The 60,948-nt window shown below is 37.8% G+C and overlaps 2 protein-coding genes, 2 long non-coding RNA genes, 6 other non-coding genes and 1 pseudogene across 11 annotated transcripts; 8 read left to right on the top strand and 3 right to left on the bottom strand.

Annotated features, from left to right (window-relative positions):
- Positions 1-306: 306 nt before the first annotated feature.
- LOC103698553 (uncharacterized) lies at positions 307-5,803 on the top strand. 2 transcript variants are annotated; one of them, XM_008780587.5, is made up of 6 exons: positions 307-1,667; positions 2,369-2,488; positions 4,514-4,630; positions 4,730-4,819; positions 5,221-5,328; positions 5,570-5,803. In XM_008780587.5, exons 1-6 carry the CDS (start codon positions 441-443, stop codon positions 5,627-5,629), a joined length of 1,722 nt encoding a protein of 573 aa, XP_008778809.4. In that variant the 5' UTR covers positions 307-440; the 3' UTR covers positions 5,630-5,803. The 2 variants fall into 2 exon arrangements, with proteins under 2 accessions (XP_008778809.4, XP_088571825.1); XM_088715699.1 differs by having other exon boundaries at positions 5,698-5,803.
- Positions 5,804-9,118: 3,315 nt separating this feature from the next.
- On the bottom strand, positions 9,119-10,368 carry LOC149768261 (uncharacterized). Its single transcript, XR_016399199.1, has 2 exons — positions 9,720-10,368; positions 9,119-9,602 (listed from the first exon to the last, which is right to left on the bottom strand). It is a non-coding gene; the product is annotated as an uncharacterized LOC149768261 (long non-coding RNA).
- A 26,019-nt stretch (positions 10,369-36,387) lies between these two features.
- On the top strand, positions 36,388-37,995 carry LOC148714629 (uncharacterized). Its single transcript, XR_016399200.1, has 2 exons — positions 36,388-36,623; positions 36,753-37,995. It is a non-coding gene; the product is annotated as an uncharacterized LOC148714629 (long non-coding RNA).
- LOC120108152 (small nucleolar RNA snoR134) lies at positions 36,758-36,901 on the top strand. Its single transcript, XR_005509640.1, has one exon. It is a non-coding gene; the product is annotated as a small nucleolar RNA snoR134 (small nucleolar RNA).
- LOC120108150 (small nucleolar RNA U36a) lies at positions 37,332-37,416 on the top strand. The gene has a single exon (XR_005509638.1). It is a non-coding gene; the product is annotated as a small nucleolar RNA U36a (small nucleolar RNA).
- LOC113461266 (small nucleolar RNA Z278) lies at positions 37,726-37,840 on the top strand. Its single transcript, XR_003383417.1, has one exon. It is a non-coding gene; the product is annotated as a small nucleolar RNA Z278 (small nucleolar RNA).
- Positions 37,996-38,128: 133 nt separating the features above from the next.
- LOC113461256 (small nucleolar RNA Z278) lies at positions 38,129-38,243 on the top strand. Its single transcript, XR_005509634.1, has one exon. It is a non-coding gene; the product is annotated as a small nucleolar RNA Z278 (small nucleolar RNA).
- A 372-nt stretch (positions 38,244-38,615) lies between these two features.
- LOC120108149 (small nucleolar RNA snoR97) lies at positions 38,616-38,720 on the top strand. The gene has a single exon (XR_005509637.1). It is a non-coding gene; the product is annotated as a small nucleolar RNA snoR97 (small nucleolar RNA).
- Positions 38,721-39,714: 994 nt separating this feature from the next.
- On the top strand, positions 39,715-39,809 carry LOC120108148 (small nucleolar RNA snoR109). The gene has a single exon (XR_005509636.1). It is a non-coding gene; the product is annotated as a small nucleolar RNA snoR109 (small nucleolar RNA).
- A 2,710-nt stretch (positions 39,810-42,519) lies between these two features.
- On the bottom strand, positions 42,520-45,152 carry LOC149768262 (zinc finger BED domain-containing protein RICESLEEPER 2-like). Its single transcript, XM_089928837.1, has 2 exons — positions 42,742-45,152; positions 42,520-42,652 (listed from the first exon to the last, which is right to left on the bottom strand). The coding sequence occupies exons 1-2, from the start codon at positions 44,678-44,680 to the stop codon at positions 42,567-42,569; spliced, it is 2,025 nt and encodes a 674-aa protein (XP_089784963.1). The 5' UTR covers positions 44,681-45,152; the 3' UTR covers positions 42,520-42,566.
- LOC120105343 (putative disease resistance RPP13-like protein 3) lies at positions 45,149-48,955 on the bottom strand (annotated as a pseudogene).
- Between the last annotated feature and the right edge of the window lie 11,993 nt (positions 48,956-60,948).

Genomic DNA, 60,948 nt, shown 5'->3' on the forward strand with positions numbered 1-60,948 from the left:
AGCTTTAAAGTTTCAACTAAAATATACTCTGGCCTAACATGGTATTTTAAAACAAAATGTAAGGCCACATCGGAATATTGGCCATATAAAGCAGAAATTTCCATGCGTTGCATCAATCCCATTACTCGTCCTAATCTCTTCCCGTCACCCGCAGATTTGGGTTCGTTTAGCGGAGAAAATTCAAATCCAATACGTGATATTTCGGACGGTTTACCGTATCCACTATCCCTGGACGCTGATTCAAGTTCTCCGCCGTCTGTCGACCGTTGCCTCCCTCGTAGATTCACAGAACCTGAACCTGTTCCTAGATCTTCCTCCCTACCCCTTCCTTCCAAAAAATTAAAAGCATTAAGTGATTTCTTTCCCTTATCCACCCTCACCGAACCGTCTATTTCAGTCTCTCGCTCCATCCCTTCTTGACCCAATATTTCTTGAACTAGATGACCCTCATGGAGCCCATCTCCAAACCCTCTCAAGAACTTCCCTCCGTCCCCCCTCCTCCCATCCAAGAAGACCGCCTCCCCTCAGTGCCCAAACCGGCGGCGACGGAGAAGCGAGCCCTGCGGCGGACGAGGGAGGTCCGCTCCAGATATTTATCACCAATGCCGATTAATTCACGATCGTCCACTCCCATCCCTTCCTCTGCTTCCCTCTTTTTCTCTTCTGGAGACCCCCTTTTCCCTCACCTCAAGAAACATCATCGGCAAGAGAAGCTTCCACCGGACTTGGAAGTCCCTCCGTCGAACACTTCCGATGCCGGTGATCTTGAAACGGAACCCTCTTCATGCTTCGCCGACGAGAACTGGCCGGTGGCGGTGGCGAAACAAATCTTGGCGACTCCTCTGCCATTGGTGATCCAGAGCAAGGCTGTCGGAACGGAGAGGAAACGGGTTGCAAGGCTGTTCGGTGAAAATGGCGTCAACGAGCAGCAGCCACAGTCCAGAAAGCCGAGGCCTGTCACTCCAATGATAAATGCAGGTGATCGGGTGAGTTTGAGTAATAATTGTACTCCAAAGCCGTCATCTTTGAAGAGAATTGTATCTCAGGGGAGCAAATTGCCCGGTCTTGTCACCCCGGCTCGAGTGAGTCCTTTCCCTTTGGAGGAAGATAGCAGCGGTAGGTCGGTCAAAACATCGTCGGAGAATTCTTCCACTGATCCCTCTGAAGCCGAATTGCGTTGTGCGAGCGGCCAGCATGAGTTCTGCAAGAACCCTCCACTTCTGGGTCAGAAGAATTCAGTAATACGGGCCGGGTCGGATCACCTGCTGAACAAGTCGGTGAGGCAGTTGCCAGAGAGTGGGGGCTCGGGCAGGCGCGACACCATCGGGGATTCTTGTCGAAGGATGTCATCCTCTTTCTGCCACCGCTCGCTGAATTCGGCTCTGTCAAATTGTGAACAGCCTTCCTTCAATCCAACCAGGTCTGTCCGTAGACCTCTTGTTGCTTCTTTGAAATCTCAAGTTAGCACGGCAAGATCAGTCGCACTTGGTCTGCCTCCCCAACCGCCATGCACAAAGCTGTGGATGGACTTGAAGAAGGGAAAAAAGGCATCGAACCGTCAAGAAGACATTCATGCCCTGCGCCTACTCAATAACTGTTATCTTCAGTGGAGATTCATCAATGCAAAAGCCCAGGCAGCAGTTCATGCTCGGACCATTGCAGCAGAGGTTAGTTAATTTCTACCAATCCTAAGGTAATTTGTTTGCAATAAACTTCTTGAAGCTTGTGCAGTAGTAGCTATGAGATCTGTAGATATAGCTTCATGAGAACATTGGTGAAGGAACATATTGGTACGACTTTTACAGTTGTAATACCACTAGATTCCATGTTTGATTAGTGCTCTAATTTTAAATTTATTTTACAAGAAAGCAGTAATATAGGTTCATGATGGTGCTAAAAATGTCATCGTACTGTATATAGTTTAACTGTCATATTAGAATTCAGTATTGTAGTTTACCAAAGAAAAACTGTGTTTCCAGGATCGGTTTTTTGTATTTGTTTTTAGGGTTCATGTTGTATCTTTCGTGTGAAAGAATGATTGATCTTCTTTCACGACGTCAACCACTGGATCACAACTCGCACAGATCTTCAAGCACTCCGAACTTTTCTTTCATCCACTTGAACATATGTTGAAGCGGCCATTGCAGGATCCAACGGTTGACATCACGAAAGGGGGTGAATCATTCTTTCACACGAAAGATACAACCCGAACCCTTGTTTTTAGTTGTCTAGAAATTTTCCTGACTGGCAAGTTCAGAAAGAAAACTTTATTTGATAATTCCTTATTTACGGTTTTCCTCCCATGATTTATTGCTTGCTCTCTTTATGTGTGTATTATGGATTGAGTTAACCAACTTATTTTCTGCAGAAATCACTTTATAGCCATGAAATTAAGTTATCAGAACTGCGAGATTCTGTTGCGGTGAAGAGGATTGAACTTGAACAGGTTAAAGGAGCAAGGAAGTTGCAAGCCATTGTTGAAGATCAAGTAAGGGCAAATAATTTATTGATTAGCTTTTGATATACCTTGCATTTTAATGTTGCTCTACATGATTTCTAGGAATTCTTGATGACATAGTATTTGACACTTAGGTGAGATAATAAAAAATGCAGTGTTTCTTTTTTATCATCATTGTGTTCATCATGTTGAATGCCATAGAGGATGACCATCAAGCTATTTTTGTGTAGTCCAAATTATCAAATAGAGTTTACTATATCAGATCAAATATCTCATCAGATAATTAGTTGGTAGGTGAAGTTACCCCCCGCCACACGCAACCCCCCCCCCCCCCCCCCTCTTTTATTTAATAACTCAAATCATCATGTGAGTTGTAAATTAATGTCTCTTCTTTGTGCTCAGGCTTGATATCTCCACTTGACCAGCCTAAAGATAACAGTAATCAAATGATCAGAGCCTTCAGTTAGTAGAGATCAACATCTAGGAATGTCTATTTAACGGTACCTTGGAGGCATTGTTCTTGTCCTTATAAAGGACATATCTAGAATTGATTCTAAAATTACATGAGATGTTCTTCTTTAGCACCTTTGAGACGACACCACCTGTTAAGTGTCAACAGCTCTAACCTGTCAGAGATGGTAATTCTTGCATCCCGAGGTTATCAGTTTTGTGTCCTCTTTGTTTTGACTTTCTGCCTAAAGTCTGGATGAAAAAGAAGACATCTTTATGCATATTTGTTTTAGCAACATCCCCAAAATCTGTGGGGCTTAGTTTTTTGATGGAGTAACCACAAAAAAAAAAAAAAAAAAAAAAATTGCGATATTGTTCAGCTCGTTTGATCAGACAGGTTTGTTCAGTCTAGGATGATGCTTTTGATTCAAAATTTAGATGTCCTGTTTGCTTCTGCTGTCCTCTCCCAATAGGGGATTAATAGCAATTTTATACGTCCTCTAATCACCATTCCATTGCCAAGGAAGTGCTTTCCTTTATGACTACAATAAGTTTTACTTGATCTTTTTAACTGGTAGTCTTGGAACTGTGAGAACTGTTTAAGAAAGTGAAAAAGAAGAGGAACTATCTTGGAAGATAATGAGAAACTAAATTTAAGCTTGTTAGTTTTTTACCATTAACATCTGTTCCACCATGGTGGTATTTTTTTTTTCAAAAGAAAAGGTTTGGATGTGGTTGGAGTAACATCTATAGAAATATATAAATGAAAACATTATTACAAGATAAAATCAATTTACTATTTACAAAAAGAGGTTAAAATTATTTTTTGTATGATATGAAGCATAACAAATACAACGATGAGAATCATGGGAGTGCAAGTTTGCATCAATTCACTATCTATTTAAATCACTAGCTATTAAAATTTATCCTTTTGGTGGTAAAAACCATTTCTAGGTTAAGTAGAGACTGCACAGTAAACATCACTCCATCCTTGCTTTTTGGACACTTTTGATGCTTGTTTAACCAACCAAAATATCACAAATTTAAGAGGCCTCAAAATTGTTGGTTGTTGTTGAGAATCCGAAAAGGCAAAGTTGTTGGGCCTTTGCAAGCCACATGGTTTAAACCTAACGTTGTTTTATGATTTCATGAACAATCCAGTGAATATGCATTTGATATGATTTCATGCTCCATACCATTTTCAGTAATGATTTCATGTTCCCTTTTTTCCATCTTCTCGGGCAATCATATATTGCTGTATTGATTGGTCCTTAATACCCAACATAGAAATAGTTTCAGGGGACACTTCAGTTGCTATTTCCTGAAAATTGGGTGAGATTTCCGGTTAGCGAGTAGATTAGCTACCTAAAGCTATGGAGCCACAAGAGCTGGTGGAATAGCAAGGTCCACATAAACCATTTTCTTTGTTGAATACTTTGTATTTTTCAAGTGAATGAAATGTAATTCTTCAGTCTTACATATTTTTAACCAGTTGATGTAAAACAAGGTTTAGTTTAAGAAAAGGCAAAAAAAACAAGTTGGTGGCTCCTCCACGGCTCCACCTTAAACTCCTATAAGCTCATTTATTTTTCTTTTACTGTTTAGATGCCATATTTGGATCAATGGACTGCTGTTGAAGGAGATCATTCAAGTTCTTTTTCAGGTGCAGTAAAGGCTTTGCAGGGTGCTTCACTTCGACTTCCAGTCATTGGGGATGTGAAGGTGATTGTCCATGGGCTTTGTCTCCATTTTTCTACTCCTTGTCATTGTCTTCTGTTTTTACTTGACGCTCATTGTAAACTATGTATTGTCAATGTGCAGGTAGATATCAGTGAGCTTGATGAAGTTCTGAAATCTGCACTGGATATGCTAGAGGAATCTTCTTCTTGCGTCGGAAGGTTTCTACTACAGGTGTGCATGAGAAAATTTTATTCAAAACCAAATTTATTACAAATTAATAGTCACATAGAGTGCAACTTGGATGTTATTGATAAGTTAAGACACAATCTCCAAGGAGTGAGTTGGTCATGGATCCTTGGGAAGAATTTTGTAGGCTATGCATATGAAAATGTTACAGATTTGGCATGTATAAATCATGCCAGTCAGGGACATGAAAATTAGATTAGAAACTCTGAGTAGCTTTTTATCATTTTAACTTCAAGTTTCGGGGCTAAGGCAAATAATGTTTTTCAAGCTTTTGATTTGATTGGAAAGAATCATGCCCTTATAAGTCTGTCGTCCTTGTTTTCTGTGTGCATTTATACATTTCGTGTGTGTATAGACTCTTTAATGTAGTAATGTTCTTGGGATAGGTGGAAGAGGTGGACAATGTAATCTCAGACCTTGCAAGCATAGTGAGCAGTGAAAGAGCATTATTTGAGGAGTGCAGAGATCTTATATTCATGGCATATGAGTTGCAGGTGTGCCTCCATAATATCTTTCTTATAAGCTAGTGCTCACTAGTGAAGCATCCATACAGTTTTCTCTCTCTGTTTCTTAATGCACTAAGGCAAGAGTCAGTTCTTGTCCCACATACCTATATGTATAGGTTTATGATTGTTTCTTCCCTCTAATTCATGGACTGATTTTTGTTGCTAGTGCATTAGTAACAAAATTAAGGAAATTAGCAGGATCAACAAATTCCTGTTTGTTGTTATTCAGGTGAAGGAGTGCAGCTTAAGAAGCCAACTAATTCAACAAAAGCAGAACTGTGTAAAGTGAAGCAAGAAAGGTGTTGATACTTGATAGTATTATAGTAAACTGCTTGTACATAATCACATTTTTTCCAGGTCTCTACATTATGCACGGCATACCCATTGTGAGAAGACAAATTTTTGTATCAATTATACATCTCATCAAAATAAGTGAAGCCAAAAGCAGGAGCTTTCTTGTATAGAGTTGATCCATTCTTTCAATTTTAGAGGGCCTGATGGGTTCAATTATCGATTAGATTTCAGCAAAACAGGTTCTTGTCTGAACAGTATTCCTTCTATTATCTGGCAAAAGATATTTTCCATTGTCACAATGCATGGTGAGATCTTTTCAACAAGTACTGATGAGTCTACAAATGGAAAGTTGGTGAGCTAAAATTTCATTTGTAAACATTCTTCTTCTCAAGGCTTCTCTGATGCTTATCAGAATAGCAGTTTGGTTTTCAGTTCTTTATTATACTTGTACTGTTGCTTGAATGCAAAGGTAATGTGCAACTTAAGATTTCTCCGACTAGTGGAGAAGAGGCTACAAAAACAATGAAAGGAAATACTCCTTTTGATTGTTTGAAAGTTTTGGCTACTAAGTTTTATGCTTTTGTTCGTGCTAATGTGAAAATGTATCTCCAAAGGATAATTGGCGGGCTTGGAGTTTCTTTGTTGAAGGATGAATTGGATGTTATGCTGCAATTTGCAAATCCAGTGGAGTCAGATTGTGGCAGGCTTATGGTGCTGTTCCTCGCTTGTATTTCTGAAACTTATGTGAAACCCAAACAAGTTGCTTCCTTGCTGCGACTGTCACGACTCATGAACCAAGCTAGCAGGGCATAAGCTGGTTTGACTGTCTGCTCTGGTGATTTGATAACAGAGCATCAGCTAGTCCTTGAAACAGAAAGCAGGCTTCCCAACCTGATTTGCATTCCTGTAGCTAATCAAGTTTCTACCATCTTATTTTCAGAGTTACATTATTGCTTGCCAGTTAACTGTTAAAACCATATTTCTCTTCAGATCCTCAGCCTTAAAATCTGTTTATGATCAGCTTGTGCGATCATCAATGTAAAATAGTTTTCCCTTTTGTTACTGGAGTTTCTGAGAACAGCATTGGAGGTGCTATCAGTCATCTCAGAGAAATGATGTAAGGGTTACTAGTACTCAGGGGCGGCCCAATATATTTGAGGGCCTTAGGCGAACTCATTAGAAGGGGCCTTTTTTATTATTATTTAAATAATAATTTTTTTAATAAGTATAAAAATATTTTAAAATTTTTATTTAAAAATAATTCGCCTAGCTTTTTGAGAAGCAAAATTACTAATTAAACTTTTAGACTCAAGATCCATTAAAATACTATTTTCAATCGATAATATAGCTAATCCATTTAATCTTTCTTGTGACATAGTTGATCGCAAATAAGATTTTATCAACTTTAATTTTGAAAAACTTCTTTCAGCAGAAGCAACTGTTACAGGTATTGTTAATAATATCCTATATGCAATGCATGCATTTGGAAAAGAATCTGTTTTTTTATAAAACTTAAAATATCAATAGGGGTACTAGTTTCTGTTTGTAAAAATTCTTTTAAAATTTTTAACTCTGAAAACAGATCAATACCATCAATATCAGAATATTCACCATGCTTTAAAAAGTTTTCAAGATTAAGACAACACTTTTTCAAATCATCTTCATTCAAAGATTTTAACTTTCTAAAATTAAACAAAAAACCAAAAATATTTTCATATACGGTAAATTGTTCAAACTTATTTTGAATTGAAAAAATAGCCTGATCTACTATATATAAAAAGTAATCAATCTAAAAGATTCTTCAGCTGATCTTGTTATCTCATCATCATTATTTTCATCAAAATATTTTTTTCTACGGATCACACGTTTTTCACGAAATATAGGTTCTATTTCCATTTCATTTGCAATTTCTTTAGATGAATTCAAAGCATTCATGAATCCATTTTTCCTATAACTTTTCAAATAAGAAAGAAGACCTTTTAATTGATCTATAGCAACATCAATATGCATGTCTTCAGATTGTAAAATCTTACTAACTGAGTTAACAGCAAACAATATATCATACCAAATATTCATGCCTAATAAAAATTCAAAATTTTCAATCTCATATGTAGCTAAACATGTGGCTTCACACTTTATTTTAGGATCTTCACTAGTTTCCGCTAATTGAACTAAAGCATCTCTTATTTTAGGAGCTTGGTTTTTAATTGCTTTGACACTTTCAATACGACTTTCCCAACGTGTTTGTGACAAGGGTTTAAGAGTTAATGTGGATATATTATCTTGTAAAATTTTCCATCGTTTTGTAGAAGAAAAAAATAAGGTATAAATTCGTTGTATCACTCCAAAAAAAGATATAGCTTTAGGACACGAGTTAGCAGTATCACATAATACTAAATTCAAGTTATGACATCCACATGGTGTGTAAAATGCTCTAGAATTTATATCTAATAATCTTCTTTGTACACCTTGATGTTTTTCTTTCATATTAGATCCATTATCATACCCTTATCCTCTTATATCATTAACCTCAAGTTTATGTTTTTCTATTATATTTATAAGTTCATTAAAAAGGCCCTTTCCAGAGGTATCATCTATTTCTAAAAATTCTAAAAAATATTCTTCTACTTTTACTGAACTTGTTGAAGTATCTACACATCTTAAAACTAGGGTCATTTGTTCCTGATGGCTTGCATCAGGAGTGCAATCAAGTATTACAGAAAAATATTTTGCTTCTTTAATCTTTTTAAGTATTATAGCTTTAATTTCAGATGCTAACATTTGAATCAATTCATTTTGAATATTATGACCTAAATAATGATTGTAAATTTCACCATGTTGAATGCGTCGAATATGTTCTTGCATTATTGGATCAAATTCTGCAATCGTTTCAATAAAACTTAGAAAATTTCCGTTATTGCTTTGATAGATCTTTTCATTCTTTCCTCGAAATGCTAAATTATTTTTTGCAAGATTTTTTACGACAGCAATAATTCTAAATAGAACTTTTTTCCAATGATCCTTCTCTTGGTTTATTTGTTCTTGGAGATTTTTATCAATTGTATTATTTTTTAGCAATCTCACTTCTAACTCAATCCACCTATTCATGCTAATGATATGTTCATTAGTTGTTTCATGACTTTTAAGCTTGATACCTAGATTTTTCCAATCCCTACTTCCTTCATTGACTAATTGACTCGTGCTAGACTTTGAATCAAATAATTTACAGCAAAAACAATATACTCTATCCAAATCTTTCGAATACACTAACCATTTTCTATCATGTTTTTCACCATTAGGTAACTTACGAATATAATATATCGTAGAAAAGTGTCTATTGTTTTCATCCTTAGGAAAATGAAAATCATAATCCCTAATTGGACCTCTTTCCACTATTAGATCTCTAAATTTTGTATCAATTATTTTCCATTGACCAGGATCATATAAATTTGTAGGAATAGAACTAGTTTCACAATCTTTTTCCTTGTTTATCCTATCTCCATCTGATTCTCCATTGTGTTCTTCACTAGATATTGTTTCACTGGCAATCTCATTTTTTAACTCTATTTCGGGTGCCTGTTCTATTGCTAATTCTTGAGTTGAATTTGATGTAGTGTTATGTTTGTTTGTAACAACAAATCTATCTAGAGCTCCTTTTTGAGATTGAATGAGTTTATCGATTTTTCTTTTTTTTTTGAGTTTTTCATACCCACAGTCATATTTTCTATTAGACATTTTAATCTATAAATAATATTATCAAACTAAGCAATTAAAAAACCACCACAAACAAATCAAAATATAAAAAGTTAAAAATGATAAAACTTAATTGTGTCAAGAAAAATAAACTCGGGTCCCGACAAGTAGTGTCGAACTTAATTGTGTCGAGAAGAGGTGGAATAGTTCCGAACTCGACAGCGAGAAGAGGCCGAATAGTGCCGAACCGCTGAAGTAGTGAAGTCACAACCAATCTACAATTGAACCAAAAAATAACAAATTTTAAATTAATTACTTAACTACATATAATTTAATTAAACCAAAAAATAATTAATAAACTAAGTAACCACATACTACAGTTACTTACTCACCTCAGTGGGATTGGGGAATCGGGATCAGTGGACTGTAGACAGTGGCACAGTGCCACAGTGGGAACTGGGATTTGGGAACAGCCGAACCTCGGGAGGTGGCCCGGTGGGACCGTGGGACTGGGAGCCTGGGAGTGGGAGCTGGGAGGAGGTCGGGTGTCGGGTCCGTCGGCCGTCGGGACTTGGGATTTGGGAACCGGGAACCCCGAGGACGAGGAGGCCGCCGGCCGGAGCGGCGGAGGAGCTGAGGTCTGAGGAGAGGACGGGGCCACCGCCGGCGCCGGTCACAGCCTCACGGGAGGCCGAGGACGGCGAGTCGGCGACGTCGGCGAGAAGAGGATGGGACTGAGGCCTCACCGCCTCGGCCCTCGGTCGCCGCGGAGTCGGATGTCGGAGGAGCCGAGGACGGCGACTCGGAGTCGGCGAGGACGCTGGACGCCGAGGAGAGGACGGAAGTCACGGGACTCTGCACGGACGCACAGTGGACTGGACGTCGGCGAGGAGAGCAGAGAGCTAGAGAGGGTTTTGCAAGCCGAATAGCCGATCTGCCCTGCCGAGTGCCGAGACCGAGTGCCGAGAACCGGAGAAGGTTCCGGCATTAAAAAGGCAGAGAAGGGGAGAGTCGGACTGTCGGAGAGAAGGGGCGAGCCGGGGAGGAAAAAGTCGTTGCCCACTTGCCCGTTGCTTGTCGAGTGTCGACGACTCGACCGCTCGACCACCGACCACGCCATCGCCCGTCGCCCGTCGCCAGTCGCCGCAGTCGGCCTCAGCCTTTCACCGTTTTACGTCGCGTCGCCGCCGCCCAAACCCGCTGCCCACTCGGCCACTCGGCCACTCCCTCCATAGCTGATAGCCCATAGCCATAAGCATAGCCAGTCCCCTCCGCGATAGCCCTGAGCTGGAATAAAAAAAAAAAAAACAAGTGGGTGGTGGCCCGTGGGGGCCTTCCCTGGGCCGGGGGCCTTAGGCGACCGCCTTGGTCGCCTAAGGCTCGAGCCGGCATTGCTAGTACTAAGGCCCTGTTTGAGCGAGCTGTTGGTAGTAGAACTTTTAGAAGTAGAGCTGTTGGAAGTATGGCTTTCTAAAGTAGAACTTTTATAAAAAGTTGTTTGCTGTTTGGTAACTACATTTCTAAAGTGTTGTGGCATTTTAATATGTGTTTGGTAAACAAACTGAGAAATTACTTTTATATGACAAAATTATCATAAAGGACATTGCATAGTATTATACAACAGAGCATAATAAAATATAACATATATTAAAACATAAATATATGATATAGTATAATATTACTATAATATAATATAATATTATTATAATATAGTAATATAACATTGTATATTATAGCATAATAATTTAATATAATATTAAACTATTTAACATAACATATCAATATATTATGATATAATATAATATTATAATATATTTATAGTATAATACAATAATAAAGGTATAAATATTATAATTATTAGCGTACATTAATTTTTCATAATATAGCATAATATTAAATTATTTAATAAAACATATTAATGTATCATGATATAATGTAATATAATATTATATTGATAGTATAATACAGTAATAGGAAACAAGAATATCTTTTCTTGCACGGAAGGGAGTCTGATCCACGGCTAGGAGTTTTTGTCATGGCTCCAGCAGATTTTTAGGTTTATAAAGGGACAAAGTATATATTTGTTATATTTTATTATGAGTATTTTAGTCAAAAAAATAGTTTTCCGACAAAGCTCAAAACAGCTTTTTCGGAAAGCTACTTTCGGCTGTTTTGAGCTTTATTGGAAAGCTATTTTTTTGACTAAAACATCCATAATAAAATATAACAATTATACATTTTGTTCCTTTATAAACCTAAAAATCTGCTAGAGCCCTATCAAAGAACCCTAGCCGTGGATCAAACTTCTTCCATGCAAGAAAAGATATTTTTGTTTTCTACTTTTGTATGCATCTTTTGAATCACGTTTTAGAAGAATTTTTTTTTTTAATTTCTCTCCATACATTCTGAAATCCATCCCCTTTTTTTTCATCGACCTCAGCGGTCCTCCTCCAAGCTCAAACCGCAACATCATGGACCGCGACACCACGGCCCACCAATCCTCCCCTATCTCACGGTCCACGGTGGACCGCGAGGATCTCTCTGTTATAGAGAGAGAGAGAGTTATCTCTCTGTTATAGAGAGAGAGAGAGTTCTTTCTAGATCTATCCAGCCACGACCGTTATTTCAAGCTTCTTTCTCTAATTGCTGGTATATTAAACCCTAGATCGTCCGTGGAATCCCTAATGCTATGGATCGTGGTTGCTTCTTGCTTGACAGAGAGTGATCATATGAATCCACTTCTATTCCACGCTGTTATTTTTCCTGGATTTTTTGCAATTTCTTGCAAAATTCAGATTTCTATACCATTTTGGTGGACCTTTGAATGAATGCCACAGGGTAGCCATCAATGGTTGTTTTTTTATTAATTTTACTCTATATTCATTGGGTCGAGTTTGGAGAGGCTTTTGGACTGTCTCGGGTTTAGATTTATGGTTTCATGATATAAGCCCTGGAAAACTCTAATTGGTGGTGGTCTTTTGATGGTTCGCAAGAGTTAAATTAGGGTTTAGTTGTGATGGAACTGCTGTGTTTGCCGAGATGCAGAGCTGGAGCTATGTAACTATTACTGCTCCATGTTACTTATGTAAACACTATTGCGCCAGCTGTCAATAGTTTTGTATTTAGAATTTTGATGGTGAGCGGTGCTTTGGGGTTTGGTAATGTTATTATTGCCTTCTAACTTAAGATTGGATCATCCTTTGCCAGGTACTGTCACCGGCTCAGAAATTTGCAATCTTCGTTGCACTTTAAAGCTTTAAGAAGTAAGAATACTCCTTTTATCCTTAATTAGCCAAAGTATTTTATGCTTATACTTTTGACTTCAAGATCCGAATTACTATCATTCTTCAACAAAATTCACTGCTAGTGATTCCAGCACCAGTAGTCTTTATTTGCATCATCTCATTATTGTAGTTAATATTTTTATTTACTCTAATTAAATGTCCAAGTATTTTTCATGTAATTGTGTTGCATGGAACTTATGTTGCTTCATTTTCTGCTTGTGCAATCCATATCGAATATAATAATAAACCTAATTATTTGGGTGTAATTGAGATTTGCTTTACAAATCCATATATGCAAATCATTTATATTCAGGATCACATCCATTATAATCACAAGCTTTTCCGAATATTGTTTACAACTAGCGTCCATGTTTTAATCTTTTTCTTCCTCTTCCCAACCCTTTGTGTAATCTGAGCTCCTTTTTTTGTTGGGATTTCCCCAAATTTTAGCTGCACATAACCATTCCTCTTCATTTGATTCTTCATTATATTTAATCATCTATAGTGACTTCCAGGCTCCTACTATTGCAACACCTTGTCGTTCCTAGTTTTACCACCATCAACTTAGCATTTTATACATACTTTTGGATGCTTGTAATTTCTTTTGGCCGGGTGTTTTGAAACGTACAATGTTGATGTTGCTTAAGCATATTTGTATCGCATATCACTTTAGAATCATCTAGTCATCCATCTGACTTCAGTCTATCATAGATGTCTTTACCCATCTTATCAGGCTCCTGTAATAATATATCCATGATACCAAACTGGTTGTGTTTTAGTATCTTTTGGCTATCATGTTTGATGGGGCAAAATGTTGCTTCTATTTTCCCCAATATTCTCTCTCTCTATTACACTCTGTAACATAGAGACAATCAATATGCATGTCAAATCAAGATATTATTTGTTTCCGTTTCTGCGTGGATTGCATTGCTGTACTTGATTAAGAAAAAATTGGAGCTTAGTTATTGATCGCAATCATACAGCTATTGACACGTAACATGTGTTTTGTAAATTAAATAATATTGCTAACACATTGTACTGATTACTTTACTTGCTATTGATTGTTGGCTGAATACAAACTAGCAAATCCCATCAAGCAATAGGACTAATATATGAATATATAGGATTCTAGGGATCCATATGTTAAAAAAGAGTTAAAATGAAATTGACAAACTAAGTGATATATGTACGTCATCTATTTGTATGTAAATTGTGCATATTTAGATATGCTTTACAAGGTGCTTTATGATTATGGATGAAATTATGACTTATGATTGAAAAAATGTTGAATATCTTTGTTGTTGCATTGTAAGAAGAACAAATGTCTAAGAAAAGCCAACATATACTTGCTGGTCCATCAATCCAAGATAAGAAGAAGAGGAAGGCCTTTTGGAATGACAAATTGATGAAGGAGTTTATCGATATATGTATTGGTAAAGTTGTAGCTGGTAATCGCCCAGGAATACATTTTAATAGGATAGGGTGGGCCAATATAATTAAAAAAGTCAATAAGAAGATTGGAAATCAATATGACTACAAAAAATTTAAAAATAAGTGGGATATCCTGAAAGCAAATTGAAGCATTTGGATGAAATTGGTGGAAAAGGAAATAGGGCTTGGATGGGATCCTATTAGAAATACAATAGATGCACCAGATGCATGGTGGGAAAAAAATTGCAGGTACATGTGCCACTAGTTTAATATTTGTAAGATTTTTTATATTAACTTATAAACTACTATAGACAACTATATATTAACTTGCAGGAGATTCCTAATGTAGCTAAGTGTTGAGAACGTGGTCTACAACATGCCATAAAATTGGATAAGTTATTTAGAGATACTAGTACCACTGGGGAGAGGATCTAGGCACCAACTTTACCAGTGCCGGTAGGGCCAGCCCGAGCCGTAGGCGACCGAGGCGGTCGCCTAAGGCCTCGGGCCAATGGAAGGCCTACAGGAGGCTGACCAAAGGAAGCGAAGGCCCCATATAAAACGGGAACATGATCTGGCTACGAGTCTTCCCCCTTGATGGAAGGAAGGTGGAGAGTTTTCTGGCCTGCAGAGGGGCAATATAGGAAGTTGGGGACAGTAGTTTTGTCTTCGGTGGAGAGAAAGAGAGAGGAGGGATTTGGTTGGCTTGATACACGCATCTGAAGCCAGTCTTATCCTTCATCCCTTCTCTTTTTTGGTTTTGGTCTTGGTTTTCTTCCCTCACATTACTCCTGATCCGGCTGGGCCATCAGGAAGAAAGATTGAGGGATTGGAGATGGACTTCTTGGAGGGTAGAGAAAGAAATGGAGGGAGGGGGGGTTGAATGGCTGCTGTGCTGTGATGTTGCAGTGGCTGCTTGGGTACTCACTTGCAGGGGAGATGGTGGGATGGGACTTTTATTAATTAGATGGAGTGAATTTTCCATAATGCCCCTACTTTCTCTCATAGGGAGGTTCCTTTCTGGACAAATTCTTTCCTTTACCTTGACCATAAAGTGCCATGGGATAACCTTTTCCTACTCTGCTCTTGCTTGACATGGTAAACAGTACTCCAAGCATTATCTCGGTTATTTAATCAATTTTATGGGCCCTTCCTTAAGCATAATTACTTTTTCATGCTTCAATTCAAAAATTATATTAAACTAAAAAGACTTTTTATTTGTCTTTGTTGCATACATGCATTTTTATTGAAATGTACTTGATGGCTATCTATTTTCATATCTTTTTTCTAAGTATTTTATACTTATTAAAATTTTTATTATTAAAAAAAAAGCCTCATTCACTGAACCCGCCTTAGGCCTCTAAATGTATTGGGCTGCCCCTGGGTGCCGGAGGATGTTGAGGACACAATTGGAGTGTATGAGAGGTTGGATGGGGTTAATAATGATATGTTTGAGGACTTAGGTGACTCAAATGAGGACCCTCATATGATTGCATATAAAATTGATATGTTCCCCCTGATAATTTTAATGTTAACCCTACCCTTACATCTAATACTATCCAGGAGAGAGGAAAGAAGAGAGTTACCCCTACTTTGCATAATAAGAAATGCAAGAAGATAGGGGGTGCTGCACAATTATCTCAACAAGTGAGTCGTCTTATTGATGCAGTGGAGAAGAGGAGTACAGTGTCATCCAAGATGATTGATAAACCTGGATGTAGTATTAATGAGGTGATAGGCGTTGTGCGTGTGATGCCTGAGATGGTAGCACAATCTGAACTGCTTTTGATTGCTGTTGAGATGTTCCTTAAAAAAGAACATCGAGAGATATTTGTGGCTCTCTAAGATACCTATCTTCAGATTGAATGGCTCAAGCGAATGTCAAACCTACAGAAGTAGTTGTTTATGTACTATTATGGCAATATGTTTTGTAGTTTTAATTATGAACTTCTATTGCAAAATGATGATGGACTATATGTATTTGTGGTATCTCTTGGATAATGTATCGTGGATGCTATTGATTTTATGGATATTATAGATGTTATATGTTGGTGTTTTCTTATATTGTTTGTGTTATTTGTATTATATGTTTATATATCATTTGTTTTATTTGTTACGGATGTTGTCTTTTTGCATAATATTTTTTCTACAGGTACGGGTAGCATTGACAATAGTTCTGAGGAGAATTATTTCAGTGAAGATGAGATAGTTGATAATGATAATTTTTATGTTCTACTAACTACAACTGTTGGTACGGTTACTAAATATTACACAAAATATATTGAAAAGAAGCCTTGTAAGACCTCCTATCAAACTGGATACAGGTTTGTATCAGAAATTTTACATGGCAATCCAGATAGATGCCAACAATAATTTCGAATAGAAAAACATATATTTATTGATCTAGAATTGAAAGTCAAATATGGTTTAAAGGCTTCTAGATATATTCCTGTTGAGGAGTTGATGTCCATGTTTTTGATCATTCTAGGACATGGGATTGGGAATAGGATGGTTCAAGAAAGATTTCAACATTCCGGAGAAACAGTTAGTAGATATTTCACCCATGTTTTAAATGTTGTTTTAAGAATGTCCAGGGATATTATTAGCCTGGTTGATAAAGAGTTCAAAAATATTCCAAGTAAAATCCGCAACGATAGTCGTTGGTGGCCTTATTTTAGGGACTGCATTGGAGCAATTAATGGCACCCATATACCAGTGAAAATTTCTCCGCCCAAACAAGTACCATATTTTGGCCGAAAAGCGATTCCTACGCAAAATGTTATAGCATGTTGTGATTTTGACATGCGTTTCATTTTTGTTTGTGCTGGATGGGAGGGTACTGCTCATGATACTCATTTTTTTTAGATATTATACACAAAGAAGAGCTCCAATTTCCACACCCACCTAAAGATATACATGTTAATTAAATATATTATAATGTAGACATATACATATTAATTATATATATTATGATCACTGATATACCATTTTAACTTTCATGCATAAGTATAAACTACTAACTCGTGTATATATATATATATAGATGCAGGTAAATATTATTTGGTGGATGCAGGATATCCTCACATGTTGGGATATATGGGGCCTTACAAAGGGAAGAGGTATCATTTACTAGATTTTTGACGTGGAAGTCAACCAAGGGGTATGCATGAAATCTTTAATCATGCACATTCCTCTCTGAGATGCACTATTGAGAGAATATTTGGATGCTAGAAAAGTAGATAGAGAATGTTGAGTACCATGCCTAACTTTTCTTATTATGAACAAGTCCAAATTGTGGTGGCTTCCATGGCTATTCATAATTTTATTAGAGATCATGCAATCAAAGATTTGAAGTTTCAGCCTTAGGAAGATAATAAGGATCTACTCCTTTCTGATTGTTTAGAGATTAATAAACCGCAGGAAGAACTGAGTGTAGAGCAAAGCCAAATATTGGGTAACTGTGAGATGGATATTCTGCGTGATTATATTGCTTCTCAACTTATAGCTCGTTGACTTCTTTTTTTTATAAAATTTTTGAGGAGCTAGTTGTTTTATTTTGTATTTGAGCAAACATGAATGTTGCTTTTTATATTTTTGTTGCTACTACATCAACAATGTAAAAAATTATGAACAAGGTAAAGTTTAGGTAGGATATTAACTGTGTGCAAGCCTTGATCAACTGTGTGCCAAGATATATTATGTGTCTACCAGGTTAGATTAACTGTGTTCAATCCTTATTTAACTGTGTATGAAGCTTAACTGTGTGCCAGAAAAACTTAACTGTATACCAGGCTATATAAAGTGTATTCCAAGCCTTATTAAACTGTGTACATAGAATATACTAAACAATTTTTCATTTGTGTCATTCTTATCTAAAAATTTAGTAATTTTTTAATCAATTTTATCACCTAGCTAGACAATTTATTAGAGAGATAAATGGTTATCAGGAGGGTGAAAGTTAATTTACACTAATAATTATAATATTTTATATCTTTATTATTGTATTATACTATAAATATAATATTATATTACATTATATGATAATACATTAATATGTTATGTTAAATAATTTAATATTATGTTATATTATGGAAAAATAATTTACACTAATAATTATAATATTTTATACCTTTATTATTGTATTATACTATAAATATAATATAATATTACATTATATCATAATACATTAATATATTATATTAAATAATTTAATATTATGTTATATTATGGAAAATTAATGTACGCAAATAATTATAATATTTTATACCTTTATTATTGTATTATACTATAAATATAATATTATATTACATTATATCATAATACATTGATATGTTATGTGAAATAATTTAATATTATATTAAATTATTATGCTATAGTATACAATGTTATATTACTATATTATACTAATATTATATTACATGACAATAATATTATACTGTATATATTTATGTATTAAATAGGTTATATTTTAATATGCTCTATTGTATAATACTATGCAATATCCTTCATGGTAATTTTGTCATACAAAAGTACTTTAGAAATGTAGTTACCAGACAGCAAACAGTTTTTTTATAAAAGCTCTACTTCAAAAAGTTCTACTTCCAAAAGCTCTACCGCCAATAGCTCCTCCAAATAGGGCCTAAGTATTTGGAGGAGACTCCACGTTTGAACATCAAACCTTCCCCATTTGAAAGAGGTTGCCTTGGAATCTCCTGAGGCTTGAAGATGAAACCCTCTAAGGCAATGCCATGCAGGTGCACAAAGAGGGTGAAATACATGAGGAAGAATGAATGACTGCAAACTTTGTATTTATTGATTAACTAGATATGGGACGCTTGAGGCTGCTGATTGAGAGCGTGCATCGCCATCTTGACCGACTTTTGTTAAGCTTTTTTTGACATATCTGCAGCTACAATCCCATTGCTGCGGATGCCTCTTGTAGTGTCTGAAACTGCCGTTCTCTGTTAATTATATAACAAATACTGATCAAGTCGTTCACCCTCATTTAGCTAGCTTGATTAATGCAATACTGGCTTTTGGCTGGTATTTCTTTATTATTATTATTTTTAAGGAGACCAGTACCTAAAATAAAAAGGATGCGTTTATTATATTATAGAGTATTTACTAAGGGACAATCAGATGAAGGGGTGGATGGAGTTAAAGTTTCTTCAATTTTGTTCTGTTCATTTCCTTTCATAAGGTTAGTGTAGCTCATCCCTTGCCATCTTTCTTTTTCTCCTTTTTTTTCAGTTGTCGCGTTTGGCTATTTCATGAAGTTCACTGGTAGGATAGGAGTGGAGAAGACGGAGATGCAGAGTCTTCAAGGATGGAGACGGCTCTTCACATCATCAAATGGAATTTTGCCCAAAAAAAAATGTCCCTTCACAATTGATTTTACAAGAAAAATCAGATTATTATTATTATTACAGCAGCTCTGTCCATGATTAGCCTCTATTGGTAAGCTTTCTTGAGCTGTTGGAAGTAGAGCTTTATGAAGTAGAACTTTTATAAAAAGCTGTTTGCTATTTGGTAACTATATTTCTAAAGTATCGTGGCACTTTAATATATGTTTAGTAAACAAATTAAGAAAGTACTTTTGTATGACAAAACGACCATAAAGGACATTACATAGTATTATACAAGAGAGCATAATAAAATATAATATGTATTAATACATAAATATATGATATAGTATAATATTATTATAATATAGTACTATAACATTGTATACTATAGGATAATAATCTAATATAATATTAAATTATTTAACATAACATATCAATGTAATGTAATATAATATTATATTTATAATATAATACAATAATAAAGATATAAAATATTATAATTATTAGCATAAATTAATTTTTCATAATATAACATAATATTAAATTATTTAACATAACATATCAATGTATTATGATATAATGTAATATAATATTATATTTATAGTATAATACAATAATAAAGATATAAAATATTATAATTATTGGCATAAATTAATTTTTCATAATATAACATAATATTAAATTATTTAACATAACATATTAATGTATTATGATATAATATAACATAATATTATATTTATAGTATAATACAATAATAAATGTATAAAATATTATAATTATTAGCATAAATTAATTTTTCATAATATAACATAAAAGGCAAAGTTATTTGGAGTGTGAATTTCACTTGCATGGCGTTGAAAACTGCAGTTATTTTTTATGTGTTCAAATACTATCGATATTTGAAAACTATAGCTGAAAATTCTTAAATTTGATTCCTCTGGTGCAGGTTATGGCGTACTGATGGAATAGTCATCTTTGTTGGAAATAATGTTCCTTGAAACTTAGAGACAATATGCTTTCCGGTTTCTTGAACCATTTCTTAAATTATTTTTTTCTTTTCTTTTCTTTTCTTTTTCTTCTCTTCTCTTTGAACCTTCCTTTCCTTCTCCTCTTCGTCTCTTCTCCCGACTTCTTCTCACTTTCCCCTCTTCTCCTGCGAGGCAAGGAGGCGATCGGAGGCCGGCCACACGGTGGTCGGCCCTCTCCTTCTCGCGGAGGAGACACACGCCGGAAGAAGCCGGCCGAGGCCGGCGGCGTCGCGGGTAGAGATGGGCACTGGGTCGAGCCGCCCATGGCCCGGCACGAAGCGGGCCGTTGCTACAGTAACAGGTCGTGCCTAGCACGGCCCATTAAAGGGGGCCGGGCTGGGTTATCATTTTCTGGCTCGCGGGCTGAGCCCGGCACGGCCCATAAGGGCCTGGGCCGGCACGGCCCGCGGGCCAAGCACGGAACGGCCCGCGGGCCAGCCCGGCACGGCCCGCGAGCCAGCCCGGAATGGCCCATAAGGGCCTGAACCGGGCCTGGGTCGGGCCAGGCACGGCCCGTCTGTTGCCCAGATAGACAACCCAAGAGGGGGGGGGGTGAATTGGGTTTTAAAATAATTTTGCAATTAAAACGTTGTGGATGACTAATTAATGCTTTACCAAGATGATTAATTAATTGCTATGTGCTGTGAATGAAATGAGAGTAAAAGAAAGAGACACACAATCACAAACACAAGGCTTTTATAGTGGTTCGGAGCTAACCCTTGCTCCTACGTCCACTCCCCAAGTCTCACTTGGGAATTCACTATAACCCCTCGGATTACAGCCGGTTGTTTTACAAGCTCACAACCAAACTTGTTGTTTTACGAGCTCACAACGAACTCGGTCGGTTTTTCCTGGCTCACCGACTAGAACCACCCCGATTGTTTTCCCGGAATCACAATCGAACCCTTACACGTTGGTTTTACACTCGGCTCACCAACCAACCTCTACACCCTTGATTCAATCCCCCGATTGAACCAAGCAAAGACAATATGGAAAGAATAAGAAACAAACAGAAAAACTGAACTTCTTAAAAAGCAGATTTGCTACAATATAAACTAGAGAGAAGTTAAGAGCCCTCAAACACTTTTGAGTTGGAGTAGAGTAGGGCTTCTTGAACTTTGAGTCTCCTCTGGAATGTCTGGTCGACTTGAATGCAGGAGGAGGCTTCTTTAAAATGCTGGGAAGAGGAAGTTGGATGGAGTTAATGGCGCTCTTCCTTCTTTTCGTTGAAGACAAGTATGCAGAGAATGAATGCTTGATTTCTCTGAATGGAATGGTGCTTTTCTTACCTTGCTACAGTCCTCTGTGGCTATTTAAGCCATCCCCCACAGAAACTAGCCGTTAGACACCTTTTTCTGCCCATTCTGCACACTCTGCACAACCTGACAATATGTCCGTTGGGGGTCGGAGTCGACTCGCACGATCAGGAGTCGACTCGGCTGTAGCGGGAGTCGACTCATGCTTTTCTGGAGTCGACTCGGCAACTGTTCCGGATTTGAATTAAAGTGGCCTCTTCGACTGGGAGTCGACTCGACTTGACCCGGAGTCGACTCGCTAACTTCTGGAGCTGACTTGGCATTTTCGGAGTCGGCTCATCCCATGAAGTCCACGAAGCCAATTTTCAACCTGGCCCACTCGAGTCGACTCGACAATCCTGGGAGTCGACTCGGCGCTCAGAGCCCGAACTCCCGATCTTCTGTCTTTTGGCTCGTCCAGTCTTGGAGTCGACTCGGACTGTTCTGGAGTCGACTCGGCTCTTAGTTTCCGAAACATGGCCTTCTGCCTTTTTGGTGTAGCGCTGCCTTGGGGTCGACTCGAGCTGTCTGGGAGTCGACTCGGCTCTCAGAGACAATAATTCGGTCTTCTGTCTTTTTGGGGTCGCGCTGTCTCGGAGTCGACTCGCGCATTGCGGGAGTCGACTCGAATCTCAGAGTCCGAAAACTGCTCTCTGACTTTTGCCTTGTGAACCACTGAGAGTCGACTCTCGCTTTCTTTGGAGTCAACCTACCAACCATCGGAGTTGACTCGCGTTCCACAGGAGTCGACTCGAATCTCAGGGTTGAAATTCGCTCTCTGACTTTTCTGTCTGTAACTCCTTGGAGTCGACTCATACTACTCCGGAGTCGACTCGGTAAACATCGGAGTTGACTCGCGCACTTCAGGAGTCGACTCGCTGACAGGTTTTGAGTTGATGCTTTCTGCTCGTCTGTCTGTTCTCAGTCGGAGTCGACTCGTAATGATCCAGAGTCGACTCGAGCCCGTGCCAGTGATTCTGATACGCTTGGAGTCGACTCGTAGTACTCCGGAGTCGACTCGAGTCTCAGACTTTGGTTCAAACTGACTTCTTAACTTATCCAAAATATTATGAACCAAGTCTAGAAACACTTTAGACAAGATTTTCACTAAAACACTCAATTGAATTCATTAGTAAACAAGAGATATACTCAGATGCTTTGAGCTCATCAAAATCAAATAGGGTTATGATCAATCACTCCACAATCTTTCCCTTTTTGATGATGACAAAACATTGAGTATATGTAAAGTGAATTGCTCAATAAACAAGAAAATAAAATCCATAAATGAATTCAAGTGTCTGGTTATTTAATTTATCCAAGCTTGAAAGGTGTGAAACAATAAATTTTGGAATTAAAGCTCCCCCTTTCATTTGGAATTATATAAGCCTTCATATCATGCAATCAATTGTTTGGCTTATATATATTTAATGATTTAGCTTTCTTAAAAATTTAGATTCTCCCCCTCAACATATGCATTCAACTTTGTTTTGATTCTCTGAATTTCCTTTTAATGCATTGAAGTTTTTGAACTAAAATTTTTGGTTTTTAGAGGAAAAATCTGTCAATTTGTTCTTGAGTAAGATTCAGCTAATCTCCGAATATCCCTTGAATAGATTCTGGAGATTACTCCATTAGGAGCCCCAACAGAGAGATAATGAGCCTCGAGGTACCAAATCCACTAAGAACAAATTATGTTTTAATTTTTGATTCTCATTTTGAGTTCTTTTATGTTGATTCCATTTACATATCTACTAAATATTTCTCCCCCTTTTTGTCATCATATCAAAAAGGAGGTAAGCAGAACAAACAATCACTTAGAGATCAAATTGCACACAATTGAAGAGAATATGTCTACTCATTGTATTGATGTGTATGTAAATGCATTTTAGAATACAATAAGTAAAGCAAAAAAGTACATGTCAAAATAACACAAAATGATCTAAGGCTTCCTCGAGGAGGATGCGGGTCCCCGGGGCATGCGCTCTGCAAGTAGTGTGACTGCATTGGTGACGTGCTCGAGCTGTCGGATAATGGCCGAGGTGGCCCTGCTATGTGTCGTATCGAGCTCGGTCACCGACTTCTGAAGTGTGTCCAGCTTGTCGATGAGCACATTCGCCAAGCGCTCGGCCCCCTGGGTAGTGGTGCCCATATCCTGTCGGACGTTATCGCGCATCTTCCGAGTGGTGCTCGAGACTTCGCTCATGCTATGGAACTGGGCTTGGACCAGGAACCGTACATTGTCGATCTCTTCCTGCACATGGGCCGTCATCTCAGTTACGGCTGTCAAGGAAGGGACCAACGCTGAAGATGGTGCAGGAGAGGGAGCAGGCACTGAACCCCGGAGCTCCCGAAGTAGATCATCCCGCAGGTCTCTAACTATCTCCTGGCGCAACTCCCGGAGCTGCTCAGGAGCGATCCGGACCTCCATGGGCTGAGGAGCTGAGGAGGAGGGTCCGGCTGAGGTGGTAGGAGCAGAAGTGGAGGGAAAGTCAGGATAATCTGAGTCTGGCTCAGGACTAGGGGAATGTCTGGTGGTATGTGTGGAGGTGGAAGACTTCCTAACCCAGGTCCCCTCTACCTTCCGAAACCCCATCCTGTGTAGGGTCCCCGGACGCATGCGATCTGTCCATCGCAATGCGCGAGAGGGTTCTCTCTCAGGAATAGGGATCTCGGCCTCCCTAAAGATAAGGGTGAACATCATGCCATAGGGGAGGGTGAGCCTAGGTCTATCTAGTGGCTCACATAGGTATCTATATATCATCTTGGGAAAGTTTATGGGGGTATCCTGAAGAATGTAGTACATGAGGGCTAGGTCCCTCTCAGACACAAAATCAAACCGTCCGGTCTTTGGGAACAAAGACCGAGAAATGATGCTCAAGAGGAGCCGCATCTCAACTGAAAGTGAGCTGGCGGACACCTCATCTAAAGGAGACTGGGGTGGATGCCCTAGAATGGCTGTAAGGGCCTCAGTCCTATCTTCGGGGTGTGTGGGAGCCACCCCTAACTGTGGAAGGTGGAGGATTTGGGCTATGAAATCCTCGGAAATAAACAATGGGACACCAGCTACGGTTCCCTCTATTCCCCCATTCCCCCTATGGACAGTACCATAGAACTCTCTAATTAGGCCAGGGTATGTGGGGAGGTCTAGGGAACAAAAGTACTCTAAACCTTGGGCCCTAAGTCTATCTCCTATAATGAAGCCCTCCCGGGAGAGATAGTCGAAATCGACGTATCTCCCGGTGGAGACCGCCTTCCCGGCACACGGCCTCGAGGGAACGGCCCTCGGCGAGGAACGAGCCGGAGGTTGTGGCCTCACGGGGTCGTTCCGAGCCTTGGAACGCCGCTCGGCACCGGTCGCGGAATGGGGCCTCTTCCGGCTTGGGACAGTGGCTTTGCGAGGCATGGTTGACCTAGAATGGTATGAAATCCTAATGGACGATGAAGGATCAACGGGAAAAGGACCTAGGGGCGGCCGGAGACGTTCTAGGAGTCGGCTCTAGGGTTTTGAACAGTGGCGGCGGTGAAAATAAGTGTTTTCTAAACGATGGAGTTAGGGTTAAAAAGTCGGATCCCGACTGCGAGTCGACTCCACTGAGTCGCGAGTCGACTCGACCTCGAGTCGACTCCAAAATATGCGCGAGTCGACTCTCCTTAGGCGCCTGTTGACCTCGAGTCGACTCCTTACTGTATGCGAGTCGACCCCCCCTCTGCTGCCATTGTTTTCGAGTCGACTCCCGTAAATGTGCGAGTCGACTCCCCCTTACGAGCCGACTCTGAAACTTACTCGAGTCGTCTCGAACTCTGGCACGCACCTAAAAATCATACTATGTTCATGCCGAATGAGGGAAAATCACTAAGTTATGATCTGATTTGATGATCATTGTAAAGAGACTCTAAATTAACCACGATCTAATCATCAAAATCAATGAACTAGTGGAAAACACCACTAGCATGGATCAATCACTCCTAATCCCCTCCTAAGCACACTAAATCTCTCTTCACTTAGGGGTTTTGTAAAAATGTCAGCTAATTGATCATCAGTACAAACAAAATGTAGTGTCACATCACCATTCAGTACATGATCTCTTATGAAGTGATGTCTTATCTCAATATGTTTAGTTCTTGAATGCTGAATTGGATTCTTAGTTAGATTAATGGCACTTGTATTATCACAATTAATGGGTATTTTATCTTGTTTAATGCCATAATCTTCTAATTGTTGTTTGATCCATAAGATTTGAGCACAACAACTCCCGGCTGCAACATATTCAGCTTCAGCAGTAGATAATGCAACCGAGTTTTGTTTCTTGCTAAACCATTAGATTAAGTTTTCTCCTAGAAATTGACAAGACCCGCTGGTACTTTTTCTATCAAGTTTACATCCAGCAAAGTCTGAATCTGTGTATCCTATTAATTTTAGGCTAGATTCTTTAGAATACCATAAACCTATATTCTTAGTTCCTATTAGGTATTTAAAGATTCTCTTAACTGCAATTAGATGTGATTCCTTAGGATTAGACTGATATCTAGCACACATGCAAACACTAAACATGATATCAGGTCTACTTGCAGTAAGATACAATAAAGATCCTATCATACCTCTATATAGTTTCTGATCTACAGATTTACCTGATTCATCTTGGTCTAATTTGCATGATGAGCTCATGGGGGTGCTGATTGACTTGTTCCCCTCCATATCAAACTTTTTAAGCATCTCCTTGATATATTTGGCTTGATTGATGAAGATGCCTCCTTCAGACTGTTTGATTTGAAGCCCGAGGAAGTAGTTCAGCTCTTCCATCATGCTCATCTCAAATTCACTCTGCATCAAATCAGCAAATTCTTCGCAGAGGCGATTGTTAGTAGCACCGAAAATAATATCATCAACGTAAATCTGCACTAATAACATATCTTTGTTCTGCTTTTTCAGAAATAGTGTTGTATCTACATTACCCCTAGAGAACTCATGTTCTAATAGGAATTTGCTAAGCCTCTCATACCATGCTCTAGGTGCTTGTTTCAAACCATAAAGTGCTTTGTTCAATTTATATACATGATTAGGGTATTGATGATTTTCAAAACCAGGAGGTTGTTCTACATATACCTCCTCATTAATATACCCATTTAAAAATGCACTTTTTACATCCATTTGAAATAGTTTGAAGTCCTTAGAGCATGCATATGCTAATAATAATCTAATAGCCTCAAGTCTAGTTACAGGAGCAAAGGTTTCATCAAAATCTATACCTTCTTCTTGATTATAGCCCTTTGCTACTAGTCTAGCCTTATTCCTTATGACAATTCCATTTTCATCAAGTTTATTTTTATAAATCCATTTGGTACCTATAATTGGATATTCTGAAGGTCTTTCGACTAGATTCCATACCTTGTTTCTAGTAAATTGGTTTAATTTTTCTTGCATTGCATTTATCCAATTTACATCTTTTTCAGCTTCTTCTATGTGTTTGGGCTCAAAATGTGAAACGAAAGCTAGATGAGTGTTTAAGTTCCTAAGGGATGCTCTTGTCCTAACAGGTTGAGATGGATCATCTAGAATTAATTCCTTAGGATGCCCGTGAGCAAACCTCCACGCCTTAGTTAGCCCATGATCTACTATAATCTCTTGGCTTGATGATGCATCTCCAATTAATTTTTGATTATTATCTTGTAATGTCATCTCGTCAATCTTTTCTTCAAGAATTTCCGTATCATCATCAAAATTAACTCTCTTACTAGAAGAGATATCACTAGAATCATCGAAGACAACATGTATGGATTCTTCTATAACTAGGGTTCTTTTATTAAAGACTCTATATGCTTTACTAGTTGTAGAGTACCCCAAGAATATGCCCTCATCAGATTTAGAATCAAATTTTCCTAAATTATCTTTTCCATTATTATGAACAAAACACCTACATCCAAAGATATGAAAATAGTTTACCTTTGGTTTTCTATTTTTCCAAAGTTCATAAGGTGTTTTCTTTATAATAGGTCTCAATAAAACTCTATTTAATATATGACAAGAAGTATTAATGGCTTCTCCCCAAAAGCACTTAGGGAGGTTACTTTCACATAACATAGTTCTAGCCATTTCTTCTAGAGTTCTGTTTTTCCTCTCCACAACTCCATTTTGTTGTGGTGTCCTAGGTGCAGAAAAATTGTGTGTTATCCCCTTTTTACTACAAAACTCATCAAATAAATGATTTTCGAATTCGGTACCATGGTCACTTCTAATAGCTATTACTGAAGTATCTCTAGCATTGGTTACTTCTTTATGAAATTTCTTGAAAACTGAAAAAGCTTGATCCTTATGAGCTAAGAACATGACCCAAGTGTATCTAGAATAATCATCTACAATAATTAGACCATATTTATTTCCACCTAGGCTTGTGGTTCTAGTTGGTCCGAATAGGTCCATGTGTAGTAGTTCTAGAGGTCTAGAGGTTGAGACACAATTTATAGATTTAAAGGAGTTCTTTGATTGTTTGCCAAATTGACATGCTTCACATATTTTATTCTTTTCAAACTTTAATTTTGGCAAACCTATCACCGAATCTCTTTTAACTAGTTTAGATATTGTGTCCATGCTTGCATGACCTAACTTACGGTGCCATAACCAACTAGCATCATTGTCCTTAGTTTCATTAACAACTAAGCATGGGTTGTGTTTGGCAAGATCCTCAAGGTCTACAACATACACATTTCCACGTCTTATTCCTTTAAAAACTAAACTATTGTCATTTGGGTTTGTTACGATGCATAGTGATGGTTTAAACATAACATCATAACCTTTATCACATAATTGACTAATGCTTAATAAATTATGCTTAAGACCGTCAACATATCTAACATTATCAATAAAAGTAGAAGGGGTAATTTGTACTTTACCTATACCAATGATGTGACCTTGGTTGTTGTCTCCAAAAGTCACAGCACCTCCCTTCTTAGCTTCAAGGATGAAGAATTGATCCTTGTCACCCGTCATGTGTCTTGAACAGCCACTATCCAAATACCAGCAATTTTTGTTGACCTTGGCTGCAAGACACTCCTACACAAGCAGATCATATAATCTTAGGTACCCAAGTTTTCTTGGGTCCTTCATGGTTAGTCATATTGGTTCCTTTTGGAACCCATACCCTTTTAATTTTTTTTTTAGTTTTCCCTTTCCGATAGTCACATACATTTGCTTTATGTCCTACAGTTCCACAACAAAAGCAGGTTACTTTCTTAGTTTTGCTTTCTCCAGCTTTAACAAAGAAGTTACTCAGAAGTTTTTGCTTATTTTTAGGTTTATATCCTAAACCTGCTCTATTGAATACTGCTCGTTGACTATTAAGTATCATATTCAGTTTTTCTGAACTATATGTAAATTTTTCAACCAAGGGTTTGTATTTTTTAAGTTCTTTAGTTAGTGTTTGTTTTTCTGCTTTTAAATCATTCAGTTCTTTTGTGATACTCTCATTTATATGTTTATTGTTTTTGGGTTCTAATGTTTCTTTGTTCAGCCTTTCATTTTCTTTAGTTAAGGTATTATTCTTTTGTATCAAGATTTGGTTGCTTGTTTTAAGTTCTGCATTTTCTTTGGTGATACAATCCTTATCCTTAACTAACTTATCGTATTTATGTAGGTAAGATTGATTAGCTATTTTTAGTTCTTTATTCTTAAGATTTATGCCTTATATTCAATCATTAATTCATTAAATGCATCATACAATTCATCAAAGGTAAAATCGAGATACGGGTTGGATGTTACCTCATTTTCATTGGCCATGAAACAGAAATTGGCCTTTTCTTCTTGTTCCTCATCCGATGATGAAGATGATGCGTCGGAGTCCGATAAGGTGGTGACAAGGACTTTCTTCTTCTTGTACTTGCTGCCCTTCTTTAGTAAGGGACACTCAGCTCTGATGTGCCCCGGCTTCTTGCACTCATAACACCCAATCCCCTCATTTTTTCTTTCCTTACCTTTATCCTTGCGATAGGAATTTGAGGGGCCTCTCCTTTGATGATAGGACTTCTTGTGGTTGATGAATTTTCTGAACTTGCGCACAAGAAGAGCCTCATCATCATCTCCCTCATGATCTTCTTCTTCGCTGCTGCTACTGCAAGACAAATCTTTGTTAGATGATGTAGATTTGAGAGCTATTATCTTTTTCTTATGGGAGGACTCTTCTTCGCTGTGCTGCTTCATTGTTAGCTCGTGAGTCATTAGGGATCCAAGGAGCTCTTCAAGTGGAAGCTTGTTCAAGTCCTTAGCTTCTTGGATTGCCGTCACCTTGGCTTCCCATGACCTTGGTAGACAGCGAAGAATTTTCCTGACAAGATCACTGTTAGTATAGTTTTTGCCAAGGCTTTTTAGGCCATTGACAATGTCAATAAACCTAGTGAACATGCTAGTGATTGTCTCATTAGAATCCATCTTAAATAGTTCATACTTATGAACTAATATATTTATTTTGGATTCTTTGACTTGATTCGTGCCCTCATGGGTCACTTCAAGTCTGTCCCAAATCTCTTTTGCAGAATTGCAAGTAGAGACTCTATTGAATTCATTCCTATCTAATGCACAGTAAAGCACATTCATTGCTTTAGAATTGAGTTGTGCCTTTCTCATGTCATGTTCATCCCAATCCTTTTCTAGTTTAGATACAGTGACACCCTCTACATAGATGGATGGGATGTATGGTCCATTTACTACAATGGTCCACATCTCATAGTCTTGGGCTTGGATGAATATTCTCATCCTAGCCTTCCAATATGAGTAGTCGGATCCATTAAAGAATGGGGGTCTTTGGGTGGACTGACCCTCAATGTGGGAAGATCCAAATGGGGTTGTCATTTTGATCTTTTACTCTTAGGGTAGAAGAGTTTAGGCTCTGATACCACTTGTTGCCCAGATAGACAACCCAAGAGGGGGGGGGGGTGAATTGGGTTTTAAAATAATTTTGCAATTAAAACGTTGTGGATGACTAATTAATGCTTTACCAAGATGATTAATTAATTGCTATGTGCTGTGAATGAAATGAGAGTAAAAGAAAGAGACACACAATCACAAACATAAGGCTTTTATAGTGGTTCGGAGCTAACCCTTGCTCCTACGTCCACTCCCCAAGTCTCACTTGGGAATTCACTATAACCCCTCGAATTACAGCCGGTTGTTTTACAAGCTCACAACCAAACTTGTTGTTTTACGAGCTCACAACGAACTCGGTCGGTTTTTCCTGGCTCACCGACTAGAACCACCCCGATTGTTTTCCCGGGATCACAATCGAACCCTTACACGTTGGTTTTACACTCGGCTCACCAACCAACCTCTACACCCTTGATTCAATCCCCCGATTGAACCAAGCAAAGACAATATGGAAAGAATAAGAAACAAACAGAAAAACTGAGCTTCTTAAAAAGCAGATTTGCTACAATATAAACTAGAGAGAAGTTAAGAGCCCTCAAACACTTTTGAGTTGGAGTAGAGTAGGGCTTCTTGAACTTTGAGTCTCCTCTGGAATGTCTGGTCGACTTGAATGCAGGAGGAGGCTTCTTTAAAATGCTGGGAAGAGGAAGTTGGATGGAGTTAATGGCGCTCTTCCTTCTTTTCGTTGAAGACAAGTATGCAGAGAATGAATGCTTGATTTCTCTGAATGGAATGGTGCTTTTCTTACCTTGCTACAGTCCTCTGTGGCTATTTAAGCCATCCCCCACAGAAACTAGCCGTTAGACACCTTTTTCTGCCCGTTCTGCACACTCTGCACAACCTGACAATATGTCCGTTGGGGGTCGGAGTCGACTCGCACGATCAGGAGTCGACTCGGCTGTAGCGGGAGTCGACTCATGCTTTTCTGGAGTCGACTCGGCAACTGTTCCGGATTTGAATTAAAGTGGCCTCTTCGACTGGGAGTCGACTCGACTTGACCTGGAGTCGACTCGCCAACTTCTGGAGCTGACTTGGCATTTTCGGAGTCGGCTCATCCCATAAAGTCCACGAAGCCAATTTTCAACCTGGCCCACTCGAGTCGACTCGACAATCCTGGGAGTCGACTCGGCGCTCAGAGCCCGAACTCCCGATCTTCTGTCTTTTGGCTCGTCCAGTCTTGGAGTCGACTCGGACTGTTCTGGAGTCGACTCGGCTCTCAGTTTCCGAAACATGGCCTTCTGCCTTTTTGGTGTAGCGCTGCCTTGGGGTCGACTCGAGCTGTCTGGGAGTTGACTCGGCTCTCAGAGACAATAATTCGGTCTTCTGTCTTTTTGGGGTCGCGCTGTCTCGGAGTCGACTCGCGCATTGCGGGAGTCGACTCGAATCTCAGAGTCCGAAAACTGCTCTCTGACTTTTGCCTTGTGAACCACTGAGAGTCGACTCTCGCTTTCTTTGGAGTCGACCTACCAACCATCGGAGTCGACTCGCGTTCCACAGGAGTCGACTCGAATCTCAGGGTCGAAATTCGCTCTCTGACTTTTCTGTCTGTAACTCCTTGGAGTCGACTCATACTACTCCGGAGTCGACTCGGTAAACATCGGAGTCGACTCGCGCACTTCAGGAGTCGACTCGCTGACAGGTTTTGAGTTGATGCTTTCTGCTCGTCTGTCTGTTCTCAGTCGGAGTCGACTCGAGCCCGTGCCAGTGATTCTGATGCGCTTGGAGTCGACTCGTAATACTCCGGAGTCGACTCGAGTCTCAGACTTTGGTTCAAACTGACTTCTTAACTTATCCAAAATATTATGAACCAAGTCTAGAAACACTTTAGACAAGATTTTCACTAAAACACTCAATTGAATTCATTAGTAAACAAGAGATATACTCAGATGCTTTGAGCTCATCAAAATCAAATAGGGTTATGATCAATCACTCCACACCGTCTCCCTTAAAATAAATGAAAATAATTTTTTTTAATAAATTAATAAATATTAAAAACTAAGGATTTATTAATATAAAGCCACCTTAATGGTGGGGGGTTTGGCATAGACCCCTACCAGTTTATTAATTTAAATCAAAATGGTACATGAAGGGAGGTTTGGACCTTGGTCTGACCTCCAGAATACAATAAGAAAGGAGAAAAAATAGAGATGACTCACTTTAACAATTAAAAAAATAAAAATGTACAATTATAAAAAATTAAGAAATCTTACTAATCATCAGTGATTCAGTGAATCAGTATTCACTATTCAGTAGTGTTTGTATCATCATCATCAGAGGATGTTGTATTATGTCCACCTTTATCTTGAAGTCTTGCCTCAGCATCCAACCAATCTTTGAAGCAGAGAAGCATCTCAACCGTTTTGCCAGTCATCCTACTTCTCTTTTCGTCAAGAACACGCCGACCTGCACTAAAAGCGGATTCCGATACTACCGTGGACATCGGCACAGCTAAAATATCGCGTGCAATTGCAGACATAACAGGATATTGATTTGTAACACTCTTCCACCAAGATAATACATCTAGACTCTCTATTTGATTTTCATCATATGCAGACTGAAGATCATTTCGTAAATAAAATTCTAGTTCACTACTTAAAGATGAAGAAGATGAAGATAAACTTGAAGCATGTGTGTGTTTTCTCTGTGCAATGAATGAAAAAATAGATGACGAACGAGAACTACTAGAAGAAGAAATAGAGCCTTGTACGGAGAATCTAGATCCACGAATTTTTTCATCATATATAGCATAAATATCATAAAGAAGTTGTTTTACCTCAATTTTAGCAGGTTCAGGATCTTGAATCATATTTTCACAGTATGCATCAAGTAAAATTAGCACGTCATTCAATTTAACTCTTGGATCAAATACAGCAGCTAAGTTATGCATAGGACATATCTTGTCCCAATACTCATTCCATTTAGATTCCATTTGTTCAATAATAGGCATTAAAACATCATCATATCTATGTTCTGCAAAGTTTTGACTAATTATATATGCTTGTTGTAAAAATGAACATGAAGTTGGATAATAAATACCAGAAAGAACATTGGTAGCATTATAAAAACTAAGCAAAAAATCTTCCAAAATTTTTTCTTTATTCCAATCAGTTTCAGTCAATGTAAAGCCTAATCCACGATCATTAATATATGCACTTAATAAGTTTTTATATGGGTATGCATTATGTATCATGCTATATATTGAGTTCCAACGAGTAATTACATCAAGTTTAAATTTTTTAAAACGTTTACCATGATTTATATAAAGTTCCTTAAATTCTTGAAGTCTTGATCTTGAAGCATGAATAAAAGAAACTGCATTTCTAATTTTTGAAATCACATCTTGAATCATGCCCATGCCAGCTTGAACAGAAAGATTTAAGATATGACATGCACATCTAATATGCAATAAATTTCCATTTAACATGGGATGCAATGAGTCCTTTAATAATGTAACAGCAGAATTATTATTAGATGCATTATCAAAAATAATAGACATAATTTTATCATTAATATTATATGAACATGCAGTTTGATAAATGACATTTGAAATTTGTTGCCCAAAATGTGGAAAATCAAAAGCACGAAAAGCAAGAATACGTTTATTTAATTGCCAATCATTATCAATATAATGAGCAGTAATGGCAATAAAACAATTACTACCTACAGATGCTGACTAAATATCAGAAGTTAATGAAATTTTTACATATAAAGTAGAGAGTGTTTCAATTAAACTTTGTCTCATTGCTAAAAAGTTAGTCATAGCTACTCTTCTAAATATACGCCTACTAGTTCTTTTGTAAGCAGGTTGTAGGTTTAATTGAACATATTCTTCAAAATTAAAAGATTCACATAAACTAAAAGGTAATTCATCCTTAACTATCCATTTTACAAGTGCTTTTCTTTGATTTTCATGATTATATGCAAAATTACCTACAAGTAATCCCCCTTGTATATTAAGGGTACTTTGAGCATGAGAATCATGCATCCTATGACTCTCTTGATGTCTTTTTAAATGGCCTGTTCCTCCACTACTACTACAACTATAAAGTTTGGCACATTTTTTACATTTTGCTTTCCAGACTCCATCAACCATAATTCTATCAAATTCATTCCATACAGCACTACTCCTCTTACGAGAAGAGGTTTGATCTTCACTCGGTTCACTAGTTCTAGAGGAACTAGGAACATGGGGTTGGGGATTAGTTTCTTCTCTCTCAGAAACAGGAGGAATGCCAAAATGACTTTCCTCAAAAGATGACATATCTAAATTGATGAATGCAAAAAAGAAAAACTAACCACAAGGAAGAATTGAGTAGAGGGTTAGAGGGCAGAGGTAGAGCCGAGATTCTGAGCTTCCTCCCGTGCTCTCAATAGGAGTGACCTTCTCTTCTCAACAGGAACCTCCTCTTGTGTAGCACTTGAACACTTGCTAAATGCAAACTAAAAATTAAATTGCTAGAAGAGCATTTTAGAAGAGAGAAATAGCAGTAGTAGAGAAGGAGAGAATAGTTGGTTTGGTGTGGTGAGAATGAGGGAGGAAAGGGGTATTTATAAGGCTCCAAATTTTTTTTTCCCAAAATACCCCCCAAATTAGCCGTTTTTGGACTATTGGGAGGGGTATTTTGGGAAAAAAATTAAAAATAGCCGTTGGAAACGGCTATTTTCTCCCCCTTCCTGGCACGGCCCGTTTGCGCCCGAGACGGGCCGTGCCGGGCACGGCCAGTCTCGTGCCGTGCCGGGCCCGGCCCGCCAATCCACGGGCCTGGGGCCGGGCCGGGCCGGGCTTGAGTTTTTCGCTGAGCGGGCCGTGCCGACCCATTTAATCCGTGGCCCGGTGGTACTAGGCCGGGCCGGCCCGGCACGGCCCGATGCCCATCACTGGTCGTGGGACGCCCGCAGCCTAGCCTGTGGCCACTCCCCTCCTCCTATCCCAGCTCCTCCGCCTGCCTCCTCCCATCCCAGCCCCTCCGCCAGGCCACCGCTGGCGACGACCCTAAGTCCGACCGCGATCCCTCCTGCCTCATCCTCCTCCGTCTATCCGTCTACCTGGGCGGTGTCCTCTGCCTACAGATCGACGAGGACCCTTCTGCCCCTGCCATCGATTCCAGATCCTCGACGTTCTCTTCTCCGACCTCGCCAACTGCTGCCTTTGGCTCCCTCACCTCTCCTCTCTCGCAACCGGATCCTCCTCCTCCTTCTACCTGGCCGACAGCTTCGAAGCGTGTCCTTATCCACGACCCCTTCAAGATCCTGGAAGGGATCGGGCGAGCCGGTCCTTTCCCTCAACTCCCATAGCCTCTTCGACTTCAAGCAGCCGAGGGAGCGGCAGAGAAGGAGGGAGAAGAGGCGGAGGGCATCGGGGGTGGCGTCGGGGGAGAGGGAGAGGATGGATTACTTTGGCATTGAGGAGGGGGAGGGAGGGGGATGGGTGGGAGAGGATGAGGCGGGGGGATGGAGTATTTTGGGAGGAAAAAAAACTTTTAAATGAGAGTATTTTGATCAAAAAAAATAGCTTCTTGACAAGGCTGAAAACAGATTTTTTGGAAAGCTCCAAAATGGAGCTTCTCTCAAAAAACTGTTTTCAATTTTCTGAAAAAACTAAAATAGTTTTTCGAAATTTTCACCAAACATCTTTTTTCATTCAAAAGTACTTTTGAAGGACCAGAAAGTGCTTTTTAGCCCTCCAAAAGCTTCCCAAATAGAGCCTAAATTGTCTCTGGTGTACTAGCATATTTCCTTGATATGGTGGCTGAAATATATATGGCGCTAAAAATCATGCTTAGTTCGATGCAATAAGCTTGATAAGGTATACCCTAAACCTTAAACCCTGGTGCAGGGTTTGTTCATACTCCTATAAATAGGGGAAAGCGCACCCCTTTTCTTCGCCTCCTATACCTCCTCCCCTTCTTGTTCTAGGGTTTTGCCCCGGCTTAGGGTTCCGCCGGGCCGCCGTTTTCTCCTTCTAAACAACCCATTTTCTCGATTCGGGGCTTCTGATTTGAGTAAAGTTTTCATCTTTAATCTTTCTTTTTCTTTTCTTTTTTTTTTTCGTGCTCGAGGCATTGGATTTAAGAATGGAAGTAATTCTTAATGTTAGGACTTGAGAGATTTTAGATCTTGATTCTTTGTAGAAGTCTTGCACGAAGCACCCCGGGCTTTGCTGAAGAACTCCGTGACGACGGAAGCCCCAATGCTCGTGCCAGATGGATTCGCCGTTCCGTGTTGCAGTTCTGTTCACGAATTCCTACGACCGATCTGTGTCAATGTAACGGCTAAACTTTAGTTTTTTATGATGTTTCTTTCCATCTGTTTGTTATCGTTTGCCTCTCCACACCTTTAGCTTTTTGAGGTTTCGTTCCCCAATGAGCCTAGTCATGGAGGCATACAGCGAGAACGGCGGGGTGAACGTGGAGGCTTACTCTTTTTTCCATGGTTTTGCCTCTAAAATCTCTCGCCACAACTAGATGCCGATCAAAAGCTTGGAAATTTGTATTTGTTCGCCAATATCACGCGATGAGCTAAGAGAGTTCCGAAACCCTTTTTTATTTTTTCCCTTCAAGTGGATATTGTTTGTCGCCTCTATAATTTTCTCTAGTGTCTAAGTTGGCTGGGGATGGTATTTTTGCTATCAGGATACGAGGGAAAAAATTGGATTGAGTCTTCCTTTTTTTGGAGGGGTACTATATTTTTCACTTAAAATGCTCTACTCTTGGCAATGGATATAACCTACCAGCGCTTCTGATAATTGTGCATGAAGCATATGAAAAGAATGGTTGATTTCCTTGACATGAGCTGATGCATATCTTTTCAGGATTTGCTTATAATTTTCTAGAAAAAAATTAAATGCTAGGATAATGCGGTATTCTATTCTTCTATTTGTTTTAGACTCATCGTGATGCATTGTCTGTGATGAAAATCTAGACAGCTTCAAAAACGCCAGTTCTGCTTCAGAACGATGGAGGAAGCTGTTCTGTGCTTCGGTACATTTTGGATTATCATTGTTTTTTCTAGTTTTTCACCTAGGATGGTTGTTTTTTTGTTTTTCTCACATCCATTTATTTGAACTAACTTTAGCGGTCTCTGATAGTTGTTTTTCTCCCAGCTGCCTATGATGATATCTCCAAGTTTATGAGATGTAAATAGCTTCAAGTCCCTGTTTTACAGGGAGAACCTACTTGGAACTCCTACATTCAATGACATCAGTGGACTTTTCTGAGGCATTGTTTCTTTTTTGATCATGATGTTATCTTGATATGTATGAATTATAGTGATTAACAAAGTACGTTCGGGCTGTTTCTAAACTCTTATTTCTTTTATGTATTTAATGTACGGTTTTTTTTTAATGAAAAATATTGAGGAGTGATTTCAGCTGGACGTGATGGTAGAAGCATTAGCCTTTTTTGCTTTTTAAACACTCACTTTGAAGTGTATATCTTGTACATAAGTATTTGGTTGTTGAATGGTAAGCCTTTTTTGTGAAACACAAAACATTTAGCTTTTTGCCACCGCCAATGATTATTTGTCTGCAAAATGGATGTGTTGTGGAACCAAGTCCCTGCTTGCAGGGAGAACCTACTTGGGGAGGCAGCAGTTAACATGACATCAACAGATACTTCTGAGGCATAGAGATTTATATGTTCAGCCTTTGAATTTTCTTGATTTTTCTTTCACTGTTAAGAAATTATTGGTGATGCTACTCGCTAGCTATGTCTGTAATTCTTATGTACACTATTTATACAAACACACTACATGTAATGAATCCCCAACTTACCCAGAACTAAATCCCCAACTCAAGTTTTAGCTTGGTCTGCATGTAATGAATGTAATTTCAAACAGCAACTAGGTAAACAATGAAAAAAATATTATGGCAATTAAATTATGTTGTCTCCCTTCCCTATTCTCTTTTGTGGCCTAAGCCTTTTTACAACATTATGTTACCTGATTTATTTGTACCTACATGTGTATGTATCTGAGTTTAACTATCCTCTTGCTACACTGCACAATTGGCATGTAGGAACTGATGAACTCAGAAATGGAGTGTGGTCATCAGCTTCCTTTCTTATCATATGAGATTAGGGCTGAATAACAGCAGCAGAACATTTTATATTTTTATATGTTCTTGCATGTTATAAGCCGCTGTATAGTCATCCTTCTTCTTTATTCTGTGGTATGTTGAATTACACTTTTCCATTCTTTAAGAGGCTTGAGAAGTTAGAATGTTCTGCAAGTAACATGCTGACATCAATTATTGGCTCTATGGGGCATCATAATTCAGCTCTTTACAATGTTACAATCTAAGTATTTTGGTTGAGATGCAATGGAAATAACCATGCAAGTATTGTTGAAAATTACAGGTGCAATCCCTTCCCAATCAGCTAGCTACAGTTGCAAGACATATGAGGATTGTGTATGTGCATCTTATCATGATTGAACCCAAGTAAAAGCTTAGGCTACATGTTCCACAGCATTCTGTCTTTTACTGATATGGAACTTTTTAGATTATTTTAAACTCAATATCTTCAAATAATTGGGATTTTGCTGCTTCCTATGTAAAATTTATTTACAATAATTTGTGGTGCTACCAAGATTGATAAGGTTTTGAAACAATAATATTTGATAATTAATCTTTTTGCTTCTTGAGTTACAAAAATATAGCAATTATTCTTTCTTGTATTTTGCGTTTAACTAATCATAGGACATGTTTCTTCTATTTGGCTATAGCTGATATTGGAGGTTCTATATTGTTCCCATGTCTAAGTAAATCTTTTCATTCTGAGGTTATCATTGGACTAACATGTCAACACTTCAGCTTTTTTGTTTCTCTACATTTTTTTGGTGGAGCTCATTGATGGAATATGTGAACCTTATTGTTTTGTTGTATGCTTTATTGGTCTCGTTCTCTATGATCTCTCTCTCTCTCTCTCTCTCTCTCTCACAGTATAGAGTTTATCCCTTATTTTCCCTCTTGATTTTTGGGTTTTTCTTCGTATTCTCCTGATATTATGTGGTTGATTTTATAATGGTGGTTAGGATTTCCGCTACATGTACCAAGGTTGGGGTTTTGGGTTGCCCTGGTCTTGAAGTTGCCGGATCTGGCTGTAGCTATATGAATCAAGGGAAGAGGGAAGAAAACTGGTCGGCTTGTCCTCCTTATTGTTGGCAACCCGCTTACCAAGCTTCCCACATTAATCTGTTGTAAAACGTAGCTTCCTATTTTATTCTTTTTTATTTTTTGTGAGGAGGGTAGAAGAGGGAGATGGTGCATGTGTTAGCCATTTTTAGAGGACCTTCTCACACATCAAGAGCTATCCATTTTCTTTGATTTTTTAATGTTTTTATCAATTTTTTAAAGTGATGATAGCTCGGCCATTATCCAGGCAAGCTGCTTTTTAATTGCTGCAGATTGTGTCATCGATGCCTACATCTGAGTCTTATTTTCTTTTAATCTATCGCTCTATTATTCCATGCTGTTCTCTATAATCGGCAATTATATTTTTGCTCTTATTTTTACTCTATTTGTTTTTTGAGGAAATATTTGTACTTTTATATTGATTTATTAGTTTGTATCGTTTAATCTCTCTAATTACTTTTTTGGTTGTGTATTGCTATGAAACTTTTTGGTCCCCTATGTACTTCACGCCGAAGAAATCTTGATTTTTTAATAGGTTGTTTCATCACGCATGGAGGACAACTGTCTCATTGCATACGGTAGTTTGTGGTTCGTTGAACAGAAAGCTTCTCATAGCAATCTCATAGCATATAAAGGACAACTGTCTCGTTGAACATAAAGGACAATCTCATAGCATATAAAGGACAACTGTTTCATCGCAAAGCTTCGAGTGGAAAGGGAACAATTTTATTTGCTATGAGATTGCATCTACTGCTATCAAGAAAATCACATGAATACTATCTCATGACAAATCAAGAAATCAAAAACTAGAATTCAAGAGGCTGGAACCACCAATTGCAGTCAGATATGATTTTATGATGATGGAGGGAACATGGCTTATCGCAACCCAATCCTCGCCATCATTTTCCCAAACTCTGTCACTAAATGCAGCAGGCATATGCAGCAGCTCCAGCTTCTTAAGGGTAGTGACATATCTTAGTCCATGTGGAATCATCTTCAGTGCATTACAGCCAGCAATAAACAGGTGACTGATACCAGGCATCGCCCCCTCCTGCACCTAGGGCTGGAAGTGGGCCGGGCCGAGTCGGGCCAAACCCCTACCCAAGCCCGGTCCGAATTTTTTTTTCGGGCGTCGGGCCGGGCCGGGGCCCGAAAAATTTTTAAGGAACAAGGCCCGAGCCCGGCCCGAGCCCGGCCCGGGCCCGGCCCGAACCCATTTGGGCCGGCCCAGTTGGGCCCTAACCTGGGCCGGCCCGTTTGGGCCAGCTCGTTTGGGCCAGCCCGATTCCGAGCCCGGCCCGATCCCCAGCCCGGCCAGCCCGTTTGGGTCATAGCATATCCTCCTTTGTGTTTTCTGGCTTTTTCTGATGTTTCATTCTCACCTGCTTCCTTATATTACTAACAGCATTTTTTGTTTGAAGCAGCAATCATGCACGACATGCAAACAAGTTCATGCTATTCTTGAACAAAGAGAACTTAAAATATCCTCTCTTGTTTCATTAGAAAAGTGAGCAACTGATTGGCTTTGTGATTATTATACTTTAATTAAAAGCAGATATCCCAGAGAGTCCAGATAAGCAAATATGTAGGCAATGATAAGAAGTAACATCTGTCAGTCAAAGTGAACCATCTGACTTCCAATACTTGTTAGATTTAGACAAACCTATTGGTAGCAATTTGACATTAGAAATATTGCTTTCATTGTTGTAGAAACAACAATATGTTACATCGAAAAAATGTAATATGTATACAGATCTTTGGAAAATTGTATTCAATTGGTTTGTGTCAAAGGTGCTTCACTAAAATTTGCACCAAGGTTTGGCAAAATCTATCTGCTGCTTCAACACGTTGATACAAGTGGAGTTAATTACATGTCAATGTATTCCTGAGACTGGATGATCCTCACAAGCTCCTTCAAGTTAGCTAATACACGCCTTGGTCCCAAACTTTCAGCTCCAATGTAGTTTAAAAGCTGCTCTAAATCCTACCAAACGAAAACAAAATGTGATTGGCAAAATACAAATGCATATAAAATATCAGATGCTTTATGCTTAGGTAGTCCGTACAAGCTCTCACTGCATATTTTGCATAAAATTACATGCAGGATTTGCAATGAAGTTTTAGGGACTGGAAAGCGTCAGCAACATCCTTGCCATTATTTTGTATACATTATTCTGCATTAATGTTTTCTGCCAAGAGATATTTCCTCAACAAAGTTCATGTGCACAGGTATGAGTTTCTGAATCTAACCGGACAATCTCAGAACATGAACAAGGATTTTCTGGTATACATTGACTTTCACCTTAAACAGAGAGACAGAAGCACAATAAAGCATAGAAGATGAACCTTATTCAACAAAAATATTGCATATGCTGCTCTTGTAAACATACAAGCAAAAATGTCGACAAGCAAACAACCTATTCAACTTAAATCAAATATAAGATGGACCAAGTAGGCAATCAGACAGATCATTAACAAAATAGCATCTGATGGTTTGAAGAAAACTTGCAAAAAAATTCATTCCATGCAACCAAGTGCAACGATACAACTGAAACCAAACAAAAGGATTCCATCAAAAACAGGAGGATAAAAAAAATCATCGGCCTGAAGTCGTTGTTCCCTGCACAATAATATATTCATCATATCCATGTAATAGAGAAATCCCCTGAAGTCAGCTTCAGGCCTGCAGTTCAAAAACATACAACTCTCATAAAATTTTGCAACAAATAACCATGATCCACATAAAAATACTCCATCAACAAACATACTTCATACTTGATACTTTAGGTATGAACTAGATCTGATGAGGGTATCGTCATTCAGTTCTCCCAAATTGCCCACTCCAGGAGTCCAGGGTGTCGTCATCTACATTCAACGTTACAGAACTCGAGCAATTTGCAACTGTTAACACACAAATCAATCATAAATGTTTAAATTATAAGTACAATAAGCAAATAAAAATATTAGATAAATTTAAAAGATTTATAAACCTTCATCATATTGTTCACGAAGCCAATCTTGGGTACACACTAAGGCTTCTACGGTAGAAGGGCTCAAAGAGCTTCGATACTGATCCACAACTCTACCACTAGTGCTGAATGCTGACTCAGATGAAACAGTGGAGACTGGAATAGCTAGAACATCTCGAGCCATTCTTGATAGTATAGGATAGACTGCTGCATTGCTCTTCCACCAAGCCAAGATGTCAAACTCTTTATTCTCCAAATCAGGAAGTACATCATCATCCAAATAACTATCCAACTCGGATCTCTTAGGGCGTTTTGAAGAACTCTGACTTCTAAATTGAGCAAAATCCATACCAAATTTTTTTTTGGAAGAAACTGAACTTATATCACCTTGTCCACCAAAATTAGATGTTCGCTCACTTGAACTCATCGAGGGATGCATTCTTGTTGCATCTACATACTCATGATACAATTGAAAAAGACAAGCACGAATATCATCAATCTTTTTCTTGCACTCCTCCAACTCAAATGCCTTTTGATAACAAAATTCTACAAATATCAATTTTGATCTGGGATCCAAAATAGAAGCAATTACCAACAAATTATTGCACTGAGACCAATATTTGTTAAACTTCTTTAGCATCTCATTTGTTAATTGCTTCACTGTTTCATCAGTATCGATACTTTCATCCATCAATAAAGCCCTAATTCCCCAAACTTCTTTTAGGTATAAATTGGATGTGGGATACTTACAACCAGAAAATACTTTAGTGGCATCAAGAAAGGCTTCTAAAAATTTAAGAATTATAGAAGCCTTTTTCCATTCATCATTGGTGGGGCATACACATGAATGCTCAGTTGCATATCTAATAAAAGCATCTTTATAACCAAGTGCATCATGCAACATTTCATAAGTAGAATTCCATCTTGTAGGAACATCCAAAGTGAGTCCTTTTCTAGCAGGAAGTCTCATATGCTGTAGAATTTCATTAAATGCTTGCATTCGAGATGGGGATGCAGAGACATATCTAACAATTTCTCTTATACATTCAATAGCTTCATGAATGATTTTCATTCCATCCTGAACCATAATATTTAATATATGTGCACAACATCTAATATGACTGTACTCCCCACTAAACAACATTGAATAACAAAAGTGATCTCGGAGCCTTCTCATTACAGCATCATTTGTGCTGCAATTATCCAAAGTAATAGCACATATTTTATAATCCAATTCCCATTCAACAAGACATTTTTTTACAGCATCTTCAATTGCAAAGCTGGTGTGAGGGTATGGAAGTTTCTTGAAACTAATAATCTTCTTATGCAGAGTAAAGTCAGAATCAATATAATGTGCTGTGACAGATATGTAACCGATTTTCTGATTTGATGTCCAAATATCAGTAGTGAAACTAACTCGAGAACTTAGGTTCTTGAATACATCATGCAATTTTTTCCTCTCTTCTTGATACAAAGCCATACAATCATGTTTTACAGTCTTACGACCCATAATTTTGAATAATGGCTGAAGAGATCTCATAAAATCCAGAAAAACAGTGTGCTCAACAATACGAAATGGAAGCTCAGCACATATGATAAATTTTGCAAGAATTTTTCTACTCTCTTCTTGATTAAATTTGAAACACTTTATCGGATCTTTTGAACTTGGTAGTAAGAGCAGCTGATTAGTCGAATTCTTTTGATACTTCTTGCAAACATTTTCAAGATGGCGTTTTAGATGACTCGTTCCTCCTTTAGTGCTCCCACTTAAAACTTTTTTACAATATTTGCACTTAGCTATTGACCCTTCAGAATTTTTTTCCTCGATAAAGTGATTCCATACCCAAGATCTTTTTCTAGAAGAATTGTCACAAATATTTTCAGCAGTATCTTCATTTCTATCATCCTCATTCCTTAAATCTTCAACAGTCTCATTTTCACCCACTTTAGAATGAGACATTAGTAAAAATAATCTGCCCAAATAACAAAATAAATATCACAAATTGCAACTATTGTAACAATTCTCCTCAGCAGGCATCATAATTAAAAGCATGAAAACTTCCAGTTGCTATAACATAACAAAGATGATCAACTTGCCAGTTCAACTAAAAATTTACTAACTCATTTGAAAATTGAACCCATAAATAAATAAACAAATAAATAATAACAAATCACTATCTTGTCATGCACTTATGTTAAAAAAATAATTGAGGAACTATTTTTTAAAAAATTATCTGCCAATATGAAAAAGTATAGGCATCAATATTTCGGTTCAATCTCAGTTGATATTTTTGGTGACATAGCAGAATATCTCGCGCAATATGTTCATACCATCTCAACAGATATATCAGATTATCAATTTATGATGCTCTAGATTTTTGGCACTGATGCTATTAATGTCTTGCATGGGAAAGTGCCCAGAACTAATTCAAACTGTGATCTGTGCCAAAACAAGAACCCTGCTGCTCTGGAAAGACAGATTATTAGTTCAGCCAGTTGCCAAAAAGCAAAATTAAATTTATCCAATCAAAGCCTCCAAAAGCCGTTTAACTTGATTTAACTTAAAATCAAGTGGGATCAGCGGCCACTTTTATCTGTAAGAAAGAGGCAGGTTGAGGTCCCTTAAAATTTGTTAAAAACCATACTCCTTTGATGCTCACAAGTCACAACTAAAACCCTGCTAGGCTGCTACCGAGCATAATTATAAAGCATAAAGAGAAATCATCAAACAGTAGTGTAAGGAGATTAGGAGAAGCCGGAAGCGGAGAAACCGGAAGGAGAAGCCGACAAGGAGAAGCCGGAAGCGGAGAAACCCTAGGTCCCTAGCTCCACGCCTCCGCCGCTCATCCACTCTGCGCCTCGGCAAATCCCAACCAAAACGAAGAAGATCCCAACCAAAACGAAGAAGATCCCAGCCAAAACGAAGAAAACGTACCTCAAAATCTAGCTTCGCCGACGATAGGGTGGCCGGGACGGTCGACGACGACGACGACGACGATGACGACCGGAGAAATGGAAGAGTGGACGAGCGGACCACGCCTCGTCGCCTGCACCGCTCCACGCGCCGCGCCTCGTCGCCTCCACCGCTCGTCCGCGCCGCCTCTGCAAATCCCTCGGGTCGAAAATGGTGACGAGCGACGGCCGACGGAGCGAGTCGCGATTCAACTTTCAAGCCTTTAGGTTTTCCTTTAGGGGCTTAGGGCAAATTGCTGATACCGTATCAGTGATACGGGCTCGGGCTTGGACGGGCCGCGTTCGGGCCCGGGCTTGGGTCGGGCCCGGGCCGGGCCAATGAGATACCCGAGCCCGGCCCGAAATAGAAATGGGCTTAATTATTCAGCCCGAGCCCGGCCCGAAATGCATTGGCCCTAGCCCATAGCCCGGCCCGCGAGCGGCCCGACCCGATGGGCTTCGGGCCGGCCCGAGCCCACTTCCAGCCCTACCTGCACCCTCCAATTTTCCAGTGCCCTCAGACCGTGGAGATGCAACCGTTTCAGCTGCAAGAATCCACCTGCAGAGCAAACCATCTCTTTCCCTGCGTATGCTCGAAACCCCAATCTAAGAACTCAAGGTTTTGCAGCTTCTCCAGCGTTGCCATTGGGTCCACTTCTATACGAGATCGCTGCAATGTGAGCTTGGTGAGGTTATGAGGGAATTCATCGCTGTTGGGTAATTGTGGCCTCTGACATACGTCCATTTAGACGCAAAACATGAAGGTGCTCTTGTCCTGATAATGCTGGAATGATGTCGGTGGGGATCGGATTCCCTTCGAGTGCGAATAAAACTAGAGAACTCAGGTTCCTAAGTGAATTGGACAGCATCGTTTCATCTAAATCTGAAACTTTGAGTATCTCGAGGTTCCGAAAGTTGGTCAGTTGTGGCAGTTGCTTCTCAATCCATAATCCACCACGTGCTCCCTTCAAGGTCAGCAGATTCTTTGCAGCACAGATCTTTACAGATCTTTTATAATGGGATCGGGATCGGATTAGCCCAGTAAAAGGATACATGCCTTAGTGAAGGAATCTTCCAAATGCATCAGGCAAAGACTTGACGGAAGTCCATGTTACATCAAGAGTTTGTAGATAGCAAAGATCTCCGATGGATGGTGGAATCTCTGACACCCAGGTCCTTCTCAGCCCCAAATATCGCAAATGGATTATGCTTTTGATTTCCTTGGGCATCTCCTGAAGTGACGCCCCTTCCAGATCAATCACTCTCAGTAACTTCAGACTGTGTAGCCTCAGGTCTACAGGGCCAGTGCTTGCAGGCCAATTGAAGCCTACGAGAGTGCGCAGGAATTGAGAAGAAGAATTAAGAGACGCCAGTACATGATCAGCACTGTAGTGGAATAAAGCCACACGGCGTGAAGCACTTGAGGTTGTCTGATCTTCGGTGCTATAAACGTCGGCAAATCGAGCCTCTTTTGCTTCCGATATGCACAATTCACGCAGGAGATCGTGAACTCGGAAGGTCTTGACACCTCCATCAGACTTCCTTTCCACAACTTGAACCATGCACCTCTGGACTAACTCTTCCAAGTAATCTGCCGCTGTTTCTTCTGAAGTTTCCCTCTCTCTTGCCGGAATGAAGCCTTCTGCAGTCCATAACCTAATCAGTTTAGAAGCTCTGATCTCTGAGTCCTCAGGGAAATAACCCAGATAGAGACAGCATGATTTTAGGTCGTAAGGTAGGTCTTCATAGCTCAAAGCCAGTACATCTAAGCATTGGTTGCCATCTTTGTCTGCCTCCCATTTCAAACTCTTCTTCACTTTTGACCATACGATAGGATTTTTATCTTTTTTCGATAGCATGCCTCCAAGCACAACAAGAGCAAGAGGCAAACCACCACATCTTTTCACAAGTTCTCGACCCAACATCTCCAAGTTCTCAGGGCAGCTCGTTTTAACATCTTGATTTGGAAAAACATTCCTAAGAAAGAGTTCCCAGCTCTCCTGTCCATCTAAAACCCTTAACTCATAGGGTGGGGAATCTGGATCAGCAGATTTTGCAACATCTATCGAACGGGAAGTGAAAATGATTCTGCTTCCGTTCTTCGCATCTGGCACAATTTTTTTCCATACTTCTGTACTCCATATATCATCCATCACCCATCACGATCAGATATCTCGTCTTTCAAGAACTTATGCCGCTTCTCTTTCAAGTCATCTTCTTCCATGCTATCCAGTTCTTCCTCTGAAATTCCCATAATTTTCCTCATGATGTTCTCCAAAATCTTTGTCACACTATAGACCTGAGAAACTGATATCCAGGCATATTTCTCAAAGCTTCTCTTGATTTCGCCGGTATTGTAAACCTTTTTAGCAAGTGTAGTCTTGCCCTGACCACCAATTCCAACTATCGAGATCACGCAACGCCGTGTATTTCTCGGATCTTAATTGTTTTACGATTGCTTTCCTATCATCCTCGAAACCTGCAGTATCTGAGTCATCAACATGTGGTAATATCCGCCGCTGGGATTGCACACTCTCATCTGCATGGCTCCCCCCTGCTCCCCCACTTTCACCTATATTGGCGATGCCATATCGATCTCTACGATGGGAGATGTCAAGGATCCTTGACTTGATCTCTGAAATATCCAAGCCAATTCTATGGCAAGCTATTAATTCACCGAAGATAAGGGCATACGTAATGACAAGGCCCACGAAGCCTCTCCGCCTCCGCCGTCTCTCGATCTTGAGCACAAATGTTTCAACGATATCCTCAGCGTCGTAAGCTACATCTGTGACATCTCTCGCCCAATTCTTCACACTCTCATCGTTCCCCTTCCGTTTGTTGTCAGCGTCCTTCAAGAAGCATTGAATTCCCCGCAATTCATCTTCTATCCGCTCAACTTGATCACGGACTCGATACAGTAATTCGGCTTCTTGGAGTAGGAAGTCTCCGAGTTTTCGCACCACAACAGAAACAACAGCCTCAGCCATTTCTGATCTCAGTTCTCCTTCCCAGGTGGAAGTGAGATCATAGCTTCAGAAGCACATCTAGATTTGCAAGATCTGCTTGCTCGAAGGGCATCCAGCCATCATTACTTCTATAGCATTAGATGCATCTCTCCTGCAATCCATTTGTCAAGTTGTTCACAAAAGTCGAAGATTTCCCCATCTTTTTGACCTCTCCCCTGCAACCCATTTGTCAAGGCGACATGTGATCTTCTGTGGATGTGAGTCCGCTGCGGAACTGACCCATTTGGTGGCTAGGTCCGCGGTTGACCCATTGACTTGTAACATCGTTAATAAAGTACATAAACATCTAAAAGTAATAGAAATGAAATTAACAAATATAAAAACAGACCCTATAATTAATTTCAATGTCAATATATAATAAAAAGTGCTTACTTCATTTTTTTTAAAACTTGGCACGTTTATTTGATAACAATTTGTATCACAATTATATAATTATAAAAGTTAATCTGAATTTATCTAATTTATTTCAGTTAATTATATAATCTTGATCAAAAAATTGTTTAACAAAGTTTTGCAATGCATAAGTGTAGCACCAATTGTTAGAAACATTTGATTATAAAATTATAAGTTACAAAGGTATGTAATTGTATTGATAATCAATTTATTTTTTATACCAAACATATAAAAGTTTTAGTTATTAAAATATTAAAGCTGTTCTAGGTATGTAAAAATTGGATTAAGGTTTTTATTACCTTTCTGTTACAATAAAAATTGATTAAAAATAGTTGGTATGAAATATAGTTATTAATTTTGATGTGACCCTACCTAAAAATATTAGTGGGGTTCAGTGGGTGGGCTGTGGCCCACCATAGGTTTTAAAACATTGCTTGATATTAATTTCGTTAATTTAACTGGAAAAAATATTGTTATTTTTAAAGATTTCCATGCTTACTCTTCCATCAACATGTTCATTTGGAATCCGTGCTGGAAGAACCTTCGCTTAGGCAGCATTTGGATACCGCAAAAAAACAAACAAAAAAAAAAGCTATTCAAGTACTGTAGAAGGAATGGATTCGTTTCCTAGGATAAGTGTCTTTTATTTGATCACAGGAATAAATGGGAGAGGTTACAGGAAAGGAATAGAAGCTATTTAATGCACTTCGAATTTCACGATGATTTATTATTTATCACAGAGATAATAACTTTTTGGTACACTTAAAAAAATAAAAAAAATGAAGTAATAACATGGTAATCAGCTAACGAGGTAGAAGGGAATATATCTATGCTATCTTTCTCCATGAATAAAGTTATGTTTTAGATAAGAAAGATCAAGGCTGCAAATGGGTCAAATTGACCCGTGATCCGACCTAATCCGACTCGTTTAGACCCAATCCGATCTATTTAAAGGATCTAAGGAGCTTGGTCAAGTTCTAAAATTCGACTCGTTCCATTTTCGGGTTGGATCTAAATTTTCTAAATTTTGATCCGACCCAATTTAATTTATTTAAAATTTAGATAATTTTGGATTTCCAACCCTATAATCCGACCCGATTCGATAAACTATTTAGGTTTGCAGGCTGCAAGGGTGCATCACATGTTCCAGTAGTTGTTCGTGGGTATCCAGAAATAAGGTTTTACAAAAGCATCACATGTTTGTTGAACTGGTTTAGTGTTTTGTTTGATGCAATTTTAATGGAGATCAGGTATCACTATCCTGTTGCTTTCTAGTTTACGAAATTTTGAATTCAAACTGCTGCTTTGCTCCTAGTAAAGAGGAGGTCAGCCAATCTAGTAGGTGAAAGGAGTAGGAAAACTCATGTAGTTTTGTTTCGGTAGTTTTATGGTCACCTTCAGACCTCAATTACATCTTCAACAGTTATGTTAGATCCATGTTTTTTTGTTTTCAGAAAAGGGTTTAAATCCATATTGAAGACACCTATGCATTTGGTTTTGAAATATGTACTAGTCCAATTTATTTTACTGTCCATATATTTTTTGACTTTGAGTTATATCAGACTATCAGGTATTGTTGAGCACTATTTATAGACAATCAACTTTTGTGGAAAGGATCAATTACCATTTACCAATACTTGGATACGCGTGATATCGTCCAAGCATAAAATCTATGAATCAGGTCCAAATGTTGCTTATGAAGTATCAGTTTGAAAATTGAGTCATGACTGAATAAATTATGAACAAGATAGGAGAGCTACCAACATTTAAGACAAGCATGTCATTTATTTGCATGATTTCATTTGAGAAAGTGAATATTGGTGAAATAAGAAATCGCAACTTTGCCAAACAGAGAGCTAATTGGGATTAGACCTGAACCGCTCCATCCCGATCCAAATTTTTTAGGTTGGGACCGAGTTTTACATAGATCTGACTTGATCCAAATGACCTATTTGGTCAAAAATTATAGCCGTAGATTTGACCTGATCTAATTTTCTATTAGGTTTGGTCTGGGTCCAATATTAGAATCTAAATAAGGAACTTGATTGGGTCGGGTCACTCATGACCTGGTCCAATCTATTTGCACAAGAAGGTAATTAGACTATCCCGCTGGTAAAAGATGATTTGGCAAGATAAAGGAAGGAATCGTAATGACCAAATCCGGTCTGGTCAACAATCTTGATACCATTGCCAAGTCCAGCACCAAGGAGCTCATGGAGGCGCTTGTGGCCGAGGCTGATGTCAATATGATTGGGCGGTTCGGAGTGGGGTTCTACTCTGCTTACCTCATGGGCCATGGCCGAGAAGGTGGTTGTGACTACAAAGCACAATGATGATGAGTAGTACGTTTGGGAGTCGCAGGCCATAAAGAAAGAAAACAAAGATTGTGTTAGAAGTTGAACTCTCTCAATCATACTAAAGTCGTGGTTGGACTTTTATTTATAAGCACCGTAGCAATTTACAAGATCTTGAGATAAGAAAGAAAAGAGATAATTACAAGATTGATGGTTGAGAGATTTTAGAAAGAAAAAATTGGAAGACTAGCGTTGAGAGATTTTAGGACTAGTCATTGAGAGATTTTAGGAGAGGCAAGGGGAGGGTCTACTGGTTGTAGCTTGACCCGACCCTTGGCTTGAGAAGAAAACAATCAAAGCTTCTTAAACAAGCAAATATAACAATATAAACAAATAGAGTAAAGAGAAGCCCTCAAACGAGTTTTGAAGATGAAGGAGCTCGGCTTCTTCTTTACTTGACCCTCTTCTGATTTGGCACGAAGTAGAGGATCACCGAGGCGACACACGGATGGAGAGGAAGCTTTGGGATTCACTTGGATGCTCTTCTTCTCTCTATTTCACTTTGAATGGCCCTTTTGTGCTTATGGGAGATTTCCCTTGTAATCACTTTGAAATCTCTTTCCTAAATGTTCTCTCCCACTTCCATTTTTTTTGTCTTCCCTAGCTCTCCTCTTGTTTTTATAGCTTTAGATGGCGTGGAAACAAGAATATAGCCGTTAGAGACAAAAATAGAGCCGTTGGACACAGTCTGCACTTCCTGACAATATTACCGTTGGGATCGGAGTCGACTCGCGCGATCAGGAGTTGACTCGTTTGTTGCAGGAGTCGACTCGTCTTAACCCGGAGTCGACTCGCCAACATCTGGAGCTGACTTGGCATCTTCGGAGTCGGCTCATCCCATGAATTCAGAGGACATACTTTCTGATTTTCTTCCTCGAGTCGACTCGGATTCTCTTGGAGTCGACTCGGCTCTCAGAGCCCGAAAACTGATCCTCTGCATTTTTGGCTTGTCTGGTCTTGGAGTCGACTCAAACTGTTCCGGAGTCGACTCGGCTCTCAGTTTCCGAAACACAGCCTTCTGCCATTTTGGTGTAGCGCTGCCTTGGAGTCGACTCGAGTTGTCTGGGAGTCGACTTGGATCTGAGAGTCCGAAAACTGCTCTCTGACTTTTTCCTTGTGTTCCACTGAGAGTCGACTCTCGCTTTCTTTGGAGTCGACCTGCCAACCATTGGAGTCGACTCGCGTTCCACAGGAGTCGATTCGAATCTCAGGGTCGAAAATCGCTCTCTGACTTTTGCCTTGTTTTCCTTAGGAGTTGACTTGCCAGCTATTGGAGTCGACTCGAGTTCTTTAGGAGTCGACTCGCCTCTCAGGGTCCAAAATATCTTTTCTGTCTTTCTGTCTGTTACTCCCTGGAGTCGACTCGTTCTACTCTGGAGCTGACTCGACAAGCATCGGAGTCGACTCGAATTCCTCAGGAGTCGACTCGAAGACTATTCTTTTGAATTTTCCTTCGAATTTGCTCCTCCAATTTGAATCCTTTGAACTTGAGACTTGGGCCAATAAATTGTAGCTTTCTTCCAACTTTTCTTGAGAGCTTTGGAGGCCTTCTTGTGTTTTTCCAACTTGCTATGTTCCTTGCAAAATAAATATCTTTCTCCTTGCAACACAAACATTAGTATTTATACTTCAAGGTTTTGTGATCATCAAAATCAATCTTTAAATCAATCTTTGGGTCATCAGTCTCCCCCTTTTTGATGATGACAAAACTTGGAGTATATGCAATATAAAATATATTGTGTTCTAGAAGTAATACATAGCTAAGTTGCATGAAGTAGAAAACATATATATTTAAAAACATACTTCATGATAATGCTTTAGATTTAATCAGCTTAACACAATCAACATATTTCAATTTAAGCTGAGTTGGTGTTCAATGCAAAACACAAAGCATTATGAGCATATACTTAGATATTTCTCCCCCTTTTTGACAACATCAAAAAGATAGTGAAACATTAAGCACAAAGATAAGAATACTCAAATATTTCTTTCCCTTATTGTACTCTGATTTGAATGTTAGAATCAGATTAATGAGCATAGATCAGAGCCAATTAAGATAATTTCAGAGCAGAACACATCGAATGTGATTTCAAGAAGTTTTCTAATTTGATACCACAGATAGTTTTCTAATCAAGTATAGGTGGAATCTTCCTTAGGTTAATACAAGAAGTACCACAAATGATATTCAAGGAAACACATGAGTGAAAATCTAACCTCTCTTTAATAAGTATGAAAGCTTGTTCATTTAAGACCTTTTGCCCAATCGATTAAGTATTTTATCAACATGAGAGCAATTTAATTGATTTTCAGAGTAAAAGATCAAAACTTATATATTTGAAAGACATATCATCATGTTGGATCATTAATTCTTACTGACTTCAAGGTTCTTTTATGATAATAAGAGCATTGGGGCACAAATACCAAAATATGAATTCATGCAATTTATGATTCATCTCAGAGCTCTTTTAAAGACTTTCTTTTGTTCTTTTAGAAAATAAGCACAATTTGATACATAAAAAAAAATATGAATTGGCACAAAATTGAAGTTCTAAAGAGCAAGCCAATTAGATCTCATTAGTGAATTCCAAAATAGATTTTCTGAGAGATATTCAAGAAAATTCAACACGTTATTCTCCCCCTTTTTCATTAAATTAGAGGCTCTTAAGATCAACTATTTGAATTGTAATTTGGTTCATGATTGATGCATAGGATATACTAACCAAATAACAAGCCTCAAGGTGTATCGTAAAAATTTTCAGATTTAAATTTCAGATGATAAATATTGGAGAGCATTAAGATCACTTTTCATTTAGTATTCTTCCTCTCTCCTTTAGTTATAGATTTATGCGATTAAGTTCCATAAGACCTCGCCTTCTGAAATTTTCTTTCTCCCCCTCAATTGATCATTCCATTTAAGAGTTTAGAATTTGAAGATAATGTTCAATAAAATTGTCAATCTCAAAAATATATTTTCTATAAGTTTCAGCTTATTTTCATAAGACTCAAGGTTTGAGATAAGACAACCTTTATAGAACTCATCTCAAGGTAATTAAAGCATGTTTTGCAATATAAGGAGGTTCATCAAAATCAATCCACAAAATTCAAGGTATGCATCATCTGATACCAAATTAAAGTATCTTTAAAATATCTAAAGCTCCCCCCCAAAAGATGCATTCCTCTTTAATCATTCTTTTCTTTTGATATCGAGAGTGTAGAGTGATCTAGAATTATTCAAAATTTATAGTAGTCACTCTTCCTAATCCTTTAAGAACAAGTTATGCTTTCTCCTAATCTTAGAGAAAATGTATAGAATTATTAATCAGAAAATGATTCATTTGAAGCTCAGTTTCTTTCAAAAGCATTTACATTTTCTTTCTTTTAGAATCATTTGAGTGAGCTGAAATATTTCTAGCTTTAAGATCATTCACTCTATTTTGTCTTTAATAATGTAGGAGAGAAAAACATATAGATGATCATTGAAATATATATATTTATAGAACTCAATTTCTTAATCATAGTTTTTCAGCAATGTATACATGAAGCCCAATAGTTTTTTTTTTAATATCAAAATAAAATCATATATTTAAAAATATTTACTTGCAATCAAGATCATTGAAAAACTCATCATTTGGACCAATATTAGTACACTTTAAAGATAAGAAATGATATGTTTCGGATGCGTATCGGAGCAATACCAAAATTAATTCTGTTTTTCTTACATTAAGATTTTATTTAGAAATCATATGGAGTTTAAGCTTTTATACAAAATCAGATTCTGAATTACATAGGATTTTCAATAGAGGCTTTCAAAATCATAATTTGAGATATGTATCTTCCACATTATAGCTCATCTTAAATTATTACGATTGAAAACACATATTTCAAACATATAAGAGCATATTTAGAATATTTGTATTTATGTTGAGTTTTGGTACGAATTAGAACATTATATACCAAATTTAAGCAAGTTGAAGGATAAAACAAACTCAATTCATTTTGCCTAAATAGAGATATCCTTCTCTTCTCCTTTTTACAAATTTTATTCACCTTTCAGATTTTAACGATGATTGTGAACGACAAATCTGAAATTTCTTTTTAATAATACCAAAAAAAATTTTATGTAGTATTCCAAACATTCAATCAAATTATCCAAGCATGAAGCATTGAGAACCCATAATTTAAACCATCATGCCATATGCAAAGTATACTGTGTGCTAAGTCATGCATTAAAATATTAAGAACAAGCATGTCAAGGATCAAAATCAATTCTTTTTCAAATAAACTCCTCCTATTTAAATATTATCTTGCAATGATTTCATCCTTAAAGTGTGTTTTCAAATGATTAAAAATTTGACTTGATTCTTCTTATATACTTTCATTAACTTTGTCTTTCATTTTTACTTTCTTATGCTCTATACTCTATTTGCTCCCTATCCGGTGGAGTTGGGAAGGGGCACGAGGTACTACCACTAGCCTCCCTCTTGTGCCGTCCCTAATATGCCCTACACCGAATAGTTGGGTCAAATAGTGCTGGGTACTACCACTAGCCTCCCCATTGGCACCATCCCTATTATGAGCAATATAGAAAATTTAAAAATTTCACTTCAAACTCTTCCTGTTTAAGTGTAATTAATTACGGATTTTACCCCTTCCAAATGTGCTGAATATATTATGCTTGTTTTGCTTTTCCTTAAGATTGGAGTATTTGCCTTTGCTTAGATTTTACATCTTTTGAATAATATCCATTTTCTTTCCTTTATCTCTCTCTCTTTTTGTTATTCTCAAGTAATTTACATGAAAGAGCAGAATAAAGAAATAATCTTATGTATCATATAGATGTATATCATGCAAACAACTTTTTCATTGTGCTCAAGGATTCATAATTTCTCACAAGTTATTTTAAATCAAAATTTTAAGCATAAACTTGTGTATTTCATGGTTATGACATAGGCAAAGATATATTTTAGCTTGGGCAAACCATGAAATAATTTCTAAAAGTATAAGTCAATCAATATATATATATAGACATGATATCAAAAATTAATAATCATGCCATAATAAGATTTAAGTTATTGACTTTGCTCAATTAATTTATGAGAGAGGTAACTAGAATTACCAATTCATTCTGCATTCTTCAGCAAATACCTACTAGATTTCTTATGTACGAACTTTTGGCTGAAGAAGGTCCTCCCTCTTGTTTGCATGTGAATGTTTATTGTATCTTACATGGAGATATCCTTCAAGTTGAAATCTCTCATTTTCTTGCTCAAGGATCCTGCATTATTAACAAACTCCTTTTCTTTCTTGAAAGAAAGTCATTAGTTTCTTCAAGATACAAAACATTCATCCAACATATTTTTTTTTAACTAGATGACTCAATATAAGATATGACAGTAGTTGCATGTTGAGTCACTTTACTCAAGAGATTGCCTAAATATAAGCAAGCACACATCACTTGAAATAGAGATAGTTTCATTAAGGACAAGCATATGAGGCAGCAGAAAGATTCATCAAGATCAAATCAATTTCTTATTTCCAAAATCAATTTAGTTTAGATTCTATTTGCTTAAGGTAATTATCAATAAGACATGTTAGCTAAGTTTTAATAAATTTATCTTAAACAGTTGTTTCTATCAAAATTCAGATTATAATTTATTTGTTATCAATAAAATATGATTCATTAAAGTTAGATTGAAGTCTTGCACAAGGGCACACAATGAGCATACAATCTGGTCTACTAGCTGTATGATAAAATAATTATTCTATCATGCTTCAATACAGCTTTAAAACAATAGATCTACTTTGCTCATCCTTTTCAAATTCTACAAGATGGGGTCATAGACATACCTTCTTCATGCCAATCTTCTATAAGAGTTTTCTTGTGGACTAACTTTGGTCAATGAAGATCCCCTTTCTTGTTTGGCTTAATTTGGAGTTTGAGAGAAAATGTTAATTCATTCATCATACATATTTCAAACTCACCTTGCATGAGCTTAGTAAAATCTTCATATAAATCTCCACTAGTAGAACCAAAAATGATGTCATCAATGTATACTTTGAGCAAATAAGATATCACAAATTCTTCTTTTTGAAGCATAGATTTATCACTATTACTTTCTATCAAAAAGGTTACTTAAGCTTTTATATCATGCTTTTGATGCTTGTTCCAAATCATATATTGCTTTATCATATTTGTAATGAGTGTTTTCAAATATGGTGGTTATTTAACATATATCTTCTTTAATAAAATAAGCACATAGGAGTCCATTCTACACATTCATTTGATAGAATATAAAGCTCATAAAGCAAGCAAATGATAATGGTGATCTTTACTTCTAATCATGCAAGAATTTTGTCAAGATCTATTTCATCTTTTCTTGATTTAGTCTTTTAGTAGTCATCAATTTTTCTTCATTAAGTGCATTTCTGAAAAACTCAGTTTGGTTCTAATTATTAACATGTTTTCAGATTGTTATATGTAAAAGATTAACCATATACATATATAATTTGATCTTAGTATCTTGATAATAAATCATTAGTCTCATAAAGAATAAAATGACTTGATATTTCTGCAACTAAAATCTTTTCATTGAATATTCTATATGCATTGCTTGATGAATGATATCCAAGGATAGACATATCTCTATCAGATTTGGCATTATTTTCATAAGAACATATCAAGCATAACATGTACGACTGAAAAATATGAAAGATATGCAATAGTTTATTTTCTATTTTTCAGAAGATCAAAAGGAGTTTTCATCAAAAATAGGTATAATAGAAATCATATTATGACAAGCAGTGATGATAGCTTTTAACAAAAATCATTTAAGTAGACTATCATACACCATTGTCTTTTTCATTTCTTCAAGAGTTCCATTAACACTATTTTACTTATGGTGTCCTTGGTGCTGAAATCATTGGATTTAATATTTTCTGTATAAACTTTATCAGGATTTTGGTTTTCAACACTGTGCCTTGAATTCTTTATCTTCACAGTTTGAAAACCTTTTTCATTTGAAACACTTTTACAAGATTTAGCAAATACAAAAGATACTTCAATTTTATTTGCCAAGAACAAATCCAATGTAAGCTTTTGAAAACTTAGTGATGGAAATAACATCTTTAGATTTAGAAATTGATTCTTGTTTGTTTCCTTAGTTAGCATGCATAGCAAATTTTGACCTTTCAGAAGATAATCTAAGTAAGCCAATGACAAGGTCTTTTGAGATTAAGTACATACTAGCATGAGTTGATTTTATATGCCAAAGATGGTTTCTTTAATCTTGGTATTCATAGTGCATATATTCAAAAGCACACCAAGTACACATTATCATATCTATGATCAATAAACAATAATGCCATGGATAAAAACTCTCAATCAAGCATATAGAGAATTCATAGAGTTATTCTTAATAAATTGATTAATCATTTAGCAACTTATCCAATAGTGAGTAAAGTATACTATAAAATGAAATGATTTGATTATATTTCCAAAAGTATTTTCTATATCACAAAATTGTTTAATACTTGCAATTCATATCAAATACTAAAGCAAAAATAATGATGAGATGCAAGGATTACTGATTTCATTATTATTATTTTTGTTAATTACTTTTCATAAGTATATTTTAAGTTTCTTTTGTTCCAAGGGTATCTTGGCACACTTATGTCTACATCCTCATATTTTCATTTTGGGTATCCAAGCTTGCTTGGGTCCTTGAGAGTTAGGACATATGGTTTCTTTTGAAACCCAAATCTGTTTAATAGTAATAACTTTACCATTTGATTTAATTGTGTTAGAACGATGGGAAAAGTTGTTATGCCCATTCTTTTCATGTTTGAAATAAGTTATCTTATTTAATGGTTTGCTTGGTGAATTGATAACCTTTTTCTCTAGAGATTTATTGTTAAGTAAAGGAGTCAATCCAAGTTTTGATTTATCATAAGCAACATATTGGCTTTCAAACATCATTTTTAGTCGTTCTGAACTTACGGTGAATTTGTTAATAAAAGATTTTAATTGATTAATTTCTTTACTTAAGTTTTGATTTTTTTTAATTAAACTATGATTTTTCTGAATCAATTCTTCTGAAAATGACCTTAAGCTTTTATTTTCAGAATTTAGTTTGTCTTGTATTTCAGCAATAGAATTTCTTTCTTTTGAAATTTCCAAATTTAGCTTTTTAAGATTTTTATTTTTCATAGCTAATTTTCTACATTCACCATACAAATCATGAAAAGCATTTAAAAGTTCATCATAAGAATATTCTTCATGAAAGTCATTTGGTGTAAGATTAGATTCAGATTCTACTTTATCTTCTTGTACCATAAGACATAAATTAGTTACCTCTTGTAGTTCATTGTTGCTCCTAACTTTCAATTCCTTGTCTGACTTTCTCTTGGTCAAGGCTTTCTTGCGTTTTACCTCTTTCTTCCTTTCTTCTTGCTTCCTCTTCTTCTTTGTCTTTAGGAAGCTGATTTGCCTCGGAGTCGACTCGGACCTTATTGGAGTCGACTCGGTTAACTTGAGGGTCGACTCTGAAATACTTGGAGTCGACTCGACTGAGGTGGGAGATTCAACACCTTTTTCTGCAGTCTCATTGTTAGTAGGTAATTGAAGCACATATGAGCTAATCTGAGATTTATCATAAATATTTTCTAAAGTATCCCAGATCTCCTTAGCAGATAAGCATGCAGAAATTTCATTAAACTTCGTTTCTTGAATAGCACAATATAATATGTTCATAGCATTAGCATTCAATTGTGCTAAGTCCTTTTCATTAATAGTTTGAGAGAGTGTGTGAAGGTCATTTATTATGATTTTCCATAAATAATAGTTTTGTGATTGAATAAAAATGCGCATGCGTATTTTCCAATGTGTATAGTTTATGCCATTAAATAGTGGAGGTGTATCAATTGATTGTCCTTCTCCTAGAAAACTATCTATTTGAGTTGTCATGATCTTTGGCTCTTGATCGTGAGATCAATGATTAAACTTAGAGCACCCGCTCTGATACCACTTGTTGCCCAGAAGATACAACCCAAGAGGGGGGGTGAATTGGGTCTTTTAAAACTTTTAACCTACTTCTGAAAGTTTTTGATTAATTATGCTAAGTTGTATGGATGCACAGTGAAAGTCAAACTTAGCAACAGTTTGATGTATAGAATGTGACTTGATTGAATATGCTTGCAACTAAAGGATGCGCGGATAACAGTAAAGCAAGCAATTTATCTAAGTAAGTAAGTGTGTTAGTTAGACAATGACAAGAGGCATTACAAACACAACAAACATATAGTGGTTCGGTGCACCCCAGCACCTACATCCACTCCCCAAGATCTCTTGGGAATTTCACTATAATCCTACAGATTACAGCCGGTTGTTTTACAAGCTCACAACCCAACTTGTTGTTTTACGAGCGCACAACGAACTCGGTCGGTTTTTCCAGGCTCACCGACTAGAACCACCCCGATTGTTTTTCCGGGATCACAATCAAACC

The sequence above is a fragment of the Phoenix dactylifera genome, chromosome 2, assembly GCF_051530095.1.
Source record: "Phoenix dactylifera cultivar Ajwa chromosome 2, Ajwa_hap1_PhDact_Kaust_v1.1, whole genome shotgun sequence".
Taxonomy (NCBI): domain Eukaryota; kingdom Viridiplantae; phylum Streptophyta; class Magnoliopsida; order Arecales; family Arecaceae; genus Phoenix; species Phoenix dactylifera.

Excerpts from the sequence above, each read along its gene's own strand:
- LOC103698553 (XM_008780587.5), top strand. The coding sequence starts at position 441 with ATGACCCTCATGGAGCCCATCTCCAAACCCTCTCAAGAACTTCCCTCC. Across the intron at positions 2,489-4,513 it reads AAGCCATTGTTGAAGATCAA|ATGCCATATTTGGATCAATG; the intron begins GTAAGGGCAAAT and ends TTTACTGTTTAG. Across the intron at positions 5,329-5,569 it reads TCATGGCATATGAGTTGCAG|GTGAAGGAGTGCAGCTTAAG; the intron begins GTGTGCCTCCAT and ends GTTGTTATTCAG.
- LOC149768262 (XM_089928837.1), bottom strand. The coding sequence starts at position 44,680 with ATGTCTCATTCTAAAGTGGGTGAAAATGAGACTGTTGAAGATTTAAGG. Across the intron at positions 42,653-42,741 it reads TCGTGAACAATATGATGAAG|TTGCAAATTGCTCGAGTTCT; the intron begins GTTTATAAATCT and ends GTGTGTTAACAG.